The 60948-nt window shown below is 50.6% G+C and overlaps 1 protein-coding gene across 2 annotated transcripts; it reads left to right on the top strand.

Moving 5' to 3' along the window:
• The first annotated feature begins 804 nt into the window (after window positions 1–804).
• SLC9A1 (solute carrier family 9 member A1) lies at window positions 805–57312 on the top strand. Of its 2 annotated transcripts, XM_073317972.1 has the most exons (12): window positions 805–1869; window positions 38303–38763; window positions 44271–44521; window positions 47161–47378; window positions 48441–48643; window positions 49437–49526; window positions 49916–49986; window positions 50819–50992; window positions 51179–51293; window positions 52209–52310; window positions 52725–52797; window positions 54378–57312. In XM_073317972.1, exons 1-12 carry the CDS (start codon window positions 1512–1514, stop codon window positions 54698–54700), a joined length of 2439 nt encoding a protein of 812 aa, XP_073174073.1. In that variant the 5' UTR covers window positions 805–1511; the 3' UTR covers window positions 54701–57312. The 2 variants fall into 2 exon arrangements, with proteins under 2 accessions (XP_073174073.1, XP_073174074.1); XM_073317973.1 differs by lacking the exon at window positions 49916–49986 and having other exon boundaries at window positions 54378–54485.
• The last annotated feature ends 3636 nt before the right edge of the window (window positions 57313–60948 follow it).

Below are 60948 nucleotides of genomic sequence, written 5' to 3'. Positions count from 1 at the left end.
AAATCCTATGATGCACCTATCTTTGTCTTTAGGCACCTAAATACCTTCAACAAGGTAACCTTTAACCTTTAATCTAGTCCCAGGAGGCTGTGTAGGTCTTAAGGTTTGGTTAGGTCTGGTACATTGGCTGTATCCTTGGTAGTACTCTCCTTTCTACTTGTACACATGCATAAAAAGTAAATTAAAACAGGCTATACTTTCTCTTAGTTGGCTTTGCTGGTTTGCTTTCACAATGTCCAGTGTTCCTTGGTATGCTTTGTTGCATGAATTTCCTTGCTGTGTTTATTTTATAGACTGTACAGGCTGGAGCTTGAATTCTAGGGAGTTTGCTGAGCGCAGAAGTTGTTTGAATGAGACCACCTCTAAATTCCTGTATGTTTTATGTGTGGTCATTCTCTCTCTCTCTCTGTATTTAGGGGCCCATCACCATGGCACTGTTCTCCTTCTCCTGCTCCATTAAAGATCCCACGGCACTTTTCTTAAGAGCTGGATTTTGTCCCACTGCCCTTGGCTACCAACTCCCCCACCTCTTCCATTGCTGCTCCTGCTAAATTGGTTAGTCTCTAAGGTGCCACAAGTGCTCCTTTTCTTTTTGCTAAGGGGCTGATACCTACTCCCCAGAGGTGGCCGCATTTCTATATCTGGGATTGTGGCGACTTTAGGGGGCTGGGCCCACTTGCAGGAGGAGCGGCTCCCCTGGATGCTGGGGCTGCCCCATGAGTCCCGTGGGCAGGACTAGGGCCGGGCCGGGCCGGGCCCGCCCTCTCTCCCTGCCTTGGGGCCGGCGGCAGCGGGACCCTGTGCACTGCTGCTCCCGGCCGGCGGGTGCTGCTGTGGCTGCGGCTGCGCCTCGGCCTCTCCCCGCGTCCTGGGCTCGGCGGTATAAGGCTGGGAGCCGGCCGGCGGGCGGGAGCTCCGGGTCCGAGGCGGGAGGAGCCGGGCTGCGCTGCGGGGACTCCCTGCAACACCCCCCGTCCCTCCGGTCCCCTCTACCCGCAGCGGCGGGGAGCCCCAGGGCGGGCCGCCAGGCAGCCGGCCTTCCCCCGCCGGAGGGAGGGACCTGGGCGAGCTCTTCTCCGGCAGAGAGGAACCGGCTTCTCCGGGGCGCGGGCTGCTCCCGTCGTCTCTGCAGCGGGCGGCCCCCGCGGCTTCTGCCCCTTCCCTCCGCCGGCCCGTCTGTCCCCGGGGGCTGCTGCTGTGCCCTCCCGCAGCTCGGGGGAGGGTGTCTCGCACTGCGCTGGGTTCTGCGGGGCTCGGCTTTCCTGCCTGCAGGCTCTGCCGCTCCCCGGGCCAGCGTCCGGCCCGGTTCTGGTCTCGGGAGTTGTTTTATTTTTTTAAATCCACTTTCCAGGGGAAGACTGGAGCGGGCTGTTGGTGGCTCTGTCCCCTCCTCCCCTTCCCTCCCCTCGCGCTTGCTTGTCCTCTGCAGCGGCCCCTTTGCACCCCCCATGAAGCCCTCGGGGGCAGACTTCCTCTGAAATAGCCGGGCTCTCTTGGAGGGCAAGGGAAAGATGCAGGCGAAAGGCTCCCGTGGTGCCCCTTCCCTCCGCGCTTTGCCCTTTTTGTTCATTGTGGCAGCCCTCCTAGGGCTGCTGCCCTTGCTTCACAGCCATGGCTTGCAGCCTAATCCGATGCTGGCCTCTGAGCCACCCCACCACTACCCAGCAGTTATCAGTGGAAGTGAACCTGGGGACTTCACTGCAGCCCCTCTGGATGTCTCCCAGGAGATTCGCCCTCTGACCAACCACACCAGCACTGGGCACGCCAAGTACCGGAAAGCCTTCCCTGTCCTGGGCATTGACTACACCCATGTGCGGATACCGTTTGAGATCTCGCTCTGGATACTGCTGGCATGCCTCATGAAACTGGGTATGTTGGCACCACTTCTCTGCATGCGGTGTGGGTGGAGGGTATGTATACAGTGCCCAAACTTGCAGGCTTAGGAGTTGGGACTCCTGAGTTCTCTTCCTGATGAGTATCCCTGTGATTTCGGGGAAATTGCTCAACCTTTCTATGCTTTCCACTCTGTAAAATGGATATAAAACTTGCTTCATAGGGGTCTTGTAAGATTTATTGGTAAAGGTCTCAGAGATCCGTGAATGAAATATGGTATAGAAGTAGCAACTGTTGACCATTCTGTTACAAAGAAATTCAGATGGATCACTTCTGTTTCCTTTTACAGCTGAACCTCCCTATTGAGGAAGGATGGTCCAGTGGTTAGGGCGCTAGCCTGCAACTTGGGAGACCTGGGTTTAGTTCCTTGTCCTACCACAGACCGCCTGTGAGATCTTGAGCTAGGCACTTAGTTTCTCGGTGCCTCAGTTCCCCACCTGTACGATAGGGATAATTGCACTTCCCCTCTCTCAGGTGTGTTGTGAGATAAATATATTAATGATTGTGAGGTACTCTAAAAGTTGGGGCGTATAAGTACCTAGATACCCTGGAGAGATGAGTATCCCAAACCGGGTCTGAGGTACTGAGGTTCTGACGGAAAATCTCTCAGAACTTCTGCAGCAGGATTAATACCAGTTGAATTCTCCAGAATGTGATGTGAGCACACTTGGTCCTATTGCATGCCTAGATTTCAAAGCTGGCTTTTGACTCTCAGTGTAGAGGTCAAACTGGCCGCTCTCCAACTTGTGATGTCTGTTTATATTCTGTCTTCATGCCAAGAGTGCAGATGAAGCGTCTGCCTGTTCCTGTTTTGGATGGTCATGGGCAGAAGGAGGAGACCTGCATTTCCTTTATTTTGTTCCTGACTCTTACCATTAATTATTTAAAACCTAACACCTCTAGAGGCTCTTCTGTAGTGCTCTGTAACTTGCTGAATCTTACACCAGGCTCCTATCAGACTCTGAGAGCTAAAAGAAAGATTGGTGCTTGTGCTGGGAAATCTCATGGCTGGCTGTATCTGCCCTGGTTCTGGTGTAACAGACCCCAAGCACTGGACTGATAATTCAGGGCAAACTGCTGATTGCTGCCTGAGATTATAGAAATGTCTTCTCCTCCCCCGCCCCAAAGTTGGTGTGGAAAGGGAGTGTCTGTGTAGACATGAACAGCTTTTAATACTTTCCTGTGGGCCTCTCAACTTTTTGTTTGAATCTAGGGATATAAGTGTTAATCTTTAGGCCCAGAAGACAGAGTGGTTAGAGCAGGTATTGAATCGGGACTCCTGGCTTCTGTCTTCACCCCTAACTCTGACACAAGCTGGGCAAGTCTTTTTAAGTGCTCTTAAATATCCTTAGAAGAAGGTGCCAGACAAATAAGCAATACCGTTGCTTTTCTCTTCGTAGCCATAGTCCCCTCTCAGCTGGCACGTGTTCCATATGTTAAGTAACGTGTAGTAACTGATTTCAGTTACTACACTGCATTTACAGTCTTCCTTACCTCTGTTGGGTGGAATAACGAGGAGTCCGGTGGCACCTTAAAGGCTAATAGATTTATTTGGGGATAAGCTTTCATGGGTAAAATACCCACTTCAGTTGCATCTGAAGAAGTGGGTTTTTTACCCACGGAAGCTTATGCCCAAATAAATCTGTTAGTCTTTAAGGTGTCACCGTACTCCTCGTAGTCTGTATCCACAAGAACAAACACGGCTACCCCTCTGATGCTCTATTGGGTGGGGAAATCAGAAACCTGTATGTGCTGGTAGAAGCCGGGGCAGGGGAGGTTGCTGTTTATTCTGGCCTTTAGCCACACACAACCCGGTTTCAGTCCTGTTAGTGTATCTCGAGGCATGCTTTGTGGTTGGTGTGCAAGATGTGAAACTGGTGTTCGCAGGTGAAAAGCACCAGGACAGGCAGCAGAAATACCCTGTAAGGAAATATGATGTGCTGAGGGTGGGAAATGGGGTTAGGAAATTTCTAATTTCCAGTAGGTTTGCTGGCTGCCTTCTTTTGTGAGCATCTTCATTTGTCCGAGTGATCTGTAGTGGCTATGCAGAGGCTGCGACAGGGCAGTTTCTGCAGAACTCTACATTGTGGGTTAGGGCTGTTTGTGCTGTTTTAAGGATGTTTTTAGTCAGTAGCAGAGCCTGTCGCTTCTCACACATCGAAGGGATTGTGAGAGTCTGGGGTACATGTTTTAGGAGGAGAACCAGTCTTGCAGCTTTTCAAGGGTGTCTGAGAACCCATTGCAGGTAACTGAGGTGTACTGTGGAGTGCTGGGGGGACAGCATATACCGCAGCCTAGGTTACCTCACTCCTGTTAGGAATTCTAGCTGTAGAGCAAAGATAGAACATCCTCTTCCATCCCCTTCCTCTTCCTTATTTCCAAGGCTTTTGATGCTGGGTCAGATAACTGTCTTAGTGTGTTTCTGGGTCTTAGCTCATAGTTCCCGTTTTCATCCCTTAAACTAGTGGTTTAACCATATAATCCAATGTCTTCCAAATGAATGAGTTGCTAAGATCATTGCTGTGGTTGTACCTGTTAGAGCAACCTGGCATCTGGGGCCCCCTGGGAGGCCGCGAGCAGGTTTCAGGGCGTCCACCAAGCAGAACCAGTGCTAGACTTGCTGGGGCCCAGGGCAGAAAGCTAAAGTCCCACTGCATGGAGCTGAAGCCTGAGGCTCTGAGAAACTTAGCTTCACAGTGCCCCCTGTGGCATGGAGCCCTGGGCATTGCCCTGCTTGCTACCCCCTAACTCTGGTCCTGACTTTTATAGTTGCTGTGGCACAGGTGGGCTGTGGAGTTTTTGGAGTTTTTGGCTGTGGAGTTTTTGGTGGGCACGTTTGGAGGGCGCCTCAGAAAGTAAAAGGTTGAGAACCCTTCTGTTAGGGAACATGTCCCTGCTTCTGGGAGGAGCATGCTTACTGGCAGTAGCTTACTCTTCACTCCTTGTGCCACCCCTATAGCTCATGGTGTTCTGGCTGTGTAATTCAGTCTTCAGACAGATAGGCAAATCTGTAATTGTGGGGGCTGATACAAATCAATGCAGTGGAATCTAAAATGACAGGACTTGGGAGTTCCAGGTTTGATTAACCAGACCAAGGATTTATCCTCCAAACCTTTCATGCTTGCTTTCCCCACAGAGCCTAATATGAAGTGAGGGCAGGATCGGAATAGCTAATAGCAATAATGCTTAGCGCTGTATATAGTTCTCTTTATTTTCAAAGCCCTTTGCAAACTTTGACTTATACCTGTGAGAGCCCTGGGTGGTGGGTAAAAATATTCCTGCTATTTTACAGATAGAGAAACCGGTGCAGAGAGTTTGTGACTTGCCCACAACCACACAGGGAGACGCTCCGGGAGCTGGGATTACAACTCAGGAGCTTCTGTTTTCTAGTTCTGGGTTTAGTCCATTGGACCAGGCTGCCTCTCAACTGAGGCAGGGAGTTGGTGATTGAACAGCTAGTCTGAATAATCATGCCTGGGCTATTGCAGAGCTCCGGGGGACAGGATTAAAATCCTGTGAAGTGCTGTTCTGGATATCTATAACTGGCGGCAATATGGACGGGCTGCCAGTGGGAAAGAAGCTGAAGAGCTTGGGGTAAAAATTAATGGGCCGTTATCACGGTCAACAGACCTCAGCTATTCTGTCACATTCCTCAATCTCCCCCCCCCCCCCTTCCTGATTTTAAAAACTCCTCTCTTAAAGGAGTCCCTTGGGGAATCTTTGTATGGTGGTTTAATCTGTGCCGAGCCAGCATTGCAGGAGCCTCAGCGTCCTAGTTGCTTGGCCTACCAGCCCAGTCTTGAGGCAACCGATTCCTTGGAATCTCAGGCCCATGCACATTGGCTGACCTTGGCGTGCTCTTCTTGTGCCGTGCTTCAAAGAGCAGCTATCTTGCAAATTTCAGTTACCTGCCAGCTTGTGAGAATGTAACCGGCACTAGAAATGAGTGCTAGTGTAACACAAACACGCTTGTGGCCGTGATCTCCACCAGCCATGGAGCACCTGAGGCTAGGACTGATGCTGACTTATTTATTAATTAAGAGGCATTTTAAGATAGAATGCTCAGTGAAATGCACCGGAATAGGCTGTGGGGATGTAAGTTGAAACACCTTTTAGGTCCCATTGAACATGCGGGAAATGTGTTGTAACAGTTTCTCTTCACTTGTCTAGATGGAACCATACCATGGTTTAACCATAATAGATTTTGGAAGCGTTACACCCGTTATCTTCATTTGGGAGCTTGGTTATATGGAATTAGTTGTATTAGTGGAAACTGAATTATTGTAACATCATTTGCCATGTGGCGAGTTCAGTTGTGTAGATGGCCTTTGATCACCACCCACTCAGGAGGAGATGGGGGTAGCAAAGCTTCTAACCAGCAATTCTGCCGTGTAAAGAATCCTCCATCTGTGTGAAGCAGGCACAGATGATTTCCCCTGGCTTTCGCACTGAGTATCTGGTAGGGCATTTGGGGTAGAAATTTTAAAACTGTTGCTCACATGGCCTCACTGAAGACAAAAATGGATTCTTGTGCTGTTGATTCACCTTCTCTCCCACTCACCCTTTCATTTTCTTTCACGTTTCTCCTAGGTCTTTCTTTACCCCCTGCCTGCTTACAATGCTGTTAGCTAATGTTCTCTTAGTGCAGCATCAGTTGGTAGTACTAGAACCGCCTGTGACTTCAGAACTCAAGGTTAGAGAGAGGGAGCTGACCTTCAGCGCCAATGCCCCAGGAGACAGGCATGTAGTTCAGACATAAATAAATATCTCCCATTTCCACTGAAATGGAAAGAATGCGCAAGGAATGCAAATAAAGACTTACTAACGAATTGCAGTAATAGTGTCATGGCGTCTCTTTTCAGTGCCAGTCTATAGCAGAATAGCCCAGAGACTGGCAGTCAGGCTTTTCCTCTACCACAGATTTGCTGTTTGGCCGTGGGTAAGTCACTTCACCTGTGTGCCACACTTTCCCCACCTGAGCAGTAAAAATACGTTGCAGGAGTGTTGAGGTTTAACTGTGTCAATCAAGCACTTGGAGACCCCCGTTCTGTTTTATAGAAGTGCAAAATATTACTGCCCTGTGTTGGGAATTGTCCGGGTTCAAGGTGTGGCAGCATGTCAGATCCTTTCTCTCTAAGCCTTCCATGTTGCACTGAAGAAGGCTTTGGATGTGAGCTTACAAAACTTTTGATCCTGCTCCTGGGAGCATCTTTGTCCAAGTCACCTTGCAGGTCTAGAGGGCAGCAGGAGTTACGGCCTTTCGCGCCTCTTCTAAGACGTAGCTCAATGACAGTCAAGCTGTACTCTGTGGGGTGATGCTTAGATGTCTCCTCCATGCTGAGAGTCCCTGGGAGGCAGTACCTGTTGTTGGGTATGCTCTTCCACCTTGTCTTTCTCCCTCTAGCATGTGAGACCTTAAATCACTAGCTGATGCAGCCCTCCTGTTTGGTTGGAGCCTGTTATAATTACTGAGTCATCGCTGGTTTTTCTTCACAGCACTTGGTCTTTCTGAACGTCTGGGTCAGGGTTGTCTGGTCCACAACAACCGCTACACCAGCCTGTCTCTTCAGAGCAGCAGACATCAACCAATACTTAAAAAATATCCATGTAATTGTTAGCTACGTTAAATTAGCTGTAAAGTGATCTGAGCTGAGCATCTATTATTTGGAAAAATAACACTTTGCAGGCTTTCCTCCTGTTCCATGTAGACCTATAGACCCCGTGTTATGGATAATAGTCAGTGTGCTGTAGTGGAATTAAAGACGTTTCTGATGTCTGTTAGGCTAGGCTTCTTGGCCCATTTACAATATGCAGGACGAGATCTATTTCAGTAATCCTATGTTACTGTCTCAGAAATGTCACTAACTTCAGCAGACCGCTTCCTGCAATGGCATCTGATTCCTGCAGCCAAATATTCAGTGCTCTTTTTAATTCCTTTTCAAAGTGCCACATGCACACCTATGACACTGTAACAATGAATAAAAAGGAAGGAGGTTCCTGCCCCAAAGAACTTGCAATTTGAGCTAGGAAAAGGACAACAAAGTGACAAAACACAAGTGGAGTTAGAGGGGGATAGGGTAAAAGATCACAGGATATTTTTGTTAGAGCAACCAACAAGACCGGTATATTTTTGCAATGGATGGGCTTTTCAAAAGTACCTAAATCTCCCACTGTCCATGATTCTAAGGCTCCTAAGTCACATAGGTGCTCTTAACAATTTTACCCTTTGGTTCCACATACCTAAGCCGCTTCTGGAAATGGGACTTGAGCACTTTTGAAAAGCCCACACATTATGAGAAGAGGACCCAACAAGACGTGTGTATTGGTATTTATTGTATCTTAGGATTTTTCAGTGTCTAAGGTTTGAGGATGAGATACCACAGTGGGGAGTGTGGTACAGATACCTACCATGGCATAAGAGGCTGGAGTAGAAACCAGTGTGGGAGAAGTTTGGCTGAAAGACATGAATCAAGAGAAGAATGAGGCTGCATAGTGCGTAGGAGTGGGGAAGGTATTCTGGGCCTGAGGGCAGGCATGCCAGAAGCCACCTACTCACAGGTGGGAGGAGACCCGGGACATTCTGAGGCATGGCAGAGCTTATGCCGTGCAGGCGTGGGGAGCTTTCACTGTTACTGGACTCTGAAACCAAAGATCCAAGAAATGCATCTAGTGACCAGTTTTCTGTCTTCAGACGAGCTCTCCTCATCATGACAGTAACACAGGTTTCTTTAAGAAGGTATCAGTCTTATTCCTAGAAGAATTACTCTTCCTAGAAGAATTTAGGGAGCTGCTCTGAATGTCACCACAAGCTTCTGACCAGGTTGGAAGCAGAGCTGGTTTGCTTGTCAGTGGAATGGTGAGCAATAAAAGAACTGAAGCACAAATTGCTCATGTTGTTGTATTGGCTGAACCAATAAGAGTATCCAGAAAGGAGGCAGGAAATGTGACCAGTGAACAGCAAGCCAACTGCTGCCATGATGCCTATAAGGGACTCGCCGACTGGCCAGAAACTTGAGAGAAAAGTAGTTGGAGACAGTGATACCTACTTAATTGTATGTTTATCCCTCTCCACCATTTTTGTTTGCTCTTGCCCTTGCAGGGCCCCACTGTTTGTCTAGTGAGGCTCTTGGTGGCAGGGGAGTTTGTCCCCATTGACTCCAATGGAGCAAGGCTGATTTACACTAGCTGGGGATCTGGCCCCATTGAAACCGGGACAGGTACATGTCAGAAGGGGCTGGACTCCATAAATTGGCCCTTGCTTAGTTTTAGAACTACCACGTTTGCCATGGGGCCCCTTTGGTTAGAAAGACCCAAACCAGGTTCACTTTGAGATTCCTTGTGCATCCTCGGCAGATTGTTGGAGCCTGGGGGTCTCATCCTGGTCTCGTGGGTAAAGCACAGACTGGGGATCAGGAGAGCTGCGTTCTGTGCCAGCTTGGCTGATTCCCTGTTTCCCCATCTGGACAATCAGGATAATACATTTTCTGCCTGGGTATTGAGGCTTGATTCATGAACATGAGTAAATTAATTCTGAGGTTCTTGTCTGGCTGGTGCTATAGAAGTGCAAATTATTCTTAATTATAATAAACACTCTTTTCAGAAGCAACCGTGTTGGTCTTTCTCGCTTCCTTATCTGTGAGTGATCCTAATGCACACAGCTATTTCTTTCCTGCCTTTTCATACAGTTTGCCAGCGTGACTGAGGTTTGAAAAGGAGATTGGCCATGGCCTTTTTTCTTTTGCTTGTCTGTGTGCTGCTGGAGCCTGGACAGAAGAACGATCCAAACAGTTTCCTTGAGGGAACTGAAGAAAGTACTAATGCAATTAGGGTGTGAGCGGTGAAAAATTCCTCACATGAAATATGGGTTGTTTACAGAGTGGGAAGAACATGAGCAAGTGTGTAAATGTATCCTGTACCCCCCTGGAGAGCACTCCTCAGGGAGCCCTAGTGTCTGCTAAAATACAATCCTTATCAGGCTACACCTCAAGACCACTCAGAAACTGAAGCTAGTGTGGAATGTCCTAGCCTGAAGCTTCCTCTTAATGAACAGGTTGAGGGCAAGTCACAAAACTGCCCAAGGATCTACACTCCCTCCCAGTACGTTTCTGGGTGGAATTCAAGGTGTTGGTATTAACCTATAAAGCCGTAAATGATTCAGGGTTGTGGTTACTAGGGTCACAATAAAGGTAATTAACTGTTGGACCAACTTACCTTGGGACATGGCAGATTCTCAGTCACTTGCAGTGTTTAAACCAAGACTAGATATCTTTAGATATGCTATTGCTCAAACAGAAGTGACAGGTTTGAAGCAGAAATTATTGGATGGGGTTCTTTGGCCTGCATTATGCAGGAGGCCAACCAAGATGACTATAATTCTCTTCTGGCTTTAAAAACTATGAATCTGAGATCTTCTGCCCTACTGCCACAACTGTGATCATCAAAGGCACTTGCGCTAGCATTCCCTAGCAAGTTAACCACTGTTTGAGTGCTGGTAGGTACACTCCAGATAGCATCTCTAAACATGGTGGGTCAGGGTATGAAGGCCAAATTAAGTGGAGAATGGAGCAGAGGGGAAATACCAGTTATCTATTGGCACCAGTACTGAGGGAGGTAATGCTGTTCTCATTGGATTGTAAGTAGGTAGAGATCTTGGATGCTGAAGAAATAACCTTCTTTCAGAGGACCCACTTTTTTCATTTAAGCAAAACAGAAATTCAGCAAGTGTTTTGTTACTGTGTTGAAAAATAGGCTTGCCTTACTGTAACCCATTCCCCCCTCAAACACATCCCTTGCTGGTGTGAAGCTATAGACTTCTCCATAGGAGAGTGCCCCCAGAATGCTTTCGGTAATGTGGTAAGTTCTGAATCTTGTGAATGTAGCTGGTCCAGTGGCTCGGTGAATGGATTGTGGGTACTGAGGGAGGAAACGTTAGAAGCAAACGATAATGAGGAATGAATTACTGCACCAGTGTTGTAAACATTGGATTCTTTCACTCCCCGAGGCTTAATTTGTTCAAATAAAAACTGAAATCCATCAGGAATATACTGTGAGAATGCAGCCTTACTGAGTCTACTTTATGTAGCACTAGTTAAGGAAGTACTTCCCTTCTCCAACCGGTCCCTATGAAAAGGCCTTAAGCACTTGTTTCTTATCTCTTAGGGCAGGGGTGGCCAACCTGGGGCTCTGGAGCTGCATGTGGCTCTTCAGAAGTTAATATGCAGCTCTTTGCATAGACACCGACTCCGGGGCTGGAGCTACAGGTGCCAACTTTCCAATGTGCCGGGGGCGCTCACTGCTCCACCCCTGGCTCTGCCCCAGGCCCCCACTCCTTCCAGCACCCTTGCTCCTCCCCACTTCCCACCAGAGCCTCCTGCACACAGCAAAACAGCTGATCGCAGTGGGAAGGGAGGGGGAGGCACTGGTGGGCGGGGCCACTAGTGGGTGGGAGGCCCTGTGGGGGAGCTAATGGGGGGCTGTTGACTTATTACTGTGGATCTTTGGCAATGTACGTTGGTAGATTCTGGCTCTTTCTCAGGCTCAGGTTGGCCACCCCCATTTTAGGGCCTGAATCTGCTTCTGTTGATTTCAAAGGGATCATAGGGAAAGGCTCCCAACAAGCCCACTTTAGGTACACCAAAGTGAGGAAAACACCCCTTAAAGGAGCAGGGAGGTCTTGACTGTTGACTGACTTTGGAAGCCCAGTATGTGGTCTGCACCCTGCTGTGGTACATTAGGCATGTTGCTTATCCTCCTTGCCTACACGACCGTGTGCTGTACTGTGTTCATGCTGGCATGCGAATGCCTTTCAGTACTGTAGTAACCCCTGTGACTAGCATCACTCATGTGTATAACCACACAGAGCTATATGTTAGAGAAGGCATGGTCAAATAAATGCACCTTGCACTTAGAGCAGAGAGGATGGTAAGGTTTGTGATGGTACTTAGTTCCTATGGGAGTTCATTCCACAGTCTTGGTCTGGCTACTGAGGAAACCCATGTAGTGCCTCCATTTTCCCCCTCTGTAAGATGGATATATTATTTACAGGGCCTTTGCGGCAATTGATATTTGTAAAGTGCTTTGAGATCCTCAGGTGGAAAGTCCAACAAATGCAAAGTATTATTCATAACTAGAAGAAAACAAATGCATTTCCCTCAATTAGGAGTGACTCTCAGGCATCACAGCATCCAGTCTTCTGTGTCACCAGGTAGGCGGTGAAAGTTGCAGTACAATAAGCTCCTGGGGACAGCTCTTGTATTCCCTTTAATGGTGGAAAAAAATAATTTCGCTAGCTTTACCAAGCCCACGAGGGACATGTTTGCTAGAGAAAAATCCTTTCTGCTAATCTGCAGTGGGATTTTTTTTTCCAGTCTCAGAAATATTCCCAAATTGGCAGTCACTTTTCTGCCATACTAAATCTTAGCGGCAGACCCAAGTGAAGTGGCAGTTTATGAGCCTGATGCATGAGGTTCCAGCAGCACAAACCTCACTGGCATACTCTTACGCAAATATAAAAAAAGGAAATGAAGGTCTTTCTCTTTGGGAGGCCTCTTTCCATTGCAATCTGAATTCCTTTGGGTTTGAAACTTTAATTCTTTTTTGCATAACCCAAAGACTAAATGAATGGAGCCAGTAGTGATTCTGCAGGTCACCTGTGTGTGAAACTGAACTGGCTCTCTCCTAGGATATGTGTACCGCAATCATGACGTGTGAATGAACGCACCTTGAGCCAACATACCCAAGTTAATCTAGCTGGCTCAGGTCCAAAACCAGTGAAGACACGTCAGCGCAAGCATCAGCGCAGCCTAGCCCTGCAAGAAATCGTCCAGGGTTCCCGGCAGGTTTGTACAGCTCATGCAGCTGCAGCATCATTGTTCCAGGACCCAGGCCAGCTTGGGTATGTCCATTAGAGCTGCAGTCGTACCCTGTGATTGCAGTATAGACATTCCCTCCAGTGTGTGCTGCTGGGGATGACTCCAGGGGGCTGGTTCTGTATCATAGCTCCTAGGAGCCCCCAGTCATGGGCCAGAACCCTGTTGTGCTAGGCACTGTACAAACACAGAACAAACAGACAGTCCCTAACCCAAACAACTTACCATCTAAGTATAAGACAAGAAACAACAGAGGGGTACAGACAGCCTGATGGGGGTGGGGGAGTACAAGGAAAGAATGAGACAATATTTGTCTGCATGATAACGGTTAATTCTGTGTCTGAATACAGCTCTAAAGACTGACCACTGCAAGGTCCCATATACCCCTCCTCCCCCCCCCGCGCCCCCCCCCGTGGGAGTATAGTGTGTTAGGGATTTCTGTAGGTATAGCCTGCAAAACTGCCTCTGTCGCCATTACTGTAAATGGCTCAAGAAACGGCAAGTGATGTTAGATGCTGATGTGGAATGTACCAAGTGTCTCTCGTCTCCCAGAAAGCCAAGGACCAACATGCATTGCCAATTGTGCTATTTGGTTTTTGGTCTGGGAAGCTACAGGAATATTTCCATTGTGATTCCCACCATTCCTACTCAGAGGGTAATAGTGCAGGGTGGTGGGGAGACCAATGGACTATTTCCCTAGAAGCTTTGTTGTCCACACCCTCCCACTCTCCCTCAGGACTTGGTAAATATGTCTTTCTAATCTGAGACGAGCAGTTGTGCTCTTTGACTTGGTGAGTTTATTTATGGCCTATTAATATGACTGATGCAAGTCTTATGATCCTATTAACCATTTAGGAGGCTTCACTAAGGCGCAGCAGGCAGGCCTTTCTCACGATTGTAACCTGTGTTGTGCAATAAAAGACAAGAGGCCAGGAAGTGGTAATAATTCCTTTAAAAGAAGGAATAATTGGACCACCTTATTCTGTAGCTGTGTATGGAATGGTGACTGTCAAAAATCAGCCTTAGCATCCAGCGTTCCATAGCTGTTTAATGATTGTGTTAAAAGCTGCATCGTGGTGACCTTATGCATCTATAAAGGTTGGATAACTTGCACAATTTTTATTATAAAACTCCCACAAACTGCAGCCAACTATGCTAAATGATCCCTCCTAGCCTGGTTATTTGTGGCATTTGGCGCGTGTTGCTACAGTTGAAATCTGGGAAAAATGTGTGGGTCATGTCTAAAGCCTTTGCTGTACCATCATGTACCCCAACTGACATAGTTAGACCAGTGCAAAAACTGTATGTAGATCATGCCTTAGGGTTTTAAACAGTTTTGCTAATCTCAGTTTGTGTGTTGGGAGTAGGCTTGGGGGACTGTGTCTGTAATGTAAATATAATTTAGTGAGGGCTATGACTTTACAATATCTGCTGTAGGAACATGAGCCTGCTTGGGTCTGACTCCTATGTTCTGTCCAACCCAGTGTCCTATCTCCAGCAGTGGAAAGAACTAGAAGCTACAAACAAAGGTGCAAGAAACCCTGTCTTGGAGCATTCTGTGATAAGGTGGCTATGGGAGAAGTTTCTTCTGAACACCAGACAGTTGGTAATGGGCTTATGTCTTGAAGAATTAAGTATCTGCATTTCCCACCCCACCAACAGCTGTGATCCTCTCCAAATTAGATGGAAATGTTCTTCTCCCTGTCTGGCCAGGGCACATCTCTGGGTGACAATTGAGACTGTCACGGTAGGGTTTTAGTTCCATATTGGCAAGTGGAAACTGCCTAGTATCTTTTTCCCTCCAGAGGTTGGCTTTTCTTCTGGTTGAAGGTGAGGTATTATGTAAACATAGGATTGGGGCCAAGAACTGCTGATTTCTAATGCTGGTTCCAATGCCAGCTCACTCTGTGGCCCTGGGTGAGTCACTTAACCTCGCTGTTTCATTTCCCCATCTGTAAAAAGGGAATGAATATCTACTCCACAGGGGAGTAACTGATTTGTTAATGGCAGGTTTCAGAGTAGCAGCCATGTTAGTCTGTATTCGCAAAAAGAAAAGGAGGACTTGTGGCACCTTAGAGACTAACCAATTTATTTGAGCATAAGCTTTCGTGAGCTAGCTGTAGCTAACGAAAGCTTATGCTCAAATAAAATTGATTTGTTAATGACAGGTTTCAGAGTCTGTCAAGTGCTCTGAAGAGGAGATGTGTGTAAACGCTTCGTGTTGCTTTAGTTCTCCCTGCCCTGAAAAATGAACAGAAATGTCTTGTGGAGTCTCCTGTTGGCAGATTATTTGATGGTGATCTAGGGTAACTCACGGAAATGTTGTCTCCTCTGTAAGCTGATCCTGGACTCTGTGTACTGCCTGACTTGTTCAACTCGCTAAATCAGTGCTGTTGAGACAAAGGTGCTATTCAAATAGTGACCAGGGCTGGCCTTGCATACGTGGGGGTGGTGAATATCCCAGCTGCACTGACGGTGGTAGTGTACTATCATCTCGTGGAGTTCGAGCACTGTAGGCTGGCTAATGGCTAATTGCAGCTGTCCAGCTAGTTCAGAAGGCCCTAGTTTCTCAGTTAGGGTCAGAGTGGCTGTTTCTGTGACTCAAGGCATAAGTGCTGACTGTCTGCTCTGTGTACATCTCTGTGTCAGATGACCGGGTCATGAGTTTAATCTTCTCCACGCACGCGGCTTATGTTTATCTCTTTCATCCCTCTGCTTTATCAGCCCCCTCCAGAGTCCGTTTCCTTGCCCCAAGAAGGGGTAAGCGAGCGGGTGAAAGGAGCGGGTGGTCTTGGTTTGTACTATAGCTTATTTGCCAAATCATAAGCAGTTAATTTAGGGAGGATTTAATGTTAAACCAGGTCTGGGAGGAAGTAAGGAAGGCCCCAATAATGAGCCTTCCTCCTCGCCAAGGAGACAAACAGCATGTTTGCTCTCTGAAGCCACTTCTAAAATGGTTTTATGTGGCTAGAAGAGCAATGACGTAGGCCTGATCTAAACCCTGCTCTGGTAGAGGATGGAGCAATGAGGTTCAGTCGTCCCCCCCCCCCCGCCCGTGTCTTCCCTCCCCCGGTGTGGACTTGGGTTAGCTGAAATCTATTACACATCGATTTAAGCTAAAATAACTTCAGACCCTCTTAAAAACTGTGTGTAGCTGAGTTGGTAAGTAAACAAGTCAGGCTCTTTATGGTCTCCTGCAGGAGACGGTGCACCAAATGTGGTTCTGTGAGCTGCTCACCTCTGCAGCTCTTGGAGAAGTGTTTGAGTAACTGATCCGTCCAAATTCATTCATTACTTTGGAGGCAGGGGACCAAGGAAGCAGTCAGACTGTCCCTGGACTGTTTAGAGACATTAGCTGGTCTGGATGAGCAGCTGCCTATGTCAGGATAATAAAGTTAATTGGTGGAAACTTAGGTGCCTGTTTAGTGCTGGCCTAGAAATTTGCAGGCTTGTAAGAACAAACCACAAGTAAGATTTGCTGTCTGGTTTCCAGTGTGGGTGGAAATGGTTTTTGTTTAGTTTGTTTTTTAATTGTCTGCTATACTCTGCAGTTATCTGACTTCAGGGCCAATGCTTTATAGAGGGCTGGATGGCAGGGACAGCAATCAATCCGAAGAACTCCCTCACTCTTTAGTTTTAAACAGGAAATCTGTTTGTGTGGTGCTTTTTGACTTAGTAGTCACTAGATGTAAGATTTGATGGAGGAAAGGAAGTGAGGAGCTTGGACACTCAACGTTCCATTATTGCACTGAACTTGCTGGTCTCTAATAGCAGATCCTTTTCTCCAATACCCTTACCGTTGCTGAGTAGCTAGAACAGCAGACTAAAAATCCTAACTCTTGGATTCTGTTTCTGTCCTTGCCTTTGACCTCCTGCATGACACTGCGTAAGTCACTGTGCCTCAATTTCCCCATTGATGGAGATGGATATAGTTGGTGTTAGACTTAATTAACATTTGTTAACCACTGAGATCCCTTTGTCTGTCTTCAGCACCTTCTGTCTGAGGATCTCAATGTCCTTGACAAACAACAAAAACTTCAGCCATGCAACATCCTTGAAGATGGGCAGGTATTAGCCCTATTTCAGGATGAGACACAAAGAGTCTCAAACCAGGTGGCATAGCTGGAATAAGAACCCAGAACTCCTGTCTCCGAGTCCTGTGCTTTAACTGCAAGACCATCTTGCTTCTTCGGATGAAGGTTGCTGTATGTTGTGGTTGGATCCTGGAAAGCTGCCAAGTATTGTTCCATCTCATCTGGGCACAACAGCCAGTTAATCCTTTGGTGGCTTTAGAAACAGAAATACAGTATCTATCTACAGTATCTAGGCACTTGTACTGCACCCATCACCATGGTACCTGAGTGCCTTTTACTGTCCCTTCAGCTGGAGGGATAGCTGCACCCTAGGGGTTACTGGAGACAGCTGGAAAGCAAATCACTCTTGGTTTGACTTTTGCCAGTTCTAGAGATCAAGAAAGTGTATACACTTCACATGTGAGGCTTTAAACATATGGAGCTAGAGTTTATAGTGTTAGGTGTAATGGATGGAGCGTGGGAATAGTCGACTTGGCCCTCTCGTCCTAGCATATCCCGCTGTTGGAAAAGGTCACAGCCACCATGTGTGTTGCAAGTGACTGATGACAAGTTACAAATTAAACACTGGTTCCCCCCCTCCGCCCTCCCCAGCTTCTGGCTTTCCATTTGAGGGGGCTCTTGGGCATGTGGCTGTTCAGCAGAAGGCCTCTCTGGCCTGAATTCTAAGAAATCAATCTCTCTGGCCTATACTAAAAGAAGCTTATGTACACTAACTTTTTTTGTTCCATCCACCCCAGCAGGACTGCCTTCCAGGGCATCTGTCAGGGCTGATTCCCCACTCTGGCACTTCGAGTGCAGAAGGTGGGGGCCTGCAAGGATTCTAAAAATTAATACTGGACACTCCAGGCTTGTATTAAACTCCCAAGGTTACAGCTTTTCTCTGACCTTGGATGGGTAGATGCTGCCACCACCCAAGTGCAGAACCCCTTGAGAGTCCAGGAAGGAGCACTTGGGAATTCCTTCCTCAAGCCCTTTCAGCCACCCCCACCCCTCCTCTGGGGAAGAGCAGAGAAGGGGGCGGGGCGGGGGGGAATCAGCTGTTGCCACCAGCTAATTAAACAACATGTGCACAAACTTCTTAAGACACAAAAATCCAATTCTGTTCTTAAAGGTAAATTTTATTGACCAAAAAAAGGGAGAAAATATATCTGGGAACTCAGGCTATTGCTTTAAAAGAGCAACTACAAGGATTAAGCACCAAGAATAGCTTTCTTGAGGTCCAGTTTAAAGGTTACAAGCAAAACAAAAGCACCTGGCGTTAGAACAGAGGAATCCACAAGCCCTAACGAAATAAAAGGAATAAACCTAATCACGTGTTCCCAGACATTTCCTGATCTACTTACATATCTGGGGTTTTAAATGAGTAGTTTCTAGGTATGATACTGATGATTTCTTCATACCTGGCCCAAACTCTTACAGCATAGTTGCTGCCCTGTCCGCCTCTCCCCAGGAGAACTACAGACAGACAAAAGGGGAGTCTTGTTTCAATTTTAAAAAGTTCTAGCCTTCCCATTGGCTCTTTTGGGCAGGTGCCCTCTCACTTCCTTTTACCTATGAATAGCAGTGACCCTTTATAGGTAGAGCAATTGGAGAACAGCTACTAAGAGGGATTTTATAGCTGCTGGCTGGGTGGGTGTCCATAAAAGGGAGCTACCCCAGCCCAGTTTCATTTATCACAGCATCTATCTGTTGCTGGTAGGGATTTCTTTCTTGGCTGGTTGACTGACCTTGTCTGCAGCATTCTTCTGTCAGCCTCTAGTCTCCGTCCGTGTTGAGACTTACAGCATGGCTACACTTGCAGATGTAGAGGGCTTTGAGTTAAACCAGCCTTCGCAGAGTGCAGTAGGGAAAGCGCTGCAATCTGTCCACACTGACAGCTACAAGCACACTGGCTTGGCCATATTAGCAGCTGTTGGAATGGCCAGAGAGAGCAGTGCATTGTGGTAGCTATCCCAGCATGCAAGCGGCTGCAACGTGCTTTTCAAATGGGGGTGGGGGGTGAAGTGTGACAGGGAGTGTGTTTTGTATGTATGTGGGAGGAGAGAGAGTGGGTTTTTGGGGGGTTGAGAGCATGTCAGCATGCTGTCTTGTAAGTTCAGACAGCAGCAGACCCCCTCTCTCCCACCCCCCCTCAGCATTCCACAGTAATGGTTGCTCTGTCTCAGAGCAGATAAGCAGCGGGCTGTCAGAAACGGAGCTTTCAAAGGACATATCTGCATTCCTGCAGCGATTCCAAAACAATGAGAAGAGTGGCCACTTGACTTAAGGGGATTATGGGACATTTCTGGAGGCTGATCAGAGCGCAGTAATGCAACACCTCATTCACATTGACACCCGGGCGTTTCAGCCAAGGGGCACCAAGTGTTAATCTTCTCGCCGAGGTGGAGCACCAGGAGCACTCTTGCCGTGGAGTCAGAGCGCTCTGTGTGCCTTGCCAGTGTGGATGGGTAGTGAGCTAGGGTGCCTGAGGCTGCTTCGATGCACTCTTCCTCGCAAGTGTAGCCAAGTCCTCAGCTCTGTTACCACAGATGAAATGGAGCCTCCCACCCAAACTCTGAGGCCAAACGCTAAATGAATGATTCCTGGGCTCATAGACGTTCTGTTCAGCACCAAAGCTTCTCCAGCCTTCTAGCGGCTTTTAAAATGCCTTAATCTCACAGCCTTTTAAGGAAAAGATCAGAGTACCTTGTTTAATTGTACATTTTTTCTGTGGTTACATCATTGTTTTCATCCTAAAGAATCCCAAAGTCCTGTACAAAATATACGCAATGCCATTGAAATTCAGCTGCTTTTGGGGTGGGAGGGCTGCTGCCAGGCAGACAAGCAGTATGCAACATCCTGAATTGAGAATGGGATGGGGGATTTTGGTCATGGATGCATGGGTAAACCTCTACCAGCGGATCTGTAGTATTCACAGATAGCACATACTCCTAAGATTTCATCTAATAGAACAGCTCACAGAAATTGCCTACATCTCAGTGTATCTTCCTCAGAAGGACAATGGACTGATTCAATTCTGCTGAGATTTGAGCCTGTTCCTCCAGGGAATAAAGATATTTTGGAACTGATGCTGGGAGCTCAAAAGGCTCGGTTGCACTAGAGAATTGGTGTCACAAGAACCTACAGTACCTATAACACCTCTCACATCTGTACTCAGCCCTGTTTACATTGCATTTGCTCTGAGTAAGGTTCATCTTTGCACTCTTTGTTGGATTGCTGCACCATTGCAGTGTCACTTTGGACATTTTGTTCAGCTGCATCGCTGCAATTGGTCCTCCCAACACCGTTCCAGAATGCCTCTCCCATGACCTCTGATCATGGCTGCATGCTCTAGAACATAGTAGATGTTTCACTTGCAAAATAAAAGCCTTAATGCTACACATGTATTTCTAAACATATACAATTGATATGTGTGAAACTTGAGAGTTTGCCTTTTACAAGGAGAAAACTGGACAAAGCAGTGGATAGTGGTCTTGTGCCGGGAACGGTGTGATAAGTACACACAATGCAGAGCAGTTGGGATGCTGCGTATGGACAGAGTTTACCTGAAATGGTATGAGCACCGCTGTGGGCACCTGGCAGTGTTGTAGCTCGCAGGGTGAAATGGTGCAGTTTCCCAGGCTCTTAAGCTTTGCATAGTCCTGTGCTAAATTTTTCTATTAAAAATTATCCACCTTCGCAACTGCTGGTGGGAGTGATATAATCGACGGGACTCCAAATCTGGCAGTGGCTGTATGCTATAGAGCTACTCTGAGCGATAGTAGACAACGTGGGGCTTAAAATGCCCAATAGCTGCCTTTGAGCCCTATGTACACCAGTTCTCCCATTGGTGGAGCTGCATCCAGTGATAAAAACGGGCAGGAAATCTGAGCCAAAAATTCCTTGGTGAAGACAAGGCCCTTGTGATGGAGATGTGGACCAGATGCACCCTGCCCTGAAGCTGTAGCAGGGAGTGATTTCCTATGGCTCAATAATAGTGTGAGGAGTCAGCTTTTAATGTGTTGGAACAGAGACTCTTGTCTTATTGACTCAGCCATGGTCCCGCAGGCTTTTTGCTCTCAAAAAAAATGGCAAGGAGATTGGCACTCCTCCTAGGGGGCTTGTGTTGCTCTGAAAGGGGAAGATCGGCAGCCTGTACCCATTTCCTTCTGTCTAGATGGCTTGACCTTCCTCAGCGCCCAGTGAAATTCAACTGTTTAAAGACACAATCTGCCTATTCCAGCTATTGCTCGTCCCTGTGGCCTTTGCTCATTCTGGCAGCTGGAATTCGTCAAAAGCTCTGAATAACTGTTCCTTTCACATGCCTCGGGGGTGGGGAGTACATTTCTTTGGGTGGCTGGGTTACAGTAATCTACAGGAGTTCTCTCCTGTTCTGCGGTAGGTCTAAAGCTTGGACTCATTCATAGCATGAGGGGCTGGCGTGATATGATTAACATTCTTTATCTTCTGCAAAGTGACTGGGTCTGGGCAGGTCGCTTTCTCATGTGGGTTTGGTTTCTTGTAGGCGGTAAGACTGTCATGTAAGTGTGTGTGAAGTTAAACTGTATCAGGTACCTGTTAATCTGCTAATATGGGAAATGCAGCTTCCTTTAATCCATTAGCAGCTTTGTTTGCAGTAATACAAGAAGGTGTGAAAAGCAAGGGAACGTTTTATTGTTAAGGTGGGATCTCTGGGTGAGCACATTTGTGGACTTTTTGTTTTTTATTCCAGGAAGGAGTGGTGAGAGACCCAAATGAAAGAGAGGAAAAGATCATACTTTGGGGAGCTGGCAACAAATCTTCCTAGCTATTAAACAGAAAACACAATTGCATTCTCCTTTGTTGGTACCTTCCAGAGACATTCTTTTGAATTCAGTGCAAAGGCAAGACATGCCTGGTAGCTTTGGTCACGGCAAACCAGCTGGACACTTAATGTTAGCCTGTGTGGGTTTCCACTCTGTATTCAATGTTGTGAGCTCAAAGCTCAGCCAGGGTAAATCAGCCAGGGATCTGGCTCTGTGTGAGAAAAGAGAGCCCAAGGTCTGTACGTGAGCTAAATGGGAAGGTTGTCTCCTAGAGGTCTCAGTCCAGATCTAAGTTACACTGGCCAATGTGTCTTTCCTAGACTTTAGTCCAGTGCCCCATTCCGGTGTTAAGAGCTGTTTAATGAAGTTCATCAGGCAGCAATTCTGCAGACAGGGCTACCGCCAAGTATTTTTCCTTCACCCACCCAAATCATCTGTTGGTCTGAATGTCATCAAATGAGGCTGATGTATACAATGCCCACCATTTGCAGACTGCAAATGGCTAGAAACTACAAACCAGGATGTTGACGCTAGTAGATCTTACCTAGCTACTGAAAGGGCCCACTGCATGCGGCGGTTCAGTGAGTTCACCATTTAGCTGATTGAATTTGGATGAAATAACAATTGCTGCTTAAAGAAAAGGAGTACTTGTGGCACCTTAGAGACTAACCAATTTATTTGAGCATAAGCTTTAGTGAGCTACAGCTCACTTCATCGGATGCATCACTTGCATCTGATGAAGTGAGCTGTAGCTCACGAAAGCTTATGCTCAGATAAATTGGTTAGTCTCTAAGGTGCCACAAGTCCTCCTTTTCTTTTTGCGAATACAGACTAACACGGCTGTTACTCTGAAATTGCTGCTTAGCAGCCTAGGTCAAAGTCCAAGGGCGTTAGGGAAAATTTGGATGGAGATTGCATCCTTCTGTCTGAGGGAGCCATAGGACTTTTTTTTTCTTTTCTTTTCTTTTCCTACTCCTCCCACCCCCTCAACGAGGCTTTTTGTGTTGATTCTGGCTCCAGAGCCTTTGATTGGTACTTTCTCTTGCCCCTCAACTAATGTCAGTGTTTTTGGAGGAGCAAACAGCCTGGCACCAGCCCTCATATCGCCCTGGGGAAGGAGAGCTGCAGTGGGGGGAGAAGCCAAGAAGTTTGGAGGTGGGGGAAAGCGCGTATGTGATGGCTTCCCAAGATGATGTGGTATGGGGCTCATCCCTCTTTAAATCTCAGTTTTGGGGATGGGGCAGGTGATTGAGTGGCCTAATGTGGTTTAACAAATATAATTTAAGTGTTAAGGCCTTAACTGCAGGGTGGACATGAGCACTGGTTTTGGTCTATTGTTAGGTGTAAACCACTAGCTGTTTAGTTTCCTCAGGGCATGTCTAATCTCTGTCTCTACCCCAAAGCATCTAGGTTACTGCTGACTGCCTGGTGCTGCTGTGGTTGCATGAGCCCTAGGTCTTCCTTTGGCTTTTATTTTTCATTTCGGTGGGCTGGTTGGTCCCATTTGCCCCCCTGCCTACTGGGGGCTCTGTGAGGGATGTGGATTTTTGAGGTAGAACTCTATTAAAGCACCTGGGTATAACATTCCATAATGTCATAGGAAGCACTTTTGAATTCATAGCCATGCCTGTGTCTGGGGAAGATTAGCTAGGGGGCAGGGGATGCCTTTCAACTGACCTTTTCCAGGATCCTCTCCCCGGAGTGAAGGAGGACCCTGGAAACTCACTCAGTGTCTGGATAAATGAGTAACTGGAGGGCAGGGTTAGGGAACGGCTCTCCACCTAGCCAGGAGAGGAAGTAGTTGAGGAAGTAGCTAACTAGGAATCGGCTTTCCCTCCTCCACATGATGATCGGATGCTAGCCATGAGCTAGTAGATTAGTCCCAGATGCTTATTCCACAAACCCTCACTCCAAAATGCACAGATATACAGGATTTTAATTGAGTAATCTCTCGCATTTCAGTGGATCTCAAGGCACTCGTAAACACTAATTAAGCCTCGCAGCTCTGGGAAGTGGCAGTATTCTTATGGTGATACATGGGAAAACAGAAATGAAGTCACTGTACCCTTGGAATCAGTCAGTCAGTGGGGAGTCCTGACTCCCAGACCCATACTCTACCTGCCAAAGACCATTCCTTCCCCCGTTGTATGACAAGTTGCTCAACAGGAGTAAAGAAATGTGTGCAATCAGAGGCGTCACCCAGCTTAGTGCTTGTCTGTCCTGCCTAGCCCAGAAACCATGTGTTCTCTCCTAGTCCGTTCAGAAAAAGAAGGTACCAGTCTAGCGGCAACTCCCCACCCCCACTCTATCCTCTGCCTTTTTAAGTTCATAGCTGGACATAGTCTGGTGGAAATTGTCTTTTCCTAATGCTGGGCAAAAAATTTAGTTGGCAAGCTCTTCAGGGAAACAGGTGCACTGGTTAGTTCATCGGGGAGCAGGCCCCTTTCATTAAGCTGGTATAGAAGTGGTAGGGGGAGTTTAAATGGGCGTGGAATACAGTGGTCTTCAAAGGGCCAACTGAAGGATGAGAGAGGACGCTGGGATTCGTAGGTGGTGGATGTAGCAGGACTGCAGCTGGATTAGGTACGTAGTTACTGTGGCAACGGGGGCTGGCCATATAAGTACCAAAATTAGGATAACTGTATTAAAAGGGGATCACGCTTGCTCCCCTGTTAAGCAGCCACAGGCATCTAGTGACTGGATCACAGTTTATCCACCTCCTAGAGTGACTCTGGTGTCAACACAGTCAATTGTACAGCTGCGCTGATCCTTTTTGTATAGGGGAGCAAGAACCTGTCAATCCCTCTGAAAGCAGTAAATAACACTGGGGGAGGGTGTTCCGTCTGGCTGCTGAAATGCATATACGTTTCAGCACTTAACCCCTCAGTCGAGTCTAGAAAGAGCAGCATCCTTGTTCATAGTCTCTTACTGCTGCTCTTTGGATGGGGTTGACCTGCCAGCTGTAGCCTCTTAAAGCGTTATGTTTCAGAGTAGCAGCCTTGTTAGTCTGTATCTGCAAAAAGAACAGGAGTACTTGTGGCACCCTCAAGTACTCCTGTTTGGTTTTTTTTCTCTCTAAAGAGTTAAGGTAGCCCTGTTGCGAAGACTCTTGGGTTGCACAGAGACCTGAGGTGTGTCTATCTTGCTGGAGCAAGTTATCTGCAGTGTCCTTCAGAAGGGCAGCCCCAACTGAGCATGCTCCGCTCCCCTCCTGTGTTAATCTATTTTCCAGCTGTTCGTGGCTTCCCCCCTGTGCTGTGTTAGGAACAGCAATGGGTCTAGTTCCATGGTGTAGCTCCGGTGAGGTGGGAGCCACAGGGTTTTGTTGGGAGTATCGCTTCCTTGCAAATAGCTGGTCTGCTCTAGGAGCTGCAGTTTTGCTGCAGACTTAACTTTTTGCTCTTCGTTCTGTGCTGTATGCATCAGCTGGCTGAGCAGAGACTGGAGGAGGGAACTGCGTTTCTCCTTTAAAACTGCATCCAGACTATCCTCCCATCAGGGGGCTAAGGGCAGCACAATCCTAGTTATAACAGCAAAGGAATAACCACAGTTAATAATTGGGAGGAGTAGGGGGGATCCTCTCTTTGAGGTCTTCCACTTTTGGTTTGGAACTTGATGACCCGGGGGTTTTAGTGTCATCCAGAAGTCACACAAAAGAGCAACATCTTCCTGTCCTTGGTATTCAGTCCTCTCTGAAAAGGGCTATTGCTGTAAAATATCTGACCTACTGAAAAGCAGCATGGGCTGGTGGGCTGAGCATCAGGATTTCCTGGGTTCTATTCCCCACTCTGACCCTGAGTCATTGTATGGTCGTGGGCAAGATACTTCCCCCCTCTCTGTGCCTCAGTTTCTCCCGTTCTGGGAAAGCAGAACGGTAACTCATAAGATGTGTCTGGAGATGGAAGTGTGTTCCCTGCAATAATAGTGGGGCATGTTATTAAGAGCACTGAGTTTAGAGAACCTAATTTTAATGACAGGTTTCAGACAATTTTAGTGGTGACTGGCTGCAGATGGCAATGGAAATTGTTCCAAATTTTGGAAGTCTGTCTACAGCCTATGTTGCCTTTCGAGAGAGAGGATAATCCAGTGGTTTACACTCTGTGACTTCGCTCCACATTGCTAGAGTGTTGGGAGGATAAACCTACTGTGTGAGGCTTTCAGATGCTATGCTAATGGAGGCCAGATAAGTACCATAGGTGGACAGATCTACTGAGAAGCGCTCTCTCTGCTCAAGCCCTGCAGTTTTTGGCAAAGGACATTGTTACAGTGCCCTGTAATCCCAACGTGCCTGACTGTAATGTAGACAGGGTGCTGTGTGTGGGAGAGGAGGATATTAAACTGTGAAAAGGTGCTGGCTCCCCATCCATGGGATCACAATTAGAGTTCTAGTGAAGTGAGGTTTCCAGTCTGGAGTTCCACTGTCCTAGACTCCTCTCTGTTCAGAAAACTGGAGTAAAATTCCCATGGCCCTTCATCTTCTGCTCAGGTGAGGGTCTGCTCTGCTGCAATGGACATAGTATTCTAGCCCTCTGTAACTCCAGTGGGAGCAGGATCAAGCCCTGATTTACCTGTGGATCTTTCTCCCTCTTCTCCCATGCTCCCAATATTTGCTCGTAGTCGGAGGATGCTCCCAAAGGTATGATATCAAAGGAAGCTCTTGAGCTTTCAAGCAACTTGCCCTTAGCTGTAGGGGATGCTCCCTTTCCTTTGTGGCTGATGGTAGGACATCCAATTATGGACATTGTCCTGTTAGTGAAACCCGTGCTGCTGTCCTCCTGCATTGTTGTCTGTGAGCACTTGGGAGCTTGAGATAGAAAAGGGAGGGTTACAAGGTAGTTAACGGGTTATATCTGAGACTCTTCATTGGACTTGGCTGGAGAGTCCAGGCTCTTAGAAACTCTAGGGCTGAAGCCATGTGCCTGACTGATACCCCATTGCGCCATGGTATGGATGGCAGTCATCAAAGCTGTCTGATTTGCAGGATCCTCATGGCGCTGGGGCAACAGCCTATGCTGGGGATGAGACATCTTGCTTGCAGTCATCCTTCCCAATGCAGAGAGGCAGACTGACTCCGGCTCTGTTCCGGTTCAGTTGGGCAACAACACATGTAAATGCAAATGTTAGCATGGGAAGTTGGCATTCTCTGGCTCCTCTCCCATCCCTCTTTGTTTCAAGACATTGGTTTTATGGGACTTGGAATTGAACAAAAGCAGAGAGAATATATGAAGTGCTTTTTCCTCCCTCGTTTCTTAATCTTTTCCATTAGAGGAGGGATGGTGACTGTGGGGCCCTGGCATATGCATTCTGCCTGCCTAAAATTCCTGGGCAGCTTCACTGGGACAGTGTGCTCTTCGCTGCTGAAATGTATGTAGGAACCAGACCTGTAGTCCCTCTAGTACACTGTCCTGTCTCTGACAGTGGCCAATACCAGATGCTTCAGAGGAAGGTGCAAGAAACCCCAGAAGGCACAATCTCTGTTACTTGCCATGAGAGGGAACTTCTTCTGAACCCCAGGCAGTTAGGGACTAGTGCCCGCCCGGTGTGATTTTATGCTATCTGACATAGTTGTGGATGTTTTTAAGAATAGACTTGTGAGTAATCCTCTTTTAAAACCTACCAAACTGTTAATCCCAATTAGACCTTGTGGCAGAGTTACACAGGGTAATTATGCATCATGTAAAACAGAGGTTTTGCTTTTATTAGTTAAAAACTTGCTGCTTTTCAATTTCATTGGACTCCTTGTTCTTGTACAGCACTGTGAGAGGATAGACACCCCCGTCTATATTTCTCTACAATGTCCATGCAGTGTTGCTGTCACACAGCTGCTATTTTCCAACCCAGAGGTGGTACCATTTCAATGGTGGGTGAACTGATTCCTAGATATACCATAGCTAATCAGCAGTAAAACACGTTGGAATTAATGACATAGTATCAGTTACTGTTACTGAGCTGTCTGCTGGGATTCCACCAAAAGAGTTGCTTTGGAAGTTAAGGTAGGAAATCTAGGTATTTCATAGAATCATAAAACTGGAAGGGACCTCGAGAGGTCATCTAGTCCAGTCCCCTGCACTCAAGGCAGGACTAAGTATTATCTAGACCATCGCTGACAGGTGTTTGTCCATCCTGCTCTTAAAAATCCCCAATGATGGAGATTCCACAACCTCCCTAGGCAATTTATTCCAGTGCTTAACCACTCTGACAATTAGGAATTTTTTCCTAATGTCCAACCTAAACTGCCCTTGCTGCAATTTAAGCCCATTGCTTCTTGTCTTGTCCTCAGAGATTAAGAAGAATGTTTCTCCCCCCTCCTTGTACATTCTGGAACTTTTTCTGCTTCAGCCATAATATTTAGCATCCAGCCTCTTTTGCAACCTCTTCCTGCTCAGTCTGTTGCCAGATCTGACCTGTTCCATGGCACTGGATGGATTCTTTTCAATTTGATGAGTAGCTATAATCCAGGCTATCGCTGTCAGCACCCCAAGAGACAGCACATGTCCTGCTAGATCACAATCCTGATGCTGCGTCTGACTGTGGCTGGCAAGCTGTTCGTGCATCAGTGGGTGGTGAAGGAAAAAAATAAATGATCCAAACACTGTCCATGGATGGGGTAGGAGAGTGCACAAAGAATACCTTCGAGACCGCCCCTCCATGGGCAACTATGTACAACCAGATTGCCTTTAGAGAAAGGAAGCCTGGCCCAGTGGTTAGGCCTAAGACTTGGGAGATCTGGGTTCAATTCCCTGTTCCATCATACACTTGGGCAAGTCACCCAGGCCTAGAGCCACAAAGGTCTTCCACTGAATTCAGAAGTTAGGAAACTTAAATACCTTTGTGGATATGGGCCTCAGTCTCTCTATGCCTAAGTTCCCCATCTGTAAAATGGGGATAATAGCACCTCTGTGTCCTACAAGGGCATTCAGAGTAGCAGCCATGTTAGTCTGTATTTGCCACCGAATTTTCCACCAAATGCATCCAATGAAGTGAGCTGTCGCTCACGAAAGCTTATGCTCAAATAAATTTGTTAGCCTCTAAGGTGCCACAAGTCCTCCTTTTCTTTTTACAAGGGCATTGTAAGGGTTAAAGATTATGGAGCGCTTAGAGATCTACTGATCAATAATAAATACCACCAAGCCTCAATAGCACTTTTATCTTAGCTGCAGTGGTACAAATGTTAGCTCTAGTTAAAAGATCACCTCCCATCACCATCACTCACCTCCTGCTATAGTGAGGGGCCAGTTTATGATGGTGTCCACTGTTAGCAAGCCTGACTAAAAAGCGTGAGATCCGTTTTTCATTCTTCACCCCCCATTTCTTCTCTTGTGTCACCTGGTTTGGACTCAGCCCGAATGTAGCTTCTGATTAGAAAGTTTGAGGAAAACTCAGCATAACCATTTTCAGAGTCATTAGGGAGTAAAGAAAGCGGGCATTGGCGGACATCAAGCAGCTGCATAATGCTGATGTTGCTAGCTGCAGCCATTGAACATGGCTCGTTTAACCTTATTCTCGGTGCCAAAGGGAAAACGCCCCATGCCGTTCTGTCGAAAAGCAGATCAGTCTTGCTAAAGTGATTTTATTAATATTTATACAGCGCTCCATCTTCAGATGTCAAAGCGCTTTACCAGGGAGCTAGGCTCCACTCCTGCAGTAGGTAGCACACAAGTGGGCTTCTCCCGTGGGCCTTTGCATGAGCAGAAGATCCCTCACTGCTAGTCTGTCCACATGTGAGCAAGTGTAGGTGCAAGGCCTTAGTCATAAACATTTTTAAATTGAGTACTTGGACTTGCTCAGTAGAGCTGCTTCTGTTTGCCTTTCAGTGGCAGGCTGACAGTAAATCTGTTTAGAACATGGGGCGTCTATGGAAACTCATCAGCGTGGGCTATGTCTTCACTGCAACACATAGCCAACTCAGCGTAAGAGCACACCCATCTATCTCAATGCAAAATCCTAGCGGAGACAAGGCACAGCTAGTTTATTACATTGACTAGTTACATCGAGGCAAGTGCCAGGTTGGGAATGTGTAGGGTTGAGCTTGACTAACCACACAGGTAAAAACTACCTGTCCCTTGCCTCCATTAAGGTTTTACATTGAGAATGATCTTGAGTTACCAATCTCAGTGTAAAATCCACACCTTTTTTGCAGCGACAGTCCAGCCTCTGAGGTGTCCTTAATTGCTTAAAAGATCATAAATTTTAGGTGTGAGGCATTTAAGGGCAAGAAGAGATTATGCTGCATTCAGTTTTCCCTGAAGTGAATGTTGAGAATTCTGGTTGGGAACTTGAATAAATTAGGGTCTGCCTTAACCGTAACCTGACCACATTGCATCTGGGTAATGGTTTCTCTGTCTGCCTCCTTCAATGTGTCTTTAACTTCTGTTTGCCCATATGTGCCGGAACACATGCAGGATGTGACATGGCCAAGTCAGTGTTTTAATAGAAACCTCTATCTTTTGGATTTCCTTTTCCTTGATTGTTTGATTTCTCAGCACTAATGTTGACTCAGCTTTCTTGCATTTGATAGTTTTTATGGCATTTGACGTGTCTGATAGCAAGAGTCATTAGCCCCAGAGATTTTTTCCCCCCCTGCAGCGTTCTGCCAGCAGCCTAAATGAGCTTCATGCACTCCTGTGTAAGCTGGCTTGCTGTTAATGCTCCTAGCTCATTAGCAAATGAAGGCTGTTTACTCTTCTCAGGCATCCTGTGTGAGTCATTTTGTAATAACGCTGCTCTGTCTGAGGAGATCCTTCCCATCTGGGATTTTTCCTATGGAGACTTCCAAAAATAAAATAAATCATAGAATCATAGAATATCAGGGTTGGAAGGGACCTCAGGAAGTCATCTACTCCAACCCCCTGCTCAAAGCAGGACCAATCCCCAACTAAATCATCCCAGCCAGGGCTTTGTCAAGCCTGACCTTAAAAATATCTAAGGAAGGAGATTCCACCACCTCCCTAGGTAACCCATTCCAGTGCTTCACCACCCTCCTAGTGTCCACCACCTTCCTAATATCCAACCTAAACCTCCCCCACTGCAACTTGAGACCTTGTTGTGTCATCAGCTACCACTGAGAACAGTCTAGATCCATCCTCTTTGGAACCCCCTTTCAGGTAGTTGAAAGCAGCTATCAAATCCCCCCTCATTCTTCTCTTCCGCAGACTAAACAATCCCAGTTCCCTCAGCCTCTCCTCATAAGTCATGTGTTCCAGTCCCCTAATCATTTTTATTGCCCTCCGCTGGACTCTTTCCAATTTTTCCGCATCCTTCTTGTAGTGTGGGGCCCAAAACTGGACACAGTACTCCAGATGAGGCCTCACCAATGTCAAATAGAGGGGAACGATCATGTCCCTTGATCTGCTGGCAATGCCCCTACGTATACATCCCAAAATGCCATTGGCCTTCTTGCCAACAAGGGCGCACTGTTGACTCATATTCATCTTCTCGTCCACTGTAACCCCTAGGTCCTTTTCTGCCGAACTGCTGCCGAGCCATTCGGTCCCTAGTCAGTAGCGGTGCATGGGATTCTTCCGTCCTAAGTGCAGGACTCTGCACTTGTCCTTGTTGAACCTCATCAGATTTCTTTTGGCCCAATCCTCCAATTTGTCTAGGTCCCTCTGTATCCTATCCCTACCCTCCAGCATATCTACCTCTCCTCCCAGTTTAGTGTCATCTGCAAACTTGCTGAGGGTGCAATCCACATCATCCTCCAGATCATTTATGAAGATATTGAACAAAACTGGCTTCTGCCCTGTGCTGCAGCAAAAAATGATTTACTTCTGAAATCAGGACACCAAGGAGCAGCAATGGTCTCTAATGTCAGTTTCGTTCATTTGAAATAGGCTGCTGGAATCAGCTTTTTTGGGGCTGGGACCATCTTCCTGTTTGTACAGTGCCTGTCATCATGGGGCCCTGGTCCATGACTGGGGCTCCTAGATACTACCACAATACAAATAATCAGTGCTTAATTTTGTGCCAGGGCTTGGCCATTAGTAGCCCCAGCACCGCTGGGCTTGCCACCTCTGTTATGAAAGTGTAAATAAAGAAAAAAAAAGGCCTGAACCCTGACATGTCTTTCATTACAAATTAAGCACTGCAAATAATTAATATTTTACCTGAACTAGATATGCCCAATTCCATATGCTGATATCCATGTGCGTCATACATCTAGATTTGCCCGAGATCAGCATTAACCTGGGCCAGGTATTAAATTTGGATTGTTAAAATAAATAGAGCCCTGACTTGATTTGTTATGTGGCATTTTACAGCCAGTTCCATGTCTTTCTCTTACCCTATTTTGTGCTTCCATAGCTTACATCCCAGAGGGTCCCAAAGCACTGACCACGCATTGTACAGACAGGGCTAGGCTTCAGCAGGGGCTGAAGAGCACACAACACAACAGTTTAGAGCAGGAAGTGAAGAACACGCGATCCATTTGAAATCGCAGGAGGATTGGAGAGCAGCAAAACAGCATCTGTGTGCCCCAGTGAACCCATGCTGGGTTCAGCCCTGAGATGACAAATAGCTTGTATAACCCTTATGCAACACCGTCAGCAGTTGAGCAAGCCCATGCGTTCTGTAATTTTCCCACGTGGAAACTACCAGGCCATCCATGCAATGCTAGACTGCTCATGTTCCCCTGAAGGGAGCAGAGATCTAAATTGTTGTTCAGTCCTGGGAGGCTGGAAGAGAATTGGCGTTGAAGCCCAGGGCTGTGTTCTGGACAGAAGCTATTGGTAGCAGAGCAGGTTCTGCATTCTCCTCTGCTGGTTTTTAAGGTCAGGCGTGACAAAGCCCTGGCTGGGATGATTTCACTGGGAATGGGTCCTGCTTCGAGCAGGGGGTTGGACTAGATGACCTTCTGGGGTCCCTTCCAACCCTGAGATTCTATGATTCTAATGAGCTCTGCCGGACAAAGCAGCTGGAGTTAGTGATTCTGTCCTTTGTATGTCGCAGATGTATCACACTCCCACCTGCGCCGTACAGCACACAGAGAGCTTGAGAGAAGACAAGAGCTTCTAATGAGGCAGGGGGAGGTTCCCTTGGTAACAGCAATGAGCAAATGATGTGAATGGGTGCTGGGGAACCTTATCTCTGGTGTCCTGTGCCTGCTTCACTTAATGGGAGAAAGATGTACATAATTTTCTCTTGAACGATCCCCACCCAGCTGGGAGGTGAGGATGCTGCAAGGTTTTATAAAGCCTGCTCTAGTCGTTTTAATATTGGATTAGCCTCTGCCTTTCAGAGGGTGGCAGTCCTTAGGCTTCAGAGTAGCAGCCGTGTTAGTCTGTATCCACAGAAAGAAAAGGAGGACTTGTGGCACCTTAGAGACTAACAAATTTATTTGAGCATAAGCTTTTGTGAGCTACAGCTCACTTCATTGGATGCTTAGGCAGGGAATCCTGTTCCAATGGGATGATAATCAGAAGGCCAATTGTCACCTTTCGCCTCCTGCCCAAGAAACACCTTGGCGCTCTTCACTGCATGAACGAGGCCCTGCATGCTTCGCAAAGCTCTTCTGGCGAGCTTGCTGCTTGGCACATGCTATTGGCGTAAACTGTACCGGAAAGCTGCCTTGCCCCAGCTGATATGGCTGCTTAGCCCTTGAGGAGCAATCTGCCTCTGCAGAGTTCCTCTGGAATAAATCCTCAACCCTCGCAGCTTCACTCAGAGGGTCCAGGCAGGTAAATACTATCCCCGCTTTACAGATGGGGAAACCGAGGCACGCAGACACATGACTTGCCCAGAGTCTCACAGGAAGTCGGTGTCGGAGGTGGGGTTAGAAGTGAGGTGGTGTTAGAACTTTGGCCTTGCTTGTGTGCCACAAGCCTGCACTGCAAGGGCCGTTCTCTCCCACTCGCTGCCCTGTCTCTCCTTTCTCACATCCGGCCTGGGGCAGTCTGAGGGTGGGTGTGCTCTCCATTCCAGCAGTGGGTACGCTGCTGCCATTACTGTCTGTTTTTTACCCCCTCTCCTCCCTGCGATGAGCTGGTCTAATGCTCCTTGCTTTCCTTCGTTGGCGGGCTGAGGCTGGTAATTGTCTCCATGGGATCACAGCAGTAGCCCGGTAGAAGTAAGCTTTCATGCGCTCTTTAAGAAGAGAAGAAGGTGGGGAGTGAGTGTGTTGAAATTCAGCGAGATCAAAGGCCTAATTAATGCGCAGCCCATGTAAGTTTATTTTTAGGGCTTCACAGAAAGGCTGTAGATGTTTAATTGGCACTGGCACATGGATGCTCCAGATTAATGGAATCCTGAGAGCGAAAGGGACAAAGTGAGAGACACTGAATTGCTGGGGGGAGAGGATATTATTCAATCCTTGAACATATTTAGCAAGTGACACCTGACTGACTCACTGTGGATTTCTTGCAATGCCTGTAGCTTAAGCCATGATCTGGCTAGGGCTGATGTGCATTGGATCAGAGTTTCTCAACGAAGGTCTGTGGACCGGTGCCAGTCCATGGGAGCCTCCTTGCTGCTCCCTGAGATTTTCCTGACACGGTTTAGGAAGGCAGCAAGCTGGTCCCTGGTATCAAAAAGGTTGAGGAACACTAATATCCTATGCAGTGGAAATACAAACCTTTTCAATCCTCTGCTTTAACGCCTCTCCTGGGAAACAGACACGTGTATTAAAGAGCGACACGACTTCGGGTAAGTGAGAGATGTGCCTGTGTCTGGTAGTGGCAACGGAAGCGCCAAAAGCCGTGTGTCCTGTAACTAGCCGGGTCAGGGACCCGGCTATACTCCACTGCTACCCCTGCTTTTTGTGCAAGGCAGAAACCAGGTTGGGATTTTAGCCTTCAAGCCCCAGAGCCTGGTTTGCAAAGGTCCGATCATCCGCAGCTCCAGTCAGTTCCTGAGGGTGTGTCTGGGCTGCAAGTCTCAGAGCCTGGGTCAGCTAACTTGGGCTTGGGGGACTCAGGCTGCAGCTTTAAAAATAGCAGTGCAGACATGTGGGCTTCTGCTGGAGCCCAGGCTCTGAGACCCTTCGCCCCTTATGGGGTCTCGGAGCCCCAGCTCCAGCCTGAGCCCAAATGTTTGCACCGCAATTTTGTGGGTCTTTTACTACTGTGTAGACAAATTCCAATAGCGCATCACCTTGGGAGGGGCCTGTTTCCTAGGGTGGGAGGCTGAAGCCAGTTTAGTCTTCATGGTTGCATTTCTGCCATATTTTACTGCCTCAGTGTGCCTAATATAAGAGCTGAATGATTCCCCCCACTCCTCCCTCGGTTGCCCGCTAGCAGACGCGAAAGGCAGGGGATGCTTTTTCCTCCTCTCCAGATCCTCCACCACCTTCCGTCCCCTTCAGACTCTTAGATTGTATGTGACAATGGCAGGCCTGGTGCATGGTGATTAATTGCAGCTGGCTAACAGTAATTCCACTGGATGTGCCTTCTTGGCAGCTGGTGCCAGAGGTAACCGCATGGATCAGGGGACTAGCAATGGGGTTAAGAGCCTCTGTCCTCCAGGTCTCTGGTTAAAAGCCAGGGCTGTAGTGACCAGATGACTGTCTGGCCTGTGTGACATGAATGAGACAATGGCCAAATATCCACCTCACGCAGATTTACTGTAACTGGCACCCCTGGGTCCCCTCACTGGCTTCAGCAGAGGCCATGGACTGAATGGGCTGCATAGACCGAACTTCCCCCTCACGGATGGACAGTTCCACACTTGCATGTGCTTCAGATTTGAGGCTCATGGGCAGGGCAGGAAGTTTGCGCGGCCGCAACCTTTGCCTTCACTATTCTGTTCTCTGGGGCTGTCAACCCTACGTTTTCTCCCAGCGCGAAAATTCCCCCATTTAAAAAACGTCCCTTGGTGCTAATGCCTGTCTCTCACATCCCCCGCCCTCCCACCCCCCCAAAAATATCGCCAATGCGCTGGGGCTGCTTCCTCCGACTAAGGCACTCTAACAGGTGGGGGTGTGCAGGAGCCCCTCCCCGAGGAGCAGCCAGTTGGCACTGGTGCGATGGTCGTTCTGGGCCGAGCCCCCTGAGAAAGGAAGCCGGAGTGTTACGCATTTTTCCTTCCCTCCTTCGTTGAGCCGTAACTCTGTCTGAGCCGTAACTCTGTCTGTCTGCAAATGCCCCTTCTGCTGTTAGAGCTTTGCAGCATCACAAACCCCCTCGTTCAGCCCAGAGCCCAACCCCAGGCTGGCTAGTTTCACGTCGTGGGTATGGAAATAACCCCTGCCCCATGTCGGAGCTCTGCAGCCACTCCCTCGCTGTGCAGAGGTAGCAGTTTGGAGGTGGTGGAAGCCAACATGATTCTAAATCTATTTCCGTCCTTTAGGCCTGTTCATTGTAAATCCTATTAACCTGGGGGTACATGATTCAGTCTAGTGATCAGAGCAAACTGCTGACTCACTGCTTGACCGTCAGCCGTGTGTTCGAATTTGTGCCTTAGCCGTCCCAGCACCAAAATCGGGTGACAGCAGCGGGATGTTACTGCGGAGCAGAGGCTGTGTCAGCTCCGCATTCCCAGGTGAACTAGGCACTTGCCATCCAGATCTGCGTTTGCGCACGCCGCAAGATGCTTGCGTTGCACGGTTGGCTTGGAAGGCAGGAAGCCCCGTCTGCCTGATCCACAAGCTGCAGATGTCCTCTTCCCTGTGCCTGGCTTGCTAGTTCACCTTGCAGCTAGGGCACCTGCAGAGATGAAGCTGGGTTGGGTTTTGTTTCCCTCCCTTAGGCAGGTGTTAAAAATGTTACTAGTCTCTCTCTGCTACCTTAATTATTACTTTGAAAAGCCTATCAGATGTCTGCTAGCCAGAGAACTAAACCTGCTCCTGGAGAGGAGAAGGGTCCTGAGATCCATGACAGGAGTCTGTCCCAAGGCTCCGGCTCTCATATCTGTCTCTGACAGGTAGGGGGTGGATAAATTTCAAGTCCCTCTCTGTAGCCACCTGTAGGTTCCCCATTTTGGCCCCCAGAGGGGACAATGTGTCCTCTTTTTCTCCCCCACCCCTCTGGGGCCCTTTAGCCCGAAAGGCTCCTGCATCCTGCAGGGCGTGCTATTTTTTTTTCTTGAAACTTTAGGTGATGAGGTGTGGGGAGAAGAAAGGGGGTGAAGGGGGGTCATCCTCCCCCTATGATAAGCCCTCTGAATATAACAGAACTGACCAGAGCCTTGTTAGCTTTCCTCAAGCAACCGCAAGGTGAAACCATGGGCAGTACCAGAAGCACTGGGGCTGTGTCTCTGCAGATTCAAGAGGAAAGCATTATGCTGGTTCTCATTTGGAAAGTTATCTTTGCAGCCGTGTAAGAGCTGCAACTTCTTATATATTTATTTGTAGTGCATGGGCCAGGACCCCATTGTGCTAGGCTCTGTACAAACATACAACAAAAAGATGTCCCCTGTCCCAAAGAGCTTTCAATCCATGTAGAAAATCTAGGTTCAACGATTGATAACTTAGACCCCTTCCTTCACTGGGGAAAGCTTCCTGTTTGCCACGTCACCAAGAACAGATGGTACAGCCACGAGCTCGGAAGAATGAAATGGCCAAGCTGCTAACAAAAGGATGGGATTTCTCATTTAAAATCCGCCCCTGTTCCAGGAAACTGGAGGGTAGCATATGTGCCTCGCGTCTTAAAAATAAAGCACTGGGTAAAACCTAGGGAATTGCATCAGTATCTGGAAACTTGGTTGAAATGATGGTTTAAAATAGGATTATAAAACACCGTCTCTGGAGCACTGGTTGGATCTGGTGTAATGATTCCTACACCCGCAGAAGGGTGTGCTGGGTCTAGGCATATAGTGAGCTCGCATCCTGCCCTTCTTCCCCTATGCCCCAAGGTGAGGATGAGTTCGCAAGTTAAAAACAAGTCCCCGACTCAGCTCCCAAAACAAAGGAGTAACCCTGGTCCATGAGGATGTGTTGCCAAGTTCTTCATGTCGAGCGACCTTCCCATCTCTATGGTGGAAGGAGCTGGCTGTTTCAGCTAGTTTCTGCTGCAGAGGGAAGGCTAAGGAGCTGCTCTGACTGGCCTCAAAAGAGCGGTGGATCTGCCTCTGAGTCAGTGGCCAGTGTCCGTGCTAGAGGTGCTGGGCTCCTTGAGTAGGAGACTGGCAGCCAGGGGTATTAAGGGTGTGTTGCAAAAGCCAACTTGTGCTGGCCTAGTGTCCTTCGTAGCAGCATTGTGTGGGCAGCGTACTCTCCACCAGGGGCATATTTGGGTATAAGCTTTGTAGGTCTGATGAGCAGAGCTGTAGCAGTCAGCAGCTTGAGCCCTTCAGACTAGCAGTGGTGGAGTGTGGGGCAGCGCTGGGGTGGCCGTAAAGCCACGCCATTAACAGCTGCTACTGCCCGTGGAAGTTCATAGCTTCTTCTGTTCCCTGGCCTGGAAATGAACAACAAAGATCTGCCGGGTCATCTTAGTCCATCACCCTCCTATCTGAGCCGCTCACGTACATTTGTCTGCAGCTCTAAGGTACGGCAGTGCTAATATCCCCATTTTACAGCTGAGGCACAGAGATGAAGTGACATGCCCGAGGTGTCTGAATCGGTGGCAGAGTAGGGAATAGACTTCAGGTCTCCTGGGTCCCAAGCCAGTGCCTTAGCCACAAGACCACCCTTCCTTTAATCAGCAAACACATGTCTCAATTGTTTGATGCTCACTGCCATAGGGGCGGGCTGCCTGTTGTAACATGGCTGCAACTGTCTTCTCTCACCTAGGTTTCCATGTGATTCCCTCTGTGTCCAGCATCGTGCCGGAGAGCTGCCTCCTCATCGTGGTGGGGCTGCTGGTTGGGGGACTCATCAAGGGGGTCGGGGAGAGTCCCCCAATCCTGAAGTCGGACATCTTCTTCCTCTTCCTCCTCCCGCCCATCATCTTGGATGCCGGCTACTTCCTGCCCCTGCGCCAGTTCACGGAGAACCTGGGGACCATCTTGATCTTTGCAGTGGTGGGGACGCTCTGGAACGCCTTTTTCCTGGGCGGGCTGATGTATGCTGTGTGCCAGATCAGCGGCACTGGCCTGGGTCACATCGGCCTGCTGGCCAACCTGCTCTTCGGCAGCATCATCTCGGCAGTGGACCCGGTGGCGGTGCTGGCTGTCTTTGAGGAGATCCACATCAATGAGCTCCTGCACATCCTGGTGTTTGGGGAATCCTTGCTGAATGACGCCGTCACTGTGGTGAGTGAAGCACGTGTCAAGCTGCTTGTAAGGCCCTGGGTTTGCTCTGGTGGCAGAGCTCCCTCGAGGGCAGCAGAGTCTAGACTGGAGGGCAGCGTGGATATGATTGGATTAGATCAGTGGTTTCTAAACTGGGGTTCGCAAAATGTTACAGGGGGTTCTGGGGGGGGGGAATGGCAAACAGAGCTGTCCCTAGGGACCCTGGACAGCCTGGGGCCAGCAGCCCAGGGCCCCTGGACTTCCAAGAGCTAAGCAGATCAAAGCAAGCATATCTATCACACTGAGGAGATTTTAAATTTCAAGACTCCTTATAAGAAATGGAAAGGGAGGGGGATATTTTTTGCTGTTTTTAAAATTAAATAGGCAGCTGGTGGTATTTTTAAAATTATTATGAAGAACAAGTTTAAGCTTTGTTTTAATGTGCGTCGGACTGCTCAAGACCCGAATGCTTCTGTTGGAGGAACTCTTTGATTTGGCTTCTTAAATACCTTCATGCTGTTTCACATCTGATATTCCTGGATGAAACATAAGAGCCTTGTCTTCTAACAGGCTTATTCCAAGTCATACAAGCTATGAAAGTGAGATTGTGGAAGAGTTTTGCCATTTTCATAATGTAATAAAAATACTGTAATGATAATAATAAATAGTGTGTAATAAGCATGTCATAAAAACAAATTTTATATTTCCAAGATCACTGTTTTTTATAATTTATACTCTGGTAAAGGAGAAAATCCCTGGAAATACTCATTTTTAGGAGAGGATTCGTGAGACTTGACATTTTAGTGAAAGGGGTTCACAGGTTGTTAAAGTTTGGGAACCACTGGATTAGATGCTTTGCTTGCTAAACCCTGGCATATGACTTGCACTAACTTAGATCTCCCCTTAGACTCTGGCTTGGAAGTGGATGGGGGGGGGGGTTAGCCTGGGGTGTGTCTTGCAGCTTGTGTAGAGGTGCTGAAGCTTGCTGTGCTCTAGCTAGCTAGTGAGCAGTGAGGATGTGGTGGTGCAAACTTCTGTGCAGGCTGCACAAGTGAGTGCATACGGGGAGGGGAGGGTGTCAAGTGAGCTTGTGCAGTCTGTGCCACCAGGTCCTCACTGCTGTGTGCTGCAAATCTGGTGTAGACATAGCCTGAGTTACATGTGGGTGATGATACTATTAGCCCATCCATAGGGCTTATCTGGAGATCTCGGGTAAAGCATGTCGGGTGCGGAGGGGACTGGGTAAGTGAGTTGCCTGAGGTCAGTGTCGGGGCAGGAGTAGAATTCGGGTCTCCACTGGTAGGGCTGTATGCATAAAGTGCCTAACCCAGCATGGCCCTGACCCACAGCTGGGGCTCCTTGGTGCTGTGATAATAGCAATCATTAATAGTAGTGTCCCCCACAACTTCCGCTCCCATTACACACACCTCTGCACTGATTCCTGGCAGCGCTGATGCGCTCTGGTCGGGGTGAGTGGGCAGCGGATGGGGGCAGCTGGGTTGCTGGGATCTTCCGCTGTATGGTGGAAGTGATGCATCTATCCCTCTCTGCGGGCTGCAGCTGGGCTGGAGAGGAGCCAGACCGGAAACCACCTCTGATACACACGCTGTCACTTGGTAATGAAGCAACCCAGCTACACTGTCTCCCACCCTACCCCAAAGGTTCCTCAAGCTGGAGTTTGCTTGACTATTTTTAACTCCTGTTTCTTTGCATAAAGTTGTACAGTTCCTCCCTGGACCCCAGTCTGAGCAGGGCCTGATGTGAGCCTTTCACTGCCCAGGGCAGCAGCGTCTTCTCTCCTTTCCTATCCCCATCCTGTAGCCTGCTCTGACCTCTTCATCTGGATAGGTCCACACTGCCTGGGATTGGTGGGCTTTTTGTATTGGTTTAAACTTGAGAGAGGACATGCCTGGTTTAGAGCACTCAGCCAAGCCTCAAATTCCTCCCTCCCACACAGTGCTGGAAGATTTATTTTAATGTCTCTAGAAAACTCTGCTGATAAGGGCCAAACTGCAAGCCTGGCTAAACTCTCCCACAAGGTCAAGGGGTGACCTGCTTTGCTGTGTGCTGCTGCCTGGATAGGCAGCCCTGGGAAAACCTCTCCCAGGGCTGGGCTGTGCGTGGGCTCAGAGGCCCAGCTTAGCTGGTGCAGGTTTATTCTATGTGCTCGGGTCTCACCCATCTAGCCCGAGCTCCCCAGCAGATTGCCTGTGTACTCCTTGCCCCAGGGGATAGGCTGGGCTTGCTGGTGGGAACAGGAGTCGAGCGGCAGAAGATCTTAGTGCCGGTTGATCATGGGAGAGAAGGGAAGGGTGTGGGGATGTTTAACACTGACCGAAGGGGGTAAATATTTGGAAACCATTCAGCAGTTTGCTACATGTATAGGCATCAAAGCTCACCTGGGACTTGGCATTCGGCTCCGAAGCGTTTCTGGGACCAGACCGTCCGTCCTTGGGGGCTAGCCATAAAAAGTGGTCTGCGAGGATCATTCAGGGGACTGGCCAGGCTGGAGAACTAAGGTATCTCCGAGTCCCTTCAAACAGGATATTCTGAAACCAGGGTCGGAGCCAGTTCTGACACCTGCCATCACTAGAGAACCGGTGTCAGAGCTCCTGGCTGTGGAGATCTGCCTCCGGTCAGCATACCCATGTCTGTGGCAACATGGGTGCTAATCCTGGAGCGAAATCAGTGTCTCTGAGTTGTTCAGTTCCAGGGGATAAGCTGGGCTCAGCTGCTGCTTGGGCATGGGACATGGTTCTGTAAATAAGCTGAGAATGTGCTGCATTGCTGAGCCCTAGAAATCTGGGTCTGCTCTTGCTCTTGGCAACAGAAAGCCCTCGATGCACCACCCACGCACGCTCCCGCCTTGCGTTAGGTGTGGCGTGCAAAGAACATTTCAGGGGCCTTCGGTTGTGTGGAGGAAGCGTGGCACCAGTCATGGCCTGTGCATCCGTCAGAACGTGAGGTCTGCCGTGGCCTCTGGACCAGGGATGTGAGTCTGGGGAGACTCTTGCCTTCCGATTGCAAGAGCATTCTAGCAACCGCTTAACTCTGCATTTGCAAGAGACTGCATTTGCATCCTTTCTGGGGGTCTCTCAGGATGAGCCAGCGGTTAGGCCTGTTAAAGGAGGCTTCACTTTCACTTTCAACATTTAGTTTTATACAGAACCGTGTGCATGGCCCCTTACGAGCTTCCATAGCTCTGCCTGCCTGCCGCTTGCCATGTGCACACACCCAGGGAGCCTATCTGCCCTGCCCTTCCCTGCAGCCTGGGCAAAGTCTGGACCTGGGGCAGTAAAGGGATCACAGGCCAACTGTCTGCTGGGCCTGGGTTGCTGTGTTTTTGCAGTGCTGGTCATTGCCTTTGTTCTCTTGCAGCCGGCCCTGCAGCAGGTGGGCAGGCGCGGGAAAGGAGTGGGGTTTGCTGACCCACCCTGGGCTAGGCTGGGCGTATGAGATTTCTGGCCCTTCCTGTATTGGGGAAGGGCCTCCAGCTCTGCAGATAGCAACTTGTCTAACAGGTTTATCCCTTTGTTGGGTGCCCAGGTGCGGCTGACTGACTGGAGGGCGGGATCATGGCTCTCTTCCATCCCCAGTTTATGCAGGGCAGAACCAGTCCCTCCCAGGGGGACCTGTTCGGCTGCTGCAATCATTGCGCTTAAGAAGCCTTCCCTCCAGAAAGTTGTTTTAAGAGCCCAGTTCTGAATAAACAGCTCGACCTTTCAGGAGAAGAGGCTGTAAAACTGCAGCCCAGTGCCATGGAAACTGGCGGAGGAGCGTCGCCGAGCAATAGAAAGGAAAGAATTATCAGGATGCTCTAGCTAAGTGGAAGCTGGGGTCTACATCCTGACTGATGCTGTACCCACCCTGGCTATCAGCATGATTGCCCCACACCTGTGTCCCAGGTGTGAAATGAAAGAAAAGGGATCTGCGTTAGCCTGGCCCCTGGGCTGCTCTAGAGCACTGAGCAAGGAGGTTGGCTATAGATGGGTGACTGTGATGGAAGGCTCTTGGGGGCAGGGTTAAGGTCCCGTGGGGCTAAGCTACACCCTGGCCCTGAGGGGGTTGTGTAGATAGAGCCCTGAAGAGGAAGAGACTGGCCTTTACTGTAATCTTCGGGGCAATAGTCTCTTCTGGCGAGATGCGGACGCTTCCCCACAAGCCTGCGGCAGGGAAGCAAAAGCAGCGTCCCAGGAATGAAGTAGGGCTCTGGGCCTGGGTGTTTCCAAGGGAAATCCCAGTCCAAGGGCTGGCTGTGAGAGTGCAGGCGTTGGCTTGCCTCGGTGTCTAGAGGTTAGTGCTACAGACAGCAGAACGCCTCCCCCTTCCTTGTAATCTTCTGTGCTCCTTTTGGGTACAATGGCTCTTACTGTATGTCCCTTCTGTCCGCTTCAGAGCGTGGGCTGCTCAACAGCCTACCAAGGGTGATGAGGAAACTGATGGGCAAGCAAAGAGAGAGGAGTCGTGCCTGTCCCGCTGTCTGCCCAAGACTCTCTGCCCCACAGGCTCTTAACTGCTCTTGCTAGGTCGTGGGGAAGGCACCAGCTCTTTGCATGCATGGCGGCCTGGTGGTAAAGTGCTGTTCCAGGGCGAATGCTGCAGCTGACGGTGCTTAGCCCATTGCTCTGCTGCGGCTGACACAGTACTTGGAGCTGAATCCTGTAGCCCTGAAAGTCATCTCGGCTATGCTGGGTTTGGCTCATGGATCAGCCACAGTGTGCAATGAACTAACCAGGCAACCTTGTGCCTGCAGCCAGATAGCCGAACTTGAGCAGGGATTCTTGGATTTTGATGGTCTTCCACTTGCTGTTACAGTGTGCAGCCCACAGGAGCTTCTGACTTTTCAATCTCCATAGCCCGGGGGGACCCCACCCTTAATCTGTCTTGTCCGTTTTAGACTGCGAGCAGGGCCTCTGTCTCACTGTGCTAGGAGCTGTACAGACACAAGGAGGCCTGTGTTGCAGTTGGCGCCTCTGGGCCCTCCTGGGATACAATGAAGTGAGCTGTAGCTTATGCTCAAATAAATTGGTTAGTCTCTAAGGTGCCACAAGTCCTCCTTTTCTTTAAACAATAAGAGCTACGAGGCTTGCTTTGGAGAGCCATGCTCCCTGCAGGCAGGGTGCTGAGATCAAGGGAAGCACCAGCGAATCAGAAGGGAAGGGAGCCCGTAGGGCTGGTTTCCCCCCTACCCTTTCCCAGCTGCTGCATCCCTAGGGGTGTTGGTGTGTCGCACGCAGCCGAGCGCCACTTGCTTTTGCATTTGATTTGATTGAACAAATATTCCAGGACAGCAGTTACCAAAGGGTTTGCGCACAGCAGGGCGGGTGCTGGCTATGGAACCAGGGGCTTCGCTATGTTTCCTTGCCATGTCAGAGACTAATGCTTAGTCCCTTTGATGCAGAACTTGTGTTGGCAGCCTCTGATCAGAGCTCCCCCCAGGGGGAGAGCCCACCCTCCCTGCGCTTCACAGGAGCATGGCTGGCTGCTTGAAATCGCCCCAACTCTCTCGCCCTCCCCTCCCTTTCCAGGTGCTCTACCACCTCTTCGAAGAGTATGCCAACTTCGAGCAGGTGACCGTTCTTGACATCATCCTGGGCTTCCTCAGCTTCTTTGTGGTGTCCCTGGGCGGCATCTTCGTCGGCGTGATCTATGGAGTCATTGCCGCCTTCACCTCCCGCTTCACCTCCCACATCCGCGTCATTGAGCCCCTCTTCGTCTTCCTCTACAGCTACATGGCGTACCTGTCGGCCGAGCTCTTCCACCTCTCCGGCATCATGGCGTGAGTACGGGCTGGGCAGGACCGTCACGGTCAGCGCGCTGATCTGCTCTCTGCCCGGGCTTAGTTATCTGGGTTGAGCTGCGTTTGGCCTGGCCTGCACTAGAAAACTAGGTCAGCATAACGAAGTCACTTGGGTGTGAAAAATCCACCCCACCCCCCCGAGCAACAACCGTAAGTCCCTGGGTCAACAGTGGGGTTCTTCCTTTGACCAGGCTACCACCTCTCAGAGAGGTGGGTTATTTACAGTGCTGGGAGAGACCTATGCCGGGGTAGGTAGTGTCTAATACTAGAGCAGTGCAGCTGGGCCACTGGAGTGTTTTAAGTGTATACGCACCCTAGTGACATAACTAGGGATGTAACAGTGGTCACGCTGGATCAGACCCCTGATCCATCTAAGCCAGCATCCATTCTCTGATGGCGGCTTCACAGGAGGGTGGAAGAAATCCTGCAGTAGGCAGCTAAGGGATAATCTGCCCTTGGGGAAATCTCCTCCTGACCCCTGTTAGAGCTTGTGTTAACCTGACACAGCAGGTTATGATCCCTCACAGCGTGCTCTAGGGTTTCCTGCAATAGCTCCAGATCGTCTTGTTCTCTGCAGAAACCTCCAGTCCCTCTTTGAATCAGGCCATGTTCTTGGCCCCAGTGATACCTGCTATGCGCTTGCCCCAGTTGATTCTGCTAGTGCAGGGCCCTAGCATAGACTTGCTGAGCTGGGGAAAGCCTGTGTTATTTCAGTGCAATGCACCTACATCAGGGGTTTGCACTACAGCAGCGATCCTCAAACTGCGATCGGGACTTCATTTTAATGGGGTTGCCAGGTCTCACTTAGACTTACTGGGGCTCGGGGCTGAAGCTGAGGGATTCGGCCCTGGGCGATGGGGCTCAGGTTACAGACCCCCTGGCTTGGGCCAAAGCCCTTGGGCTTCAGCTTTGACCCCTTCCCCACCCAGGGCAGTGGGGCTCTGGCTTTGGCTCCCCAACCCGGGCAGTGGAAATCAGGCAGACTTGGGCTTCACTCTCCCCTCCTGGAGTCAGATAGTAATTTTTATTGTCCAAAGGGGATCGCAGTACAATGAAGTTTGAGAGCCCCTGACCTAGAGGAACTGAACTGGAAATAGGGTGAGGGTGGTTAACCATTAGAGCAATTTACGGATCCTCCCTTCCTGGCAATTCTTAATTCAAGATTGGGGATTTCTCTAAGGCCTGCTGTAGTTCAAACAGGAAGTAATTCTGGGAAGTCTCAGACTAGTGACCATCGATTCCAAGGCCGGAAGGGACTGCTACGAACTGTATCACCATGATTAACCGAGTGCGAATTTCCTGTTCGTCAGTCGGGCCTACGGTGGTCACCAGCAAGAGCCAAACCCTGCAGAGGATCAGAGGCTTTTTCAGGGTTTTAAATTGCATGGGGACAGGAATTCAAATGTCCATCATGTTAGTTCCAGAAGTGGAAACTGTCCTGGAGAGTGAACTTGAGGACGGACCACTTAATTCCTTCTCAGCAGTAATCTTGTTCTGCACTCAGGTAGCACTGTCATCAGAAGGCCTCCAGGCATGTTAGATGGGGAAACTGAGGCATAAGAGAAGTCTTTCTCAAGCTCACACCAATCAAAGCTAGCAATAGAACCCAGCCTCTTGCTCCAGCGACTCTAGCTCTGTGGCAGGCCTGTAACAATAGGCATGGTCAGTTTTGCTGCTCCATTCCTACCCGTGGACGGATGCTGAGCCCCTTAGAGTACATCTACACTGCGAACCCGCGGCAGCGAATCTCAGAGCCCAGGTCAATTGACTGGGAATGTAGGGCTAAAAATAGCAGTGTAGACCTTTGAGCTGGGGCTGGAGCCCAGACCCTGACATCCTGCCAGCGGGGAGGGTCTCAGAGCCCAGGCTGCAGCCTGAAAGTCTATGGTGCAGTTTTATAGCCCTGCAGCCCAAGCCTTGTGCCCCGAGAGTCAGCTGACTCGGGCTAGCTGTGGCCGTGCTGTGAGTCTTTTATTGCAGCTTAGCCCGTACCTTTAGTGATCCTGGAGAACCTGAAGAGTTTGCTTTTACTGCAGGTGGCTTGAGCTCTCGTTGTGTTACACACACTAAGGCTGCTTCTGCAACCTCTCCTGCCCTGCCCTTGGGGCTAGAGAGAGGCCTTGCCGCCTCCTTCCCCTGCCTGTCACTCCTGCTGTGAATGGAGCCTTATCAGCTGCATTGTGGGCCTGGTGAGTCACTGCAGTGCTTTGTTGCCAGAGAGGCCAGCATGCCAGATGCAGCATGCTGGGCACTCTGCTAACAAAGCACCTCTGCCTGGCAGGGCTGAATTCCAGCACCAGCCTGTGTCCAGTCAAGTTCCTGAGCCGTGCCCTGCCCGGGAACTCCTCTCCTGCTTTCCTTGGTGGCTCCAAGTAGCTGCAGGTGGGTCCCGGACTCCGGCCCCACCTGCACTGGTGTTTGTCCTTCAGGCTGTGCAGCGCTGCCTTTCTCTTATCGGGTCTCTGCTGACTGGCTGAGCTGTGATAAGCCAGAGAAGCCCTAAGGTGCCGCTGAGGCCAGTGCTGCTCCCAGGGCAAGGAGCTGATGGACAATCCTGCTGGGTGCTGGTTTCCATGGGTGTATTAAGTCCTCTCCCCTCCTCCTCCTCCTCCCTGCAGGCTCATTGCCTCCGGCGTGGTCATGCGCCCTTACGTGGAGGCGAACATCTCCCACAAGTCCCACACCACCATCAAGTACTTCCTGAAGATGTGGAGCAGCGTCAGTGAGACCCTGATCTTCATCTTCCTGGGGGTCTCCACCGTGGCCGGCAACCACTACTGGAACTGGACCTTCATCATCAGCACGCTGATCTTCTGCCTCATCGCCAGGGTGTTAGGTGAGGTGCTGGGGCCTTGGGGACTGCCCCTTCTGGTGGGGTCGCTCTCACGCAAAACCCCCAGAGCTGGAGAGCAGCGGTACTGCCATGTGAAGCTGGCTCCTCTCGGAGCCCTAGATAGGGGCTGTTGCTATTCTTGTCCTCGCTAGGTAGAGCACGTTGCTGGAAGGCTGCAGTTGTCTGGTTTCTAGGGAGCATGCAGCACTGCGGAGGGGGGCTGGGAGGAGCCTTTATTGGGGCTTCTGGCAGTGCCAGGCTGCATTCGCGCCCCAGCACTTCGCCTCTGGAGGGCTGGGTTCCAGCCTGCCTCGGGTCACAGGCTGAACCAGGCTAGGGGCCAGACTGGTCCCTAGACGCCACTTTCCCCCTGTTAGGAAGATCCCACCCAGTGTTCTCCCTTGGGTGAACTGAGCACTGGATTGACTCCCCTGGAGCCCAAAGGGGCCTGTGCATATCCACAGAACAGGAGCGCACGCCCCATCGCCATTCCCTTCTCTGACACTGCCTCTGACCTGGGCTACAGAGCCCCCCTGGGGGAGGCTGCTTAGCCTGCGTGGCCCCTTCCAGCCCTCAGGCAAGGGACAGTTGGGATTTTCCTTTGTAGACACTTGTCCATGGGGAACTGGACTGAGACCTGCCCTGCCCAAGCCCTGAGCAGCCTCCAAGTGGGGGTATCTGGCTACTGCCAGCCTGGGCTGGGCTCAGACCCGTGACAGGTTCTAGCACAGGCTGTACCAGACAATATGCTGCGTCTAGAGGCCGGGGACTAAGATGGTTAGAGCTTGGGGGTTGCAAGCCAAGATTTGGGATGGGGGAGAGGGACCCTCACAGAGCATGGGGGTTCTAGCAGTGTCAGCCTTTTGCTTTCACTGGAGCGCTCTGTGTTTCACCCCTTCCCCCAATGGAAATGGTTTGTGCTGCATGTGACCGGTTCTGCTGATGGAATAACATGGCTGGTATCTGTCAGGGGCTGACCGGCGGGGTGGGACGTGTGTGTGTGAATGTGACTCTGCTTGTGTAACCTGGAGGAGGTCTGTTCTGTCCTCCCTGCTTGCTCTCTAGGTGTCCTGGGCCTCACCTGGTTCATCAATAAATTCCGCATTGTAAAACTGACCCCAAAGGACCAGTTCATCATTGCCTACGGTGGCCTGAGAGGGGCCATTGCTTTCTCGCTGGGTTACCTCCTGGATTACAAGCACTTTGACATGAGAGACATGTTCCTCACAGCCATCATCACGGTCATCTTCTTCACGGTCTTCGTGCAGGTAGGTGGAACTCCCCTTCCTGGCCTTGGTGCATAGCCAGGTACCCTGACAATGTGATGATAGGAGTCAGTCAGGAATGTTGTTTCCCTGGCACTTCTGGCTGAGGAGCAGATGTTGGGGTCCATGGCTGCTGTCAAGGATGAGCTGTGGGACAGCCCAGCGACCCACCCTGGCAAGGAACTCTGGACGTTCCTCACTCTGCTGTTGACTCACTCCATGACTGTGGGCAGATCCCTCCCACTCTCTGTGCCTCCGCTGCCCTGTCTGTAGAATGGGGTAGTGACACTTGTCTGCCTTTGTCCAGCTCTTCGTGATCGCTGGCTGCGAAACGCCACGTGTGCTGAAGATTTGTCCCTTTGTGAGCTTCGTGATTCTCAGCAGCTTTCAAAGGTCATAAGTCCCGAGTGACTCCAGCCGCTGCCTGGCATCACCTCTGTGCTTCGGTGTCTATTATAAGGAAAGGTCCCCCTATAATGTCAGCCTCCTGGGGACCAACCGTGGGATTCCCATGGCACAAAGGGACAGGAGGGTGGCTTGCACCTCACAGACAGAGGGGTACGACCCAGCTAGAAAATATACGGCCTGATTCTTATCTCCAGTAGTGACAGTCCTAGGCCTTGGAGGAGGTAGAAGGGACCTGGAGTGCCTGGGTCCATAGTGTCATGTAACAGGACTGACTCCAGAGGGCAGGGTTTGCTCCAGGGTAAGGATGGTGCCACCACCAGGGTTGATGCCAGTGCTTCACGCTCTCAGCTGGGTGAGGGTTCTCACGGGGGTATAATCTCCTCCCTAGGGGATGACCATTCGCCCCCTGGTGGATCTGCTGGCTGTGAAGAAGAAGCAAGAGACGAAACGCTCCATCAATGAAGAGATTCACACCCAGGTAATGGCTCTCCCAACCCGGGGTCCCTCCCTGGCGCTGCTTTCCTGCGCTTCTCTGCCTTAGTCCTCTTCTGTTTCTGCTACCCTGCCCCAGAGGCTGTAACCCAGGTTGGCATGCAGAGCAGGCGCTGCCTGTGAGCTGGTATCCAAAGTAAGGGGGGCTGTTAAAGGACTGTCGGTTTTTAGTGCACATTCTCTAACCGAGCAGCCAGTCAGGATAGGTCTGTGCTGCCACCCAGAGGCCGATCCTCCTGGAGCTGTGCCTCAGTTGAGCAAGGTTCAGCATGGCAGCCCACCAGCCCTGGGTTAACTGGGAGGGGTGGGGAGAGAGGTCTGGCCGGTGCACACTCCCGAGGCTGAACACACGCTTTTGCTTTGCGCCCTCTCCAGTTCTTGGATCATCTCTTGACTGGCATCGAGGATATATGTGGTCACTACGGCCACCACCACTGGAAAGACAAGTGAGTGCGGCTCCCGTGTGTGCAGGCTTTCCGACGCCGGCAGGCGTGCGGGCGGTGGGGGGAAGCTGGGGAAAGAAGCCAGAGTTTTTTAGATGCGGCCTAGCAAGCTCAGGTCCCCCAGTTCCCGCAATGCCCTGAAATCCCGCTCCGCCTCATTCCAGGAACCCATGGTGAGAAGCACAGGGAGGTGGTGCAGCCGCACGGAGCTATGCTGTGCCAGAGGCCTGTATTCCCTTGTCCTCTTCCCCGCACCAGCCAGGATGCCCTCTGATTCCACCCAGCCAATTGCAGCCCAGAGCACGTTCCCAAACTGCATGGGAAATTCAGCTTTGGCTCTACCTCCTGGCTGCCTGCTCTGTGTAGTGGGGTTGCCAGAGAGCATGGGGGACTCGCTACCGAGTGAGGGAAGGATTTGCCAGGCACGGGAGGGTCAGCACTGGCAGCAGGGTGCATCTGTGCCTTTGTTTTTTTCGCCGCGTGACCCAGCAACCCTCTGCTGTGCTCAGTGGATCCGATGCCAATGCTGCAGGAGCTGCGCTGGCCGGTCCTGGGTAGCCCTCTGGCCTTGGTGTCACCTGTAGCTGATGGGCATGTGCAGCTCTTCAGTCTCTGAGGCATACTGGGGCCCTGGGCACGGGGGGAGCGTGTCTGACGCCTGGGCCCAGACTCCTCCGCACCCAGAAGCACCGAACCCTTTTGATCTGCTGGGCTCGCTGGTTCTATGGGAAGACACAAGGACGCTGGGCATGACACTAATCAAATGGGGTGGGGGACTTTAGAGTCACTTCCTGACACATCTCCTTCTCTCTCCCCATCCCCGCACCCTGGGTAGGCTGAATCGCTTCAACAAGAAGTACATGAAGAAGTGCCTGATCGCGGGCGAGCGGTCCAAGGAGCCACAGCTGATTGCCTTCTATCACAAGATGGAGATGAAACAAGCCATCGAGCTGGTGGAGAGTGGAGGGTTGGGCAAGATCCCCTCTGCCATCTCCACGGTCTCCATGCAGTGAGTACACCCTGCTGTTTGCTTTACAGGGGTAGCTAACTTCTGTCAGCGGCTCCCACTGGCTCTAAATCCCTCCTTCCCGCCGTTCTGCTCAGCCTCCTCTTCCCAGTGCCTCCCCGCACGGCTGCCATAAAGCCCGGCTTTGAGGCTCGCTTCCTCCCTTATCTTTGCTGTCTGTCTGTTCAGGAACATCAATCCCAAAGCCCTGCCCGTGAAGCGCATCCTGCCAGCGCTGTCCAAGGACAAAGAGGAGGAGATCCGGAAAATCCTGCGCAACAACCTCCAGAAAACCAGGCAGAGGGTAATGACCCGAATCTAGCCCCAGGCTGCCCCCTTGCGGCTCAGCCCATCCCCTTGGGCAGCTGGAGCCCGTGTTGCATTTCCTACCCACCCGTTAGTGTACTTACCTGCCTCGTCCCCATTGTCTACCTTCGCAATTCCCAGTCCTTTCCTCCCCTTCCCTAGTTAGGCTGTACCGAGGCTGAAGTGGGACCCCCACTGACCTGAAGAACCACACAGCTGGGCTGGAGGTTGACTTGGTGTGGGGAGGAAAGCTGGCCTTGTGGTTAAGGCCCTGGTTTGGGACCCAGGAGATCTGGGTTCAATTCTCCAGCTCTGCCACCGTCTGTGATGTGGGCCAAGTCATGGCATTTCACTGTGCTTTGGTTCCCCAGCTGTAGAACAGGGAAAATAATCCTGCCCTTGGCTTGTAAGCTCTTGGGGGCAGGAACTGTGTTTTGGTGCAGCACAGGGGGACCTGATCTCAGCTGGGGCCTCCAGGTGGGAAGGGTCAGGGGCTTCCAGAGAGAGCCTCTCGGCTGTGGAGTAGGGGGCAAATGTCACCTGTGCTGCCTTGCACAGCCAGAGGGGAGTGGAGGAGGGAAGCTGCTGTAGGAGAGGCATTGCTGAACTCTGATCATGGCTGGGCTATTGTAGCCAGCCAGGAGGGTGAGTGGGGGTCATTCCTTGGGGGCTCCTCGGTGAGCTAGGAGCACCAGTCTCATTGGTTTTTGTGATGAAATCTGTGGACTTTTGCGGCCAGCTCAAGAGACGTGTGGAAATACCATGCTGGGAGTTCCTTGGAAACCTGCCGACAGCTCTGTCCCTGTGCTGGGGAACATGCTCAGCTTCTCACACGGCAGGATCCAGGGCTCTGCGACCGAGAGTGGGTGCGTTGCATGTTTCTTACCCTGATCCCTTTTGGGTTCCTCCTCAGTTGCGATCATACAACCGGCACACGCTGGTGGCCGACCCTTACGAGGAAGCTTGGAACCAGATGCTGCTGAGGAGGCAAAAGGCTCGGCAGCTGGAGCAGAAGGTGCGCTGGAGAGGCGGGAGCTGACAGCTGGCTGCTGGGGCGGGTCAGGGGGGCATTTGCACAGAGCATTTCTCACTACCGCTGAAGGAGACGTTACAGGCTGGGCCCAAGTGGCAGCCAGTGAAATGTGGCGACCCTCCGTGGCTCTCCTTCCTGACAACGGTGGGGTTTAGGGCATTTAAGTAACCCCGCCAGCTGTTCCTAAGGTGCATCCCTCACCAGAGCAGCTGAGCCGGCCCAGAGCTCCTGCTGCTATCTCTGCAGCTGGGAATGGTGCATCTGTTTCCTGTGGATCCACTGGGAGCCTCACTGCTTCTCTTCGCCCCATCCCCAGTGGGGTGCTGCCCACAGCAAGACCCCTGTCCTGGCCCTTTAGAAATGTGAGCTCATGCCCGCTTTGCCTTCTGATTTCAGATAAACAATTACTTGACAGTCCCAGCACACAAGCTCGACTCTCCCACAATGTCCAGGGCACGCATCGGCTCAGGTATGTGGGGGCTTCTGGAGGGGGAGGGTAAAAGGTGGCTTGGGATGACACGGGAGACTTGGTGATGGGGTGTTGCTTACAGCAACTGTTCTGCTGCACTTGTGCTGATAGTGACCCCTTCTGCTCTTCACACTTCCCTTTTAAAGGCCAGCTCTGGTCATGATGACACAGTCCCCTGCAGTTTCCTGTTCCTCTTGCTTCCAGACCAGCCTTGCTCAGTTCCCAGTGTGACAAACTCCCCCTAAAATCTAGCTGAACTCCTGCTGCCCCTCGCTTTGGCCTAGCCACATTAGCAGGACAGCGCAGGGGGAAACTGCCACGCCCACCAGTCCAGGCCCCCCCCCCCCCCGCTAGTCCTATGTGTCGTTTCCCCCTCTTCCTCCCCATCCCCTTCTCCTCCCCCCCAAAGCATGTCCAACACTTTGAGGAACACTGTATTGGCAAGGTCTGAATCAAACACCCAGGGAATAGAAAAGAAACCCACATTGCCGTTTGGAGTGAGAACGTTAAGTATAGAGGAAATGGTCAGAAATGCTGACCGTTCCCACCCATGGCCACCAGGGGGCAGCCTTTCCAGCTGTCTGGAGCGAGCTGTTCCTGGCAAGGTCCAGTTGCTGCCGCATAGGTGACCCACAGCTGTTCGGGGCCCAGTTCCCGGGGTGCTGAGCTCCCACTGACTTCTGTTAGAGTCGGGCGTGCTCAGCACCCTGAAGATGAGGCTCTGAGTCTGCCGCTGAGCCTCCTGCTCGGGGAAGGTGTCATGCATGCAGCTCAAACTGGGCCCTGTAGGCAGGGACCATACGCTGTAGATTCCCATACGCTGTCCCGAGCCCCAGGCAAAGCAAATATTCTTGGGACACTCAAAAAGGTGCATGCAGCTCAAGCCCTGTTTTTACATAGCCGGCATCTGTGCTGAGCTAGCAGTGTCCTCTCTCCTGGGCTTCCTAGCCAGCCGGGTGAGTGGGGCTGCCTTAAAGGGTCCCGTCTCCTCGGCGTTTGGTTTTTTTAAGCCTTGAGTGTTCGCTCTTTAGAAAGTAAACTCTGCCCTCGCTCTGGGCATGAGGTTTGTGACGATTTATTGCCATGTATAAAACTGTCATCTCAAAGCGTTTTACAGACCTTGACTGAAGCCTCAGACTTGCCTGTGTGGTCAGTCAGTAGTATCGTGAACTCTTTTTACGTACAAGTTAACCGAGGCTAGGAATGGGCCAAGTGACTTGCCCAGAGTCTCAAAACGCCAGGAATGAACCCAGAAGTCCTAACTCCCATTTCCCCAGCCCTCCACCCCACCCACCAACCAGTTGCTCACGCTCCCAGCAGTAGAAACAGATCCCAAGAGTCTGTACTCTGAGTCCCCCCCCAGCCCCGATTACTAGATCATATTCTCTTCAAGAGCTGGGAATAGAACCCAGGAGTCCTGACTCTCATCCCCCCCTGCCCTAACCACTAGACTCCACTTCCCTCACACTGTTTTTTAATGAGTGGTCTAAGAAAACTCCACCTGGCCCTCTGAGTGAATTGAGGGCAGCTGTGTGTGGTGCTGAGATGGTGACGGTGTTCGCCCCGCTCCCTCTCTCCAGACCCGCTGGCGTATGAGCCCAAGTCGGACTCGGGGAACCTACCTATCATCACGATCGACCCGGCCTCACCCCAGTCTCCGGAGTCCGTCGACCTGGTGAACGAGGAGCTGAAGGGCCTGAGCCGCCTCCCACCCTCGCCCGAGGAGGACGAGGAAGGGCTCGTGATGCACGTGAAGGAGTCTTCCTCCCCGGGCACTGACGACGTCTTCACCCCAGGGGCCGGCGACAGCCCCAGCAACCAGCGAATGATGCGGTGCCTGAGTGACCCTGGGCCTCAGCCCGAACCTGAGGAGGGCGAGCCGTTCATCCGCAAAGGGCAGTAGCAGTGGGTGCATTGCCAGATCTGGCCTGCAGGGGGAGCTGCTTGCACACACACGGATTTTTATTTCCCATTGGTTCCCCGGCGCGACTCTCTGGGTTTGGGAGGGTGGAATGGGGCTGCTGCCCGGGCAGCGCTGCCGAGTGAGCGTTGGCTGTGGCAGGTGAGGAATCCCTTGCCCAAGCGGAGGAGAAGACCCCAGTGACTTTCAGCGAGGAGGGGAGCCCATGCATTCCAGCCTGGTTCTTCAGCTTTCATGCGCTGCCCTGGCCCGCTTTCCCTTGGTAGTGCCGCGATGCTCGCTGAATGCGGGGGAATCCCAAAGGAGCCCTGCTCGACAGGAGCCTGTTTACCAGCAGAGTTGGCTTACCCAGGCGCTTCGCAGCTGTTGGAGAAACTTCCCCCAAGGGCAGATCTGTGCTGTTTACCCTGCCCCAGATGCAACCCTAATCTTTACCAACTCAGGGATTGTTGCAACATGTGTGGCTGTGGGTTACTCCCCGGACAGTCTGCATGAGGGAAGCAGGACTCTGGGCTTAGCCTCTGCCCAGCTTGGTTACCCGCTGTAAGTTCACGTCCCTGTCCCAGAGCCAGCGCAGCAGCCTGCCTTGCTGCTGAGGCTGTTGTAACCAGAGGGTGACCCTTAGCAGAGGAGCTGGAAACCCCTTGCTGTTCTGCTGCAGGTGCTAACACACAGCCCATCTCCTTCCAGCAGCCTCAAGGGTGCGCGGCTCACCCTCTCCCCCAGCTCAGCAGGGGCCCAGCTTGGCTTAGAACTGCAGTCGGTGCTGTGGCCGCTGTCGCCTTGCATTGGCTGGTGCCTCCATCTGCCAGGCTGTCGCCCTCCCCCCCCGGCAGCCAGATTTTTAAATGTATTTGTTCAGGGTTGGGGTGAATGCAGCATTTTAGGTTCTTCAATGGGGGGTGGGTAAAACCCCCATATAGCTAGAGGGGGTCACTGTGGTTCCATGCCCTGAAAGTCTCCTTTTGCTCTGCGTTCTCTCTCTCACTTAAAAGCTGTCGCTAGTAATCTACTGCTGGGGAGCTTGAGCCCCAGCCCATCCATCGTCCCCTCCAGGGTCAGTCCGTTGTGCTGCGCACTCCCTCCCTATTCGGGGCACAGTCACTGTGTAGAATGCCCTGACCCCCACCCCACTTGGTTGGGGACTTTCTGATCTGATGATCTAGGAGTCCACCCACCCACACACACACCCCTCTGTATAAAAGCAAGGAGCGTTTCTGAACCAAAGATGGTTGGATGGGTTTATTGTACATAGAGAATGCGCTTTTTTTCTTTTTTTTGCTGCGGATATTTTCTTACCTGGTGACTTAATGAATCTGGTTTGGGCCTTGGGACGTCCAAGCCACTCCCCCTGCCTGGCTGGGGATGCTTCCTCCTTGGCCTCACACTGCACTTTTTTTAATGTAAAGCTTTAATGGCCTCTGACAGGCAGGGAAGTCTCTCCGCCAAAGGGGAAAGTCCAGGGAAACGGGGCCATGGCCTCACAACCGAACAGGCTCCAGGGGTTGGGGTCTGTAGAGTGTTCCCAGAGCTGGTAGTCCTCCTCCCACACTGATGGACTTGTTCATGGGCATCTCTGATTGCTTCCTGGCATGTAGTACAGCTTCCTGCTCCAAACTACCCCCTGGACGGTGCCATCCCCACCCCTGTGCTGCTGGTGGGCCGCTTTCCTCCCATGCTGGGTGGGAGAATCTGGAACTGGCTATTGCGACGCTCCCCCTGTCCTGGGAGTCTGGGTCTAGTTTTCCTGGGCTGCAAAGCTTTGCTCCCCTCCTTTGTATTCAGAGAGGGGCTCCTAGGTTGTTAGTGGCCGGAGGTATCCTTGGGGCTGCCCGTCAAGGGGCTGTCACATAGAACAGCTACTGCTTTGGGGCCGTGTATGTAAAACTGGGGCCAGGGGGAGGCAGGCATGGGGGAGGGGACGAGGGCCCAGGCTGTCCATTCTGGAGCAGGCAGAAAGTCTTCAGTTCTTGAGACCCCGTGGGTGCTTCCCCTCCTGTCGAGGGCACTCCAGGGCGTGCCGCAAGTTTGGCTTTAAGGGCACCTGCCACCTAGCGAGCCCTTCTGGTGCCTGTCTTCCTCCAGCAGCACTTAGACAGCCCAGTTGGAGCGCTCTGCTCTGTGCCCTGCGCCGTGCCTTTTAGTCACACGGTGTCTGCCTGCGCAAACAGCATCCTCCTAGCCTGTCTGCCTTTAGTAAATGCTGTGTGTGTGTCCAGTGACTTGGTGGGCCTGGCTGGGGCGCATGCCTCAACCCAGCCTGCTCCATCTGTGAATCCATTCCGCCATCCAAAGAGCGAGCCTCCCGCACGCCTGCTCACCCAGCCCGTTCGCAGGGCCGGGGTTAGGGGGCGGGCGGGCGGCGCGGTTTTCCTCTGACGTGCAATATCTCTCTGACGCAGGGGTCTCTGCAGCTCATGGCTTCGGAGCGCCCAGAGGCAGGGAGTCCACAGGAATGTGCCTGTCTCTGGGGGCATGTGCAGTGCTCTGCCTCCGGAAGGAATAATTAAGCAATGAAAATTCTCTCTTGTATAAAACACCTGTAAAGAAGATCTTTTTTCATGACTATTCTAATAAATTAATGTTAATTTTTAGTGGTTTTCATTGACCTTGGACCCTTCCACCCTCTTCTCTAGAAGCTTCCAGTCAAAGACCTCAAAGCAGCGCTTATAAGTAGCCATCCCACCACCTTGCGGGTAGGTAAGTACTATCCTCCTGCAGATGGGGAAACCGAGTTACCCTGGCTGCACTCTGCCAAATGCTAACATGGTGAGTCAGCAACAGGGCTGGCACTAGGCCCTCCTCACTCCTCTTCTCTGCTTTAGCTACTGCAAACCTTCCCTTTAATAGCTACGACCAGATGGTCTGCCTGGGGGTTGCATCATTTATCTTGCTTCTTCCCTACCTCTGGAATTGGAGCACTACGCTGAGCCCCACCACCAAGGGCTGTTGATGCACCTAAGATGAGCAGTAACCTAGAGCATCCTTGTCATGCTGCAGCCGAGCCTGGCAGTGCAAACCCAAAGCTAGTAGCAGTCTAGGGCACTTCCGCTTGGCATTTGCAGAACCCACTCGCAGGCTGGTTGCTGCCGCTGTTGCTTGCGGAGCGAGGCCCATAGGGGGTAGTCCTGAGACCGGGAGCATTCCCAAAGGATGGAGGAGGCAGGACTCACTTGTAAGCGTCCAGGGACACTGATGTTCATGGCAGGTGGGTGACACAGCAGGACACTGGCCTGGAGGCAGATGGAGTTCCAGCCAGCAGATGGCAGTGCACATTCACGTGTGGTCTCTCTCGGATGCTAGGTGGGCAGACCGATGCTCAGAAACTAGGGGCCGTCTGCACGCTCCCTAAACTGGGTTTAGGAGGACAGATGGAACTATTTTTAGGGCGATCCCTAATTTTCAATGCAGGCAGCCCTGCCACTCCAAAGGATCCAAACAAGCTCTTTGGAGTCTGTCTCCAATCGCCTGGGGCCTGAATTGATCCTGGCTGTAGAAGGCTGGCTACAAAGCATGTGGGGAGTTGGGCAGATGCTGCCGAGGGTTATTACTTGTGATCTAGCAGCCTCAGCTGAGAACATGGCCCCATTGTGCCAGGCGCTGTACTCATCTGGAATCAGACAGCCCCTGTCGCAAGATGTTTACAGGCACCCAAGACCGAAGACGTCTGGGCGAGGAAGAGAATAGTTATCTTCCCTTTACTGAGGGGGCAGCTGAGGTGCAGAGAGGTTCAGTGACTTGCCCACAGTCACACAGGGAATCTGCAGCAGAGCCAAGAAATGAGTCCAGATCTGTGTCCCAGCCCCGAGCCTCCCTTAGCCATGCCACCATCATCCTGGAGTGCAATATACCCTCTCCCCTCCTACTGGACAGCTCTTCTCCCGGTGTCAGGGGGGAGATAGAGGCAACCCCAGCTTCATGTGGCTATTCTGTCTAGAACTCAAACCCCACTTGGTACTGGCCAGCAGAGTTTCCTAGGGTGTATCCCCCTCTGCCTGTTGTATCTGTCTCGTTCTGCTGCTGTCAGGTGTGACAATGCCAAACTGGCCTGTGCAAAGAGAGATGAAAGGGACGCGCCCTTCCAGTGGGGCTCAGTTGAGTTGAGGCTCTCAAACGGAAGAGCCAGCATGTTCATATTGGCCTTCTGCCTCCAGGCAGGGGCTGTCTTTCTGATGAAGTGCTCAATCCTGGCTGTCCAGAAATAGAACGTGGGGCTCCTCAGTCCCACTCCAGTGGCCTCTCCGCATGGATCATTTTGACCCTGATTCTGCCCATGTGTGGGCGTGGCCTACAGGGAGTTGTCTGCAGTAGACTCCAGTCTAGTGGAGTTACATAAATCATCAGCTGCCGTACCAGGGGAAAAACAAAGATCAAGGCCTGGCAGCAGACACTTGTTCTAATGGACCCAGGCCTTAGGTTCTAAGTTTTGTCGTAAAGTATCGTATAGTGCTGGAGGGGTCGGAGCAATGACCTTTTTCTGCTGGAAGTCTCTCTTGGGGCCTGTATCAGTTGAAGAGAGAAGAATGGACGTGTCTCTAGCTCTGTCTCTCAAAGCCTGTTTTAAAATGTTAATCTAAGCTGCTCGGTGCCTCTGTGTGGGGAAACTGAGGCACAGAAGGGCAATGACCAGCTGACCCAGTAAGTCAGTGGGAATGGAGCCCAGGAGGCCTGACTCCCAGTTCTGTGATTAGGCACAAGGCTAGCCAGAGCCTGAAAGGAAAAGAGTGGGTCCAACTGAGTAATCAGGGACCAGAGAGGTGGAGTCAAGGGGAGTGCTGCCCTTGTCCTCATGGAGTGCCGGAGCAAGTCCTCGATCCTTCTCTAGGGCTGTGGTGACTGTTCCCCTCACTCTGGCTGTGACAGCTGTGCTCGGGCAGTGGTACGAAGCCAGATGGGACCTTGCTCTGGGGACTGGACTATTTCTTCTTTCTCCCCCTGCCCTGTCCTGGCAGCCTCCTGGCTGCTCTCCCTTTTGGTTTGGGTCAAGGCGCTAGTGCTTTGGTTACTCCACCAGTTTTCCAAGTGTCGCGCCCAGCTCCCTCTTACGAAGGTGCCCTGACTCATACGCCCCGGGGTGGGGAGCCTTCTGGAATCTGCAACAAGCCAGGCCTGGCTGTTTGCTGGGAGGCTGCTTGTATCTCATGGGCTTAACAGGAGGGCTGCGGGGGGGTCTGGCCTGCCCTGGCAAAACAGCTTGCTGGCTCCAGGCCTGGCTACCCCTTAGCCTGGTCTATCGCTGCAGAGCCTGTGCGATATTCACTACCCCTAGCCTCATGTCCCACCCTGGTGCCTGTGTGATTGTGTCTCCCCCGATTTGCACAATGAAGGGGAAGGACAGACTCTCCTTCAGTCCAGTGTTAAACGAGCAACAACTTGTCCTGGTGCTCTGAAGATTCAAGAAGGAGGTGCTGGGTCAGAAGCCTGGACAGAACCTGCATGATGGAGGATCCTGGTTCTGGGTCGATCTCCGCACAGCTGTTGTACGGGTAGTACCCACCCCCACAGCTTAACTGCCCAGGACCTTCTGCTCCCCTGGGTGTGGATCTATGAGAACTAGCTCTTCCTAATGAGCGTCAAGGCTGTTCTCTGCCACCCGATACTGGCCCCAGCAGGCACCCATTGGCTTTGTTTGTATGGAGCATATGTGAAACAGTGGAGGATTCTTGGGCCCATGTCTCTTTAAATAGATGCTGATGCTAATGGGGGTGTAGAGAAGCTGGGGCGGGATGCTGGTGCATGTACATAGCAGCCCCCCACCCTGGCTGAAAGGTGCTGTCACTGACTTAGCGTTTGTGCACCACTGTAGCCCCATAAGGAAATCAAATTGCATACAGCTGAAATACACCCACTTCTAGGGGAAACTGGGCACTGTTAACAGCCCGCAGCCCAACAATTTAGGATAGGAAGTGAAACAGCTATGCTTAAAGTCTGCCGTCAGATCCTTTGCAAGCAGATGCCTTTGTCGGCATGAGGTCCCCCAGCACTGGTTTGGAGAGAGAGGGCCCCCCCAGTTGAAGGGCTATCCCCACTGTGAGTAGGGCTGGTGGTCTTCCATTCAAATAGTAAACCAGCCTGCCCCAGGTTAGCTGATGGCATCCACGATCTCCCACCAGGAGCTGGCATAGTTGCAGGCTCAAACAGCTCTCCTCCTAGCAACCCTACAAGCCCTGGGCGAGGCATTCGACACTGAACAGGAGGAGGACGCTGACCTGGTCTGCCTTATTAAAATA

Source organism: Lepidochelys kempii, chromosome 19 (assembly GCF_965140265.1).
Source record: "Lepidochelys kempii isolate rLepKem1 chromosome 19, rLepKem1.hap2, whole genome shotgun sequence".
Taxonomy (NCBI): domain Eukaryota; kingdom Metazoa; phylum Chordata; order Testudines; family Cheloniidae; genus Lepidochelys; species Lepidochelys kempii.
Note: the sequence above shows the minus strand (reverse complement) of the source record. Positions and strands in the feature narration are given on the sequence as shown.

Coding starts and splice junctions, on each gene's coding strand:
- SLC9A1 (XM_073317972.1), top strand. CDS start 1,512: ATGCAGGCGAAAGGCTCCCGTGGTGCCCCTTCCCTCCGCGCTTTGCCC. Junction 47,379..48,440: donor CCTCATCGCCAGGGTGTTAG/GTGAGGTGCTGG, acceptor CTTGCTCTCTAG/GTGTCCTGGGCCTCACCTGG. Junction 49,527..49,915: donor ATGAAGAGATTCACACCCAG/GTAATGGCTCTC, acceptor CGCCCTCTCCAG/TTCTTGGATCATCTCTTGAC.